The sequence below is a fragment of the Durio zibethinus genome, chromosome 20, assembly GCF_047325235.1.
Source record: "Durio zibethinus cultivar Kanyao isolate XHJ-2024 chromosome 20, ASM4732523v1, whole genome shotgun sequence".
NCBI lineage: Eukaryota > Viridiplantae > Streptophyta > Magnoliopsida > Malvales > Malvaceae > Durio > Durio zibethinus.
Genome location: NC_143181.1, coordinates 6,364,812 through 6,436,900, shown reverse-complemented (window position 1 = coordinate 6,436,900; position 72,089 = coordinate 6,364,812). Strand labels below are relative to the sequence as shown.

At 31.5% G+C, this 72,089-nt stretch overlaps 3 protein-coding genes and 2 pseudogenes across 7 annotated transcripts; 4 read left to right on the top strand and 1 right to left on the bottom strand.

Moving 5' to 3' along the window:
- The first annotated feature begins 23,428 nt into the window (after positions 1-23,428).
- Positions 23,429-26,497, top strand: LOC111314994 (carboxyvinyl-carboxyphosphonate phosphorylmutase, chloroplastic-like). 2 transcript variants are annotated; one of them, XM_089749630.1, is made up of 8 exons: positions 23,429-23,827; positions 23,917-23,990; positions 24,074-24,156; positions 24,446-24,470; positions 24,628-24,647; positions 24,877-25,032; positions 25,713-25,789; positions 25,906-26,076. In XM_089749630.1, the coding sequence occupies exons 1-8, from the start codon at positions 23,541-23,543 to the stop codon at positions 25,928-25,930; spliced, it is 747 nt and encodes a 248-aa protein (XP_089605756.1). In that variant the 5' UTR covers positions 23,429-23,540; the 3' UTR covers positions 25,931-26,076. The 2 variants fall into 2 exon arrangements, with proteins under 2 accessions (XP_089605756.1, XP_022772345.2); XM_022916610.2 differs by having other exon boundaries at positions 23,434-23,827; positions 25,713-26,497.
- Positions 26,498-28,582: 2,085 nt separating this feature from the next.
- Positions 28,583-29,627, top strand: LOC111315153 (uncharacterized; annotated as a pseudogene).
- A 1,208-nt stretch (positions 29,628-30,835) lies between these two features.
- Positions 30,836-34,257, top strand: LOC111315677 (ras-related protein RABC1). 2 transcript variants are annotated; one of them, XM_022917585.2, is made up of 6 exons: positions 30,836-31,113; positions 31,200-31,268; positions 31,762-31,827; positions 33,013-33,134; positions 33,348-33,476; positions 33,911-34,257. In XM_022917585.2, the coding sequence occupies exons 1-6, from the start codon at positions 30,987-30,989 to the stop codon at positions 34,022-34,024; spliced, it is 627 nt and encodes a 208-aa protein (XP_022773320.1). In that variant the 5' UTR covers positions 30,836-30,986; the 3' UTR covers positions 34,025-34,257. The 2 variants fall into 2 exon arrangements, with proteins under 2 accessions (XP_022773320.1, XP_022773321.1); XM_022917586.2 differs by lacking the exon at positions 31,762-31,827.
- Position 34,258: 1 nt separating this feature from the next.
- On the top strand, positions 34,259-47,156 carry LOC111315152 (putative DEAD-box ATP-dependent RNA helicase 29; annotated as a pseudogene). Its single transcript, XR_016330699.1, has 12 exons — positions 34,259-34,276; positions 35,255-35,737; positions 36,222-37,411; positions 37,568-37,625; positions 43,542-43,631; positions 44,041-44,086; positions 44,525-44,601; positions 44,765-44,817; positions 45,265-45,346; positions 45,441-45,497; positions 46,124-46,262; positions 46,909-47,156. The product of XR_016330699.1 is annotated as a putative DEAD-box ATP-dependent RNA helicase 29 (transcript).
- Positions 47,157-47,654: 498 nt separating this feature from the next.
- Positions 47,655-51,779, bottom strand: LOC111314993 (F-box protein SKP2A-like). Of its 2 annotated transcripts, none has more exons than XM_022916608.2 (5): positions 51,612-51,779; positions 50,661-50,998; positions 49,175-49,523; positions 48,956-49,097; positions 47,655-48,208 (listed from the first exon to the last, which is right to left on the bottom strand). In XM_022916608.2, exons 2-5 carry the CDS (start codon positions 50,921-50,923, stop codon positions 47,838-47,840), a joined length of 1,125 nt encoding a protein of 374 aa, XP_022772343.1. In that variant the 5' UTR covers positions 50,924-50,998; positions 51,612-51,779; the 3' UTR covers positions 47,655-47,837. The 2 variants fall into 2 exon arrangements, with proteins under 2 accessions (XP_022772343.1, XP_022772344.1); XM_022916609.2 differs by having other exon boundaries at positions 51,747-51,768.
- Between the last annotated feature and the right edge of the window lie 20,310 nt (positions 51,780-72,089).

The window sequence follows — 72,089 nt, the reverse complement described above, 5'->3', positions numbered from 1 at the left end:
TAAATAGGATGAAATTTACCCCACAGGATGCTAAAGATGACTTTTACCCAAATGTAGAGTAATTGTGCACACCCTATGAAGCGTATTCCTCTTCTTCGACAATGATTCAATGATCTAAAAGTTTTTGCTAGTATAGAAGGAACATGATTGATTTTGTTGTCTATCTGCTCGAGAAAATTAATTACTGATAACTTAATATGCCTCAAGACCTTTGAAAAAATGATCAAGCCATGAATTGCTGAAGTTATCATTCTCATTCCTTGTTTATCCTCTAAGTGTTTAATGATGTAATCACATAAGATTTTCCATGGGATGCAATCATTTTTTACTTTTGTTTGGATATATGAGTTCACATGTGGAATAGGGACCTCCATTATACACGTTCTTTTTAAGATCCAAGTTTTTGACCTCGCTAATAGATTTTTTTTGGATTTAGAAGATGCAACCATAGCAATGTAGTATACTCTTCGATCATCGGGGTCATGTCTATCTCATTAAATATGAAACATATATAAACAGGGTCTCAAAATTGAACTTGAGCTCTTATTAACTAATTTTTCGTAGGCACCTCAAGGAGTGAAGCAATATAACCATATTTTTCCTTGAAAGCCATCTTTTTAGGAGTTGTTATATGATGCCAAATCTCAATCAACTTAAAGATGCCATTTTATTGAAACCCCAGTTTAATTTTTTCAAATAAAATTTCATGTTCAGATTTTTTTCATACAACTTTCCATTTTGCTCTAGGCTTCTAAACATAGAGTTATCACCACATTAGCCTCTTCACACATGGTGAGCTTCGTATCTGAAAACATCATGATGGTGTTTTCGAAGCAAGACCAAAAATTTTTTAACTAATATTGACATATTGACCAGCATATCCCATATGCAAGTGTTTATAATGATGAATGATCATGAAACAAAAAGAAAGTAGAACAGATTAGGGTTAGTAATCGTGTTAAAATAAATATTCCCTCATGTTCCTAATTTAAGGTATAATCTATAAAAATGGTATGGCTTTATCTAAGGTTGGTTTCTTAAGATTCACTATATGCAAGGTTTGCTAATTAACACAACTTAAAAAAGTTCCCAAATTGATTCTCATTATCGTCCACTCTGGACTAGTAAAGCCCCTGATCTTCACCCATAATGGGTTGTCGACAGAAAGAGTTCTGTAGACACTCAATTTGGTCCAGGCCCATATCAATTGGGCTTGGTCCAAATGGGTAGGTTCAATTTTATCTTTGTCATTTTTATTTTTATTTTTTATTTTATTTTATATTTTATGTATATCCTATGTATTTTATTATTTACGTATTATTACTAATATATATATTTTATTTTTTATCTTTTATTTTATTTATTTATTTTTATATTTTTATTTATCTAATTATATATATGATATTATTTTTTTTTATTTATCCTATAATAATTTTTTATTTATCTTTTCTAATTATCTAGTTTTTTTTATTTTGATTTTTAGAGGGCTGAGATTGAAGTTGAAGAATCCCACTGGGAATGGGAATTCAATCAGAAGAATCCAGTTGGATTCAAAGATTGAATTCCCGTTCAAGGAAGAATTGGGATTGATCAGGAACTCCTGATCAATCCCTATAAAAGGGACCATTTGGAACAGATGAAGGACAGACAGAAAACAGTAAGCAAAGCTACTGATTTGAGAGAAAAGGAGGCGTATAGGAAGCTAGGAAAAGTTTAGGAGTGTTCTGGGAGTGAGAAAAAATTTTTAGAAATTTTTGACGAAAAATTTTTCTGGAAATTTCTAGGAAATTTCTAGATTCCGGTGAAAATTTCGACGAAATTTGAATTTTTCGGCAACAATTCCAGCGAACATTGAAGTTTTCGGCAACCTGCCCAGTTTCCGACGAAGAATCCCAGAAACCAGTGATATTTCGGCCAACTTCCGGTGAAATTTCCAGATTCCGATGATATTTTCAAGAATCCGGCACCGTTGTTCTTCAGATTTTAGAGAGAAGGGAGAGGAAAAGGGAAGAAGAGAGAGAAAGGAGAGGAGCGTTCTATCAAAAAACGAAGGGGATTGCCTTTTATACCCTCCCAAAACGATGTCGTTTTGGCCTTAAGTAACCAGAGGATCCGCGCGTTTTGCCGAACCCGACCCGACCCGAGCATCGACCCGTTTTCCTAACCCCCGCGTGCCGCCCCTCCTCCAAGTCGAGTCGAGCCGAGCCGAGCTTTCAAGCCGCTCCCCCGAGCAGTTTTTCTTCCTTGAGCCGAGCCGAGCAGAGCCTCGATCCGAGCCGCTCCAGGTTTTTTTTTTTCTTCATTTATTTGTTTATTTGTTTTTTTTTATTTTTTTTATTTATTAGATTAGGTTTATTTAACATTCTTTTTATCTTTATTTTATTTTTTTTATTTTTTTATTTTTATTTATTTTCACTTTCATTTTTTTTATTTTATTATTCTATTTTCTTTAAATAAAAATCAAAATTTCCAAAAAAATATTTTTGGGGAAAAGTTGAAAGTATCAATTTTCCTTGAAAATCGAAATTTCCAAAAAATATTTTTGGGGAAAAGTTGAAAGTATCAATTTTCCCTACACAAAAAAAAAATCATTCTTTCATTCCTTTCTATTTTGATTTTTTATTTTGATTTTTCTTTAACTAATCCGACGATGGAGCCTCTGGAAGTGAAACAGTAGTTTTTCTTGCATACTCTTAAGGTGAGGAAATTTTCTCAATTTTCTGCTAAAAGTATTAGAGTCAATTGAGAAAATTTTCCAATAATTAATTACTTGGTAAAATTTTAAGGCTTTTGGATAACACAAATTTAAGCTGGTACCATCTTTTGATGGGCGTTGTGAGGGTGCTATAACCTTCCTCACACGTAATCGAACTCCCGAACCCTATTCTGGTTTGTAGACCTGAACCTATTCTTCTAGGGACCCTTAAACTTAGGTGTTCCCTAAAAAGACAGATTCCATAGGTGGCCAATCTCACCTAGACAAAAAAGATTGGTGGCGACTCCCAAAAGTCAATGTCTAGCGATAGATCTCCGGATCTAGACGTTATGACAGCTTGGCGACTCTATTGGGGACTTTGAGAGTCAGGCCAGCAAGTAATTTGTGTTATCCAAAAGTCGAATAAAATTGAACCCTTCTGTATATATGTGTTATTATTATTCATGTTTATTTGCTTGGTTAATTATGTCATTCATGTGCATGTGCATAACATGAGCTCTACACCCGAGCTCCGTCCCTCTAGGAGGGAGTAAAGTACCTATTGCTTTCGTGAGGTCTAATGCCTCCGCAGTGGCTAGCGAAATACTCCCACTCAAATTGAACCTTTTCCGCTTGTAGCCTGTAATGGGTGAGGATTAGGGTGCCTTACTAGTCTGTGATGGACAGGGATGTAAGGAGCAATTTGAGGACATTTAGACTCTGACCTTAAAACCGCATGTAGTGAACTTTAAGAGTGCCTACACCTAGGATAGAGCTCTTTCTACCCAATGATAGATATACCCTAAAATTAGGACACAAAAAGGGTATTTATCTAATCATTTTGATTGCTTAACTTTGTGTATTATTTTTATCATATGTAACATTATACATCAGCATCACTTATGTTTCATCCATGAAACTAACTATGTTGTTTGTCTGATTGTATGCATCTGTATTCTTTTCATGATCATGTTTCAACACAATCATTTGCATTCATTTCATACTAGATTTTATTCAAAAAATGTACATTTCATTTGTGTATCAAAGCATCATACATAAGGCACAGCATAATATTTCTAATCATAAGTATGATACTCAAGGTCCGAGGATAGCTCCATCTAGCGAAAACCCTGCTCATCCATACAACACAAGATCCAGAGCAAGACAAATGGAAGAGGAAAGTTCTCATAGATTTGAAAAGCTAGAAAAAGCTCAGGAGAAGATTGAAAGTGAACTAAGTAAGATTCTGGAGGCCCTTAATAACATGAATAAAGGAAAAGGAGTTGAAGGAAGTACAAGCCAGCAAGAAGTGGCTGACTCTTTGTACCCTCCAGGTTTTGACCCACCTCAAGCCCAGTCTACCCAAGAGGTCCCGCCACAACATTTTACCTATCCTGAAATGCCATCAGCTTTCAACCCAAGACAGTATAATAGCTATATAAATCCTGTATTCACTGAAAAAGTAGTAGAACCAGTTCCTGATCTAAATGATTTAAAGCAGAAGGAAAAAGAAAAGATAAGAGTGAAAGTTCAGGAAAGCTCCAAAATTAGCATGCTAGAGCAGAGGCTACGGGCTGTGGAAGGATTTAACTGTTATGGGTCAGTTGATGCTGCTGGGCTCTGCCTAGTTCCTGATGTGGTTATCCCCTATAAGTTCAAAGTACCGAAGTTTGAAAAATATGACGGTACAAAGTGCCCCAAAATCCACATCACCATGTATTGCAGAAAGATGGCAGCTCATGCACATGATGAAAAACTCTTGATGCATGTCTTTCAGGATAGCCTTACTGGTTCTGCTGCCAGGTGGTATGTTCAGCTGGATAGGACTCGCATTCGCTCTTGAAGTGATATGGCTCATGACTTCATCAGTCAATATCGACACATCATCGATTTGGCCCCTGATCGTTTATCTTTACAAAATCTAGAGAAAAAGTCAAATGAGTCTTTTAAAGAGTATGCCCAGAGGTGGAGGGATATTGCTTCTCAAGTACAACCTCCTTTGACTGAGAAAGAAACTACAGTGTTATTTGTCAGTACTTTGAAGCCTCTCTATTATGAAAAGATGATAGGGAATGCAACTAAGAATTTTACCGACATGGTGATCTCTGGAGAAATTATTGAAAGTGCCATAAAAAATGGCAAGTTGAAAGGAGGAGAAACCAAGAAGGCATCAGAAAAGAAAGAAACTGAAGCTCAAGTTGTGAGCTTTGATAGACAACAATTCGGGGGTTATCAACCCTATCCATCCCAAGGTTACTCTCCATACTATCCTGCTGTGAATAATGCCTCATCCTACCCATACCAGCTAGCCCCACAACCATCTTATTCATCCACTTACCGCCTTAACATTCAAGCTCCTGTAAGAACCCAAATTCGTCCTACTAACCCAGCAAGTGGCTCACGAGAACAAAGGACTACTCGAGAAAAACTTGTATTTGATCCAATCTCTATGACTTATACAGAGTTATATCGAGAACTCTATAATAGCCACTTGATTGCCCCCAGCCATGTAGAACCACTTAAACCACCCTATCCAAAGTGGTATGATCCTACAGCCCGTTGTGACTACTATTATGGAATTACTGGCCATTCTACTGAAAATTGCACTGCTTTAAAGTATAAGGTGCAACGGTTGATCAATGATGGAATGGTAAGTTTTGATCAGGGAAAAGCAACGGCATCCAATGTTAGCGCTCTGAGTGAAAGTCAGGAACAAAAAGGGTCCGAAGAGTCACAATGAATTGAGGGGCAAGATGTCAATAGAGATTCTTCACCTGATCGCATAGGGAGATAATTTTAAAAAATGGAGATAAGGCTGGTTGAAGGTTTCTTCTGTCATTTTAGGATTTTTTTTCAAACAATGTTAGGATTTCTTTTCTGCAATATGATTTCACTTGTTATCATTTTAATAAAGGCAAGTCAATGCATTTCATTACATTTTTCTCTTTCACTTGACAATTATTCCATGCCCTGTTACCTTCCATAACTTCACATTCCCATTCTTAAATTTCAGATGATGAATATTTAGACAATGATAACAATAATTGTGGGATTTAATTTTGAGAACTCATCCACGTTAATGTGAGGAGAGGGTTTGAGCAAAAAGTAAGCTGTTACTGAAGGTGAAATAAATATGTCTTGAAGGTGTGTAATCTTTTATACAAGTTCATAAGCTTTGTTCAATAGATGATGTTCAAGAAAGGTATTCACAATTGAGATGAAAAATGGCCATCTTTCTTTTACCATTTGAAAAACCATTTATTGTTACCCCTTTGAACTTATCATTTTTTTTTTAAGAACCCCAACCAAGGATCACCCTCTACACTGGAGGGTAAATTTAAAAAAAAAAAAGAAAAAAAAACACCACAAAAGGTCTCAAAAATGGAAGGAGAAAGAAAAGCAAAAGAAAAATAAAAGCCACACATGACTTGGGGCAAAGTAATGAGAATCTTTTGTGTGAGGAAAGAAAAAGTAGTGAAACGATGTGGGGGCAAAATGCCAAGTTGTATCAAATGATCCTTTGGTTTTGAACCTTTTTAATATATGTTTTGAGCCTATTTTTATGACCCTTCACCTTGGCCTACATTACAACCTTGAAAAGTCCATTTGGATCAAATGTGAATACTCAGCTTGAATGATCATAGGTTGAGCAAAGACGTGCTCATGATGAAGCAATGGAATCATGCTACATGAAAGATATCAACAATGGATGAAAAATGAGAAAAGAGAAAAAAAAAAAAAAAGAAAAAAAAAGGGGAAAAATGAGAAAATAAAAAAATAAAAAAAGAGATTCAAATTGAAAACCTGAAAGGGTGATTTTGGTAACAAAAAAAAAGATCCAGGTCAAATGGCTCACATGAATGAAAGATCAAAAACATCTGAAGATCCCTCAAAGACTGGGGCAGAGTTCGCCAAGCTCAAGATGACTTCAACAGTAAATGGAATGAGTTTTTGAAAAAGAATCCTAGATTAATGTTGAGAATTGTCTAAATATTCATCATTTGGACATACCATTCAACCCAATGACATGTATCCAATTTATTTCCTTTTCCATTTGCTTTGTACCAAAACAGATCTTCATTATTTATCTTTACCATAATTCACCTTGTGTTTTCTTATCATTACACCCTTAGAATGAATTGAGAAAATGCTTGATTGCATTGTATTTGTCAAGAATTGAAATGATAATGAATGAATGAATATGTGCTTAAAAGAGTCTTGCATTCATTTGAAAAGAAATCTAAGATGATGATTTGAAAAGATATATGATGTGATCAAATGAAGAATATAATGGGGCAGTGATACAATCAAGTGATGAGTACAAAGATGAATTGATCGATATGACTTGCAAGTTATGATTGAATGATGAGAACAATCAGTGGACAAAGTCTATTTTGGAATGGTTAGTGCTGAGACACTTATGAGTAATGACCCAGTGATGGTGGATGAAACTTGTTTTAAAATTTGCTAGTGCTAGGAAATTCATTGAATGATGGTCAAGTGATGATCGATTGATGAAACTTATTTCAAAGTATTGAGAAACTGAACAAGGAAGAATGTGAGTAGAAAAGACAATTGAGAGCTACACTGGTTCGATCTTAGAAAAGCAGTGTAATTGAACCTTTGAAGAATCAAAAGGGCTTGACACCCAAGAAAAAAAAGAGCTTGAGAAACTTGAGTACCATACATTGAACAGGAATTAATTGGCCAACATTTGCATAGCATGCATTGAAAATCATGCACATTGCATAGCATACACTACTTTCAGAAAAGTATAGTGTATAAATTCAAGAAGCAGGGGTGTTCCAACATCCCATATGGAGAAGACAAATATGAAGATATTTTGCAAGATGGAGAAGAAACTTGTCAGGTAAGTTCCTAATCCTTGAAATAGGATGTCTTTTGGTATCAAGGTTGATTTATAAGACCTTTGGGCATGATCTCCTGAAATTCCCTCAAACACAACTTTCAACTCCTTCGGACATGATTGTCTAGGAGTATTTACCTTTCCAAGTTCGTTGCCTCTGTTTAGAGGAGCAATTTACTTTTCAAGTTCGTTGCCTCTGTTTAGAGGAGCAATTTACTTTTTTTCCAAGTTCGTTGCCTCTGTTTAGAGGAGCAATTTACTTTTCAAAAGTCGTGGTGCCTCTGTTTAGAGGAGCAATTTACTTTTCCAAAGTCGTGGTGCCTCTGTTTAGAAGAGCAATTTACTTTCTTTCCAAGTTCGTTGCCTCTGTTTAGAGAAGCAATTTACTTTTCAAAAGTCGTGGTGCCTCTGTTTAGAGGAGCAATTTACTTTTTCAAAGTCGTGGTGCCTCTGTTTAGAGGAGCAATTTACTTTCAAGGTCGTGGTGCCTCTGTTTAGAGGAGCAATTTATTTTTTCAAAGTTCCGTTGCCTCTGTTTAGAGGAGCAATTTACTTTCCAAAGTCGTGGTGCCTCTGTTTAGAGGAGCAATTTATTTTTCAAAGTCGTTGAGCCTCTGCGTAGAGGAGCTTTGATAAAAAAAAAAAAACTACAAAAAAACACAAAATAAAAAACACAAAAAAAACAACACAACAAAAAAAAACACAAAAAAAAAACACAAAAAAAACACAAGAAAAAAACAACACAAGAAAAAAAAAACAAAAAAAAAAGACAATGTTGAGTTGAGTCTTGATTGGGTGTCTAAGTCTTTGCGTAATTTCTGTTTCACAGAAAATGTGCAAAGAGGGGCAGCTGTAGACACCCAATTTGGTCCAGGCCCAGATCAATTGGGCTTGGTCTAAATGGGTAGGTTCAATTTTATCTTTGTCATTTTTATTTTTATTTTTTATTTTATTTTTTATTTTATGTATATCCTATGTATTTTATTATTTACGTATTATTACTAATATATATATATTTTATTTTTTATCTTTTATTTTATTTATTTATTTTTATATTTTTATTTATCTAATTATATATCTGATATTATTTTTTTTATTTATCCTATAATAATTTTTTATTTATCTTTTCTAATTATCTAGTTTTTTTTATTTTGATTTTTGGAGGGCTGAGATTGAAGTTGAAGAATCCCACTGGGAATGGGAATTCAATCGGAAGAGTCCAGTTGGATTCAAAGATTGAATTCCCGTCCAAGGAGGAATTGGGATTGATCAGGAACTCCTGATCAATCCCTATAAAAGGGACCCTTTGGAACAGATGAAGGACAGACAGAAAACAGTAAGCAAAGCTACTGATTTGAGAGAAAATGAGGCGTATAGGAAGCTAGGAAAAGTTTAGGAGTGTTCTGGTTGTGAGAAAAAATTTTTAGAAATTTTTGGCGAAAAATTTTTCTGGAAATTTCTGGGAAATTTCCAGATTTCAGTGAAAATTCTGGCGAAATTTGAATTTTTCGACAACAATTTCGGCGAACATTGAAGTTTCCGGTGACCTGCCCAGTTTTCGACGAAGAATCTCAGAAATCGATGATATTTCGACCAACTTCCGGTGAAATTTCCAGATTTCGATGATATTTTTCAGAATCCGGCATCGTTGTTCTTCAGATTTTAGAGAGAAGAGAGAGGAAAAGGGAAGAAGAGAGAGAGAGGAGAGGAGCGTTCTGTCGAAAAACGAAGGGGATTGCCTTTTATACCCTCCCAAAACGACGTCGTTTTGGCCTTAAGTAACCAGAGGATCTGCACGTTTTGCCGAACCCGACCCGACCCGAGTGTCGACCCGCTTTCCTGACCCGCGCGTGCTGCCCCTCCTCCAAGCCGAGCCGAGCTTCCAAGCCGCTCCCCCGAGCCGTTTTTCTTTCTTGAGCCGAGCCAAGCCTCGATCCGAGCCGCTCCAGGTTTTTTTTTTTCATTTATTTGTTTATTTGTTTTTTTTATTTTATTTATTTATTAGATTAGGTTTATTTAACATTCTTTTTATCTTTATTTTATTTTTATTTTGTTTTTTTATTTTTATTTATTTTCACTTTCATTTTTTTTATTTTATTATTCTATTTTCTTTAAATAAAAATCAAAATTTCCAAAAAAATATTTTTGGGAAAAAGTTGAAAGTATCAATTTTCCTTAGAAATAAATTTTCAAAAAAAAGGATTTTTGAGGAAAAGTTGAAAGTATCAATTTTCCTTGAAAATCGAAATTTTCAAAAAATATTTTTGGGGAAAAGTTGAAAGTATCAATTTTCCCTACACAAAAAAAAAATCATTCTTTCATTCCTTTCTATTTTGATTTTTTATTTTGATTTTTCTTTAACTAATCCAACGACGGAGCCTCTGCAAGTGAAACAGTAGTTTTTCTTGCATACTCTTGAGGTGAGAAAATTTTCTCAATTTTTTGCTAAAAGTATTATAGTCAATTGAGAAAAATTTTTAATAATTAATTACTTGGTAAAATTTTAAGGCTTTTGGATAACACAAATTTAAGCTGGTACCATATTTTGATGGGCGTTGTGAGGGTGCTATAACCTTCCTCACATGTAATCGAACTCCCGAACCCTGTTCTGGTTTGTAGACCTGAACCTATTCTTCTAGGGACCCTTAAACTTAGGTGTTCCCTAAAATGACAGATTCCATAGGTGGCCAATCGCATCTAGACAAAAGATTGGTGGCGACTCCCAAAAGTCAATGTCTAACGATAGATCCCCGGATCTAGACGTTATGACAAGTTCAACTTGAGTGAAAGTATTTCGCTAGCCTAAATGGAGGCACTATAACCTCACAAAAGTATAGGTACTCAACTTCTTCCTAAAAAGAGATAGATTTGGCAGCCTAGATATAGAGTTTGTGCATGAATGTATATGTGCATGTGTGTGAAGGAATGTAACAATTATTAACCAAAATTAAATTAACAATATAATTAGCAACAATATAAGACAAATAAAATGACATAATAAAACTAAATGAATCCATTAAATTTTTACCTTTTTTTCCTTATTTTTATTCTAAGATGAGATAAGAAACTAAAATTAAATATCAAAAAGATCATAAAATCAAGGTTTAGATGACACATGTTTAATTTTGACTTGACTTTTTAATGTCTCCAATGGAGTTGCCAAGCTATCATAATGATTTTTCGTTCGAAGAAACTCGGTCACTAGATTTGCTGAAAATTTACGGAGTTGTTACTAATATTTTATTTTAGGATATGATTGGTCGCCTAAAAATATCATCTTTTAATAAAAAATTTTAAAATTAATTAAGATTTACTAAAAATAGTTTGGGTCTACGAAATCAAGGTTATGTTATGAAGTACGATTACAAGTGAAAAAAGTATTAGCACTTTCACATTGCCCGTTTGAAAAATAGTACCAATTAAACATGTTAACTTTTTAGATGAGATGGTTATCCAAGATAGATGATGAATTGAATTTCTCCAAATTCTTCCCAAACAATGATTTCAAAATAATTGAATACAAAAATAAAATCAATATCACAATATAATGCAAATGACAACAAATTGATGAACTTGAAGCAAATATAAACTATAATTAAAGTAAAGAGATAGGGATAGAGAAATCAAACACAATGATTTATAGAGGTTCGATCTTTTTTCACAAGGCACCTATGTCTTCTCTTCTTGATTGTCCACATCAAGGCTTCAATCCACTAATCTTGAATTAAAATTACAATCGTATATTTTTCTCTTTAAGGCTTAAGATATAAATCTTACACTCTCTACTTTTTAGGCTAAGTAGTAATCTCTCAATCCACAAATTCAAGAGGATACCTTACCTCTTGATAACAAAATCACTTAATAAAAATGCAAACTAAAAACACCTCTCAAAGGCTAAGTGTTTGCCTAATGAAGTACAAAGAAATTTGATAAATGAATAACACAATATAGCTTGGATACAAAAAAATACAAAAGAAATAGATTTTAAACTCTAACAACTCTCGATTCTTTGAAAAAAATGAAAATATAACTTGTTGGCTCATTTTCTCTTGATTCATCAACCTCCTTGGTGTGTTGTAGTAGCCAATAAATAGAGAAATTGAGGAAATAGCCATTGGGAATGCTTAGGAGAAGAAAATAGCCAGCTGGGTAGTTATCACCTGTTTTACACTTTACTTACTAATTTGATCGTATCTTGAGTTATATAAATCCAAATAAAAAATGTTTGAAGATTTAGAAACTAGATGTAAAGGGCTTTCTATCCATATAAAATTTATTACCTAATTCATTGTATACGAATTATAATGAATTTTTAAATCTACCTCTTGTGCAACTTTTAGACAACTGTAAAGTTTTTAGTAAAAAATCAAAACTTTTTCCTAGAAAATTTGGATTTTGATTTTGTTTTATCCATTAGAAAGACTCAAAAAGCTTTCTAACCATATAAAATTCAAATTTTAAAGCTTTGTAAATTAATACAGAAAAATAAAACAAGTTCAATGTTGAAAAACTTTATTCTTGTAAAACAACTTTCTTAAGTAAATCTATTTCTCAAAACCAATATTATTAAAATTGTAGTGAGTTCAAAATGAATAAGTTACTTTAAAAACAACAATTGGACTTTTAAGCTCAAATAAAAAATGTTTAAAGATACTTTTGATTTGAGAAATAAGAAAACATAAAAAAAAGGTTTGTTTAAACTTTAAAAATCATATTACTTATTTAGTACCAAAATATAAAATTTAAGAACATGTATAAAATAAATCTTTTTCAAAATCTTGATCAAGCTTATTTAACTTAATGTTTTGTTATTTCAAAATAAGGATCAATTCAAGGCTAACAATCTCTCCTTTTTTTATATGACAAAACTTAAAGATAAATTTGCTTGATGAAAAACTTTCTTTGAAACATTTAAGATTTTGAAAAACACTTTGAAAAACTCCCCCTTAAACAATGCATAGCAAAACTCTCCCTCAATTTATGCATCCTAATCCAATACAACTCAACTAACATATGTTAGAACATATATATAAAATAAGCACAATCAAACATATACATGTCAAGCACAAGTAAATTTATCCATATGATATTTTTACCCCTTTTTGTCATAGCGAAAAGGCATGAGCAAATTAATGAGCAAATAAACACAAAGAGGCATCATTAACAAATATATTCATGAAACATTTTTCTTCCTCTTTGTTTAAGCTCTTTACACTAAATATTTAAGCTCTTATATCAATCACTATAAGCATACAAGAAGAAATATCTCTAAATTTTCTCCCTTTTCTGTCATTTCAAAAGAAAGAGAGATCAATTCAAGATATAGGACAAAATGCTTGATACCAATAATATCAAGAGTATTTTGAATGCATGTAATCAAGTATAATATGCACAATAAAGTTCACATACATGTATTCAAGCATAAAAGTATAAGTGTATCCAATATTAGCATTTTAGCATAAGTTATCAAATTTACTACATGAAATTTATGAGCAAAGGATAATGAATGATATGCAATCTACTCATAAATCATCTTAGGACAAAATGTGCTTAAAACCTAAAACATCAATAACAATTAGGCATGAATTCAAGTACATGCATACAAGCTCCTACCAATTGTTAACAATTGTTAGCAATTTTATTCAACAACTTTCATAAAGTACACATACTTCAAGCATATGAAAGATTCATTCAATACATGAATAAATGATAATAGTAATCTTTCATAAGCTATCCTATCCAAACAAGAATCAAAAGCTCATATGTATATAATAAATCATAGGTACTAATGAACAATGAGATTTAATCATCATGTTCTAACAAATATTATATAAGCATGATTTTTCAAATATGATGAGCACATATGCTATAGCAAAAAAATAATGAAAGCATAATTATTCAATTATAATCAAATTATTTCAATGCAAAGCAATATTCTTAATTCAAACATATGCAAGTACATAACTATAGTTCAAACAAATTTTTCAATCAAAATCATACAAGCATATGCAAAAAAAAATTCAAATCAAATATAGCAATATACCTATAAAGATATGAACATTTAGACATAATGTGGTACATACTATCTCAATGATCTTAATCAATGAACATGTATGTAAATTTCAAATTTATAGTTCATAATTTATAAGTCAAATCAATATAAAGATCAAGAAATCAATATATCCAACTCATAACCATGTTCTAAGTTTCATCTTAAATAAATATTCATGCAATGAAAACTATTAATCAATGCAATCAAGAACTAGGCATGAATATCTATGAAAATGAGTTAATCAATCCATGCTTGCAAAAATATTAGAACAATATCTACCGAGTGGCTTGGTGATTAATTTGTGCAATGTGTTCATATATTCTAGCACAAAATCATATATTTGCACATATCAAAGCAAGCATGTATACGTATTCAAACTTATACATCATATCATAAAGTCGATATATTTACCTCCATCCATATCAAGTTTTGTTGTTGCGCTCATTTGGCTTTGAATTCTCCAATCTACTTCATTTGAGCAAAACTAGGCTTGATTGATGAGGATGACATGCTTCACTTGCTAGACTTCAAATTTAAAAAATGTGGGCTCATTCATGCTCATTTCAAGTTCTCCTAGCATAGACTTACAAAATATTCTTGACAAAGAAATGTTCATTAATAGCATTAAGAATATTAATTGATAAAAAATTATACCAATTATTAGAAATGAATATAAACTTAAGCTAAAAATCATATATCAAGTTAAGCATCAAATATCACAATGTTGGCACAAAAGCTAAAGTTCTTATGTAATGTGCAAAACATGAATCCTTTCTAGATCGTTTAGAAATGTTGAACACAAAGATGACATATTCAATATTCATATATATTCAATAAATCACCGAAGAATATGTTAAAACAAATTTTAGGCTATATGAAAACTAAAAACTTAAGAAATACATATTTATCATTAAAAACATATTCAAGAAAATTTTAGCACAAAAGTATAAATATGTCTACACAAATTATAGGCCATAATCAATAATGACTTAAGCTAAAAATAAACATCATAAGAAAATCAATTACTTAAGTCATATTGCAACCATGTCAAGTCAAGAAAAATCATATTTATAATATATGCACATACTTGACAACAATAGATAAACTAACAACACATTATTAAACACAATTAGTTCAGCAATACTTAATCCCAAGCCAAAAGATAAGTCAATTATACACAAGTTCCAAAATATTTCACAAAATTAATGAATCAATTTAACATAAGAGCAAGTATATTTAAAAGTATTTTAAAAATCAAGAGATAAAAATTTTAAGTATTTTCAAATCATAAGCATTAAGGTCAAGCTGAATTAATGATCATATGAGCACATATCTTAATAAAAAATATAGATGAATAATCAAACATCAATATATATGATTTAAGCACAAGATGATCATCAATTTTTAAAATCACAAATCAAGAGTTAAAAAATTATATTTAACATAATTAAGTTTAAAGAATTCATAAGATCCAAGCATTATAAACAATTTAAGCAGTTTTAAACATTATGGTCATATAAACATATTTAACAATCACAAATCAATATGCATAGAAATCACAAAATTATTTTTATCCTGCCAAAATCATTCATGCAAATATATTTATGCAAAATACAATAGGATAAACCATTTAAAGCTTAATATTTTCAAGATTTTTATTTTTGATATTTTGAAGCTTATTTTTACTTGAAAAAGACCTTAATAAATCTTATAACTAGTCAAGCTTATTTTTAACCATCTTGGACCATTCTAACAAGTTTCAAATGACAAAACAAAGTTGTTCAAGTGATCATTTGGCATTAGAAATAAGGAAATCAAAAAGTCAACTCTTAATCCTATATTTCTTTAAAAAGGCTATTAGATGGGCAAATATGTTTAAACACACATTTAAGCTCTTCAAACCATTTAGAAAAGTTTTATATCATAATTTAAAATTGTCTAAATGGTTTTTATTCCCATGTATGTTCAAAAATAAGATTTAATCTTTTAAGGCTTAACTCTACCTAAAATCATTTTCAAAGCAAAATATAAAATTTCAAAATCATTAAGCTTTGAGTACTCCCCTTAAATTTGTGCATAAATATAAAAGTAATTTAGCATATAATTTATCATACAAGCACCAATAACAATTTTAAAAAAGCATGCATGATATCATCAATATCCAACATTCATATACACAAGCATGCATAAGCACAAGTTCTCAAGAATGTCAATTTCACAAATAATATCAAAGTATCAAGATCATTCATGCAATCTCAATATTAAGAGCATTCACATGTAATCTCACAAATTCATTAGAGCTTTCATGAATTCTCCTAAAGATGTATCTCAAGCAAATAAATATTAAACACAATATCAACAAGCATGTGAAATATATTAAAATCATACAAAAAAATGCATGTTCAATTCAAGCTTACGTATATCAAATAACATTGGTATATTCAAGATATATTAACAAAGCATATATCAATATCCATTAAGCACTCAATGTTCAATAAGAATAGGCTACCAATTTCATATTCACTTAAAATAAAAGTTTAAAGGTTACCTATCTCCATTGTATGGCTCCTTGCTCTAGCACACCTACAAAAAATAATCTCATTTGATTTTTGGTACTCAAATTACTTTGGGTCCTTGAGAATTAGTCACCAAGTCTCTTGTTCCTTTAGAAACCCATATTTGTCAATTCTAAATAAGACTTTTCTTCTAGTAAGACAAGTATGTATAGTAGGACCATGAAAATTACAAAAATTACATTTAATCATTTTAGTAATTAATAAACTCTTTAAAAGCTTTTATTTTTCATTCATAAATTCATCAAATTTCTTTTTGAAAACAATATTTTCTTTTTCTAGAAATTCATTTCTACTTTAAAAGATTTCGAAATCTATTTTCAATTTTTTATTTTCTTTTTCCAAGATAATTTTTTGCATTTATCAAAAAATCATTTTCAACATTCAATTTTAAAATCATTTTCTTGTATTTCATTTTCATTGACTCAAATTTCATAACTAACTCATCAAAGGCATCTTGCAATTCATCAAAAGTATATGAATTTAAATCAATTAAGTTAAAGGTTACCCTAAGCTCTTCAAGAGCCATGAGACATAATGCATTTTGGTTAAAAATTTATCGTTTATGTAGCTTATTCAACTTTCTTCATATTTCATTAGAAGTGGAGAAATTTGAGACAAAGTTGAAGTTATGAAAGTCAAGAGCTCCATAGAGAATGCAATTGACCTTTGCATCATCTATCATTTGCCTCATATAGTTTGCATCATTTAAAGAAATTCTAAGCCTTTTTTCTATCACATTTCAAGCTTTAAAATCTTAAGCCATTATGAACATCTTCATCCTCTTTCTCCATTCACAAAATTTAAATTTATTAAACATAAGAGCTTTGAGGATTTTCTCACCATTTTAAAACCTAAAGTTAAACCCATAAAAGAGACCAAAGCTCTGATATCAATTGTTAACTTTTTAGGTGATATGGTGATCCAAGAGGGGGTGAATTGGATTTCTCCAAATTCTTTCTAAACAATGATTTCAAAATAATTGAATGAAAAATTAAAATTGATATCACAATATAATGCAAATGACAACAAATTGATGAACTTGAAGTAAATATAAAACTATAATATAAGTAAAGGGATAAGGATAGAGATAGAGAAATCAAACACAATGATTTATAGAGGTTCGATCCTTCTTCACAAGGCCCTAAATCTTCTCTTCTTGGTTGTCCATACCAAGGCATCAATCCACTAATTTTGAATTGAAATTATAACTTTATCTTTTTCTCTCTAAGGCTTAAGATGAAAACTTTACACTTTCTACTTTTTAGGCTAAGTAGTAACCTCTCAATCCACCCTCACCTCTTGATTACAAAATCACTTAACAAATATGCAAACTAAAAATACCTCTCAAAGGCTAAATGTTTGCCTAATGAAGTATAAAAAAATTTGATAAATGAACAACACAATATAGCTTGGATACAACAAATATAAAAGATATGTATTTTAAGCTTTAACAACTTTGAATTTTTTGAGAAAATAAAAATATAACTTGTTGGCTCTTTTTCTATTGATTCATCAACCTCTTTGGTATGTTGAAATGACCAATATATAGAGAAATTGAAAAAATAGCCATTGAAAATGCTTAGGAGAAGAAAATAGACGTTAAAGCTTGATAAACTAACTGTTGAAGTTATTTTAGGGCCTACCCAATCGATCCCTTCCATGAGAGGATCGATTGGTTCAAGTTTTGAAACCATTTCTCGACTTAAAAAAGTATGACTCAATCGATCCTTTCCATAAAGAGATTGATTGGTTCAAGGGGGTGAATGATCCTTTACATAGGGTGATCGATCCTTTCTTGCCATTTCAAAATAAAATTTGCTTATGGGTAAAAAATCAATTGATTCTTTCCTTGAGGGGATCGATCATGTCAAAGTCAGGTGGTTGTCTTATGTTTTACACTTTACTTACTAATTTGATCATATCTTGAGTTATATAAATCCAAATCAAAAATCATTTGAAAATTTAGAAACCAGACTTAGAGGACTTTCTATCTTTATAAAATTCATCACCTAATTGTAGCGAATTTTTAAAACTACCCCTTTGTGCAGTTTTTAGACAACTATAAAGTGTCTAGTAAAAATTCAAAATCTTTTCTTAGAAAATTTAGATTTAGATTTTGTTTATCCATTAGAAAGTAGACTCAAAGAGCTTTCCAACCTATAAAATTTAAATATTAAAATTTTATGAATTAATACAAAAAAATAAAACAAATTCAATGTTGAAAAACTTTGTTCTTGTAAAACAACTTTCTTAAGTTAATATATTTCTCAAAACTAATATTATTAAAATTGTATTGAGTCCAAAATGAATAAGTTCACTTTAAAAACAACAATTGGATTTTCATTTAAACTAAAAAAAAATGTTTAAAGATACTTTTGATTGAACTTTGAAAATCATATTATTTATATAGAACCAAAATATAAAACTTAAGAACATGTACTAAATAAATTTTTTTCAAAATTTTGATCAAGCTTATTTAGCTTAATATTTGTCATTTCAAAATAAGGATCAATTCAATATTAACAATATACTAGTTTTTCAAGATCAAACGCTTACCATTACACCAAAAGCTATAGCTGATAGTGAAAGTGTAACTTTATTTTCTTATTCTTTTTGGCAATGCAGAGCCCCGTACTAAGCGACAAGTGGGCAAAAAGGGCTTCTCAAAGCCTTTTTAGGATACCTCACCCTTTGGGCCTCGATAGGTTAGGTTCCCATACATTGGAATTCGATCTACCATGAGATGCCTTACCTAGATGAACCGACATACTGAGTCTTTAAGAGAGATCGTTGGACCTCATAATCCAACAATCTCCCTCCAATGGTACTTGGGGGACTTGAACCTGTAACCTCACTCTGATACTAGTTTTCAGGATTAAGCATTTACCACTATACCAAAAGTTATAGTTAATAATGAAAGCATAACTTTATTTTCTTATTTTTGGTAGCACAGAGCCTTATACTAAGTGACATGTGGACATAATGGGCTTCATAAAGCCTTCTTGGGATACTTCACTTATTGGACCTCAGCAGGTTAGGTTGCTATACATCGAAATCCAATCAACCATAGATACCCCACCTAGATGAATCGACATATCGAGTCCCTAAGAGAGATCATTGGACCTCATAATCCAACAAAATATGTGTAATCTTTTAATTTTGATGATGTGGTCTTTTATATTTAAATTTAATTTTTTAAAATTTATTTATGAAAAACATTTTTTGTTTTGAAATCAATATTATTATTATTTTCATTTTCTATAATTTCTCTAATGCTGTAGCAAAACTTATAAAAGATCTTTATTTAGAAAATTTTTTGAAAACTTAACCATTCACAAAATTTCACAATTTCATCATAGGATATTTTATTTATTAATTAATATTGATTTTAAGATTATCATTATTCTTTGACGAAATCTTAAAATTTATTAAACAGGTTTTAGGATTATATCAACTTTTTAACAAAATCTTAAAAATTTTAAATAAATTTTAGGATCATCTCTACTTTCTGATGAGATCTTAAATAAAATCATTTTTGTTGATGATAATTAAGAGATTTAATTAATTAATTAATTTTTTTGTGATTATTTTATTTTTTATTATTTTATTTTTGAAATGAATAATTTATTTAGTAAAAAATAATTTTTTTTGTTTTTTCTTTATTTTAAATTATCCCAACTTTTGATGAAATCCAAAAAATACTTTTTGTAGCAATTAAGATATTTATTTAAAGAAACATTTTGATTTATTATTTATTATTTTTATATTGCTTAAATAAATATTTATTCTAGTAAAAATAATTTTAAGATTATTCCAACTTTATGGTGAAATTCAAAAAATATTTTTACTTGTAATAATTAAAAAAAATCAAACTCTTTCAATTTTATCTAAAAATTATATTTAAAAAATAAGTAAACAATTCATTAGTTTTCATATTTATTTTTTAATCTTTTTATTATTTTTTAGCAAAAATTATTTTTTAAATTATCTCAATACTTTGGTGAAATTTAAATAATATTTTGCTTGCAACAAAATTTTAATTTTTTTAAATAGTTATTTTTTTAAGGATTTTTTTAAAGATTTATGTTTATTTTTATTTTTATTTTACCAAATATACATTTTATTTTATTTTATTTTTACTCATTTCTAAAAAATGAATAATAATAATAATAATAATAATAATAATAATCATAATAATAATAATAACAATAACAATAACAACAAAAATAAAAATAACATAAAAAAATACAAATAAAATCAAAAGAAAAAAGAAAAAAAAAGAAAAAGAAAAACTGAACTAATGGGTCGAGTCAAGAGCAAGTCGAGGTGTGAGCGGGGTGTAGATCCGGATGCCAAAACGACATCGTTTTGAAGGTGCTACAAAAGGCCCAAAAGTCAAGTTTTTTTCATTTTTCCTTTCTCCTCTCTCTTTCTACTCCTAAGAGCCTTTCTTTTTAGAACCACAACCTCTTCTGTTGGTGCCATGGCAACCTAGATTCCCACTACCCTCCATCATACCGTCGTCAAAAAATTCAACCAACATTGAAAAATCAAACTCTTATCAAATTCAGACTTATTTTCCAAATTTCAGTAGCAAAAAAAAAATCAAATGGCCGTAAAAAAATTCATCATTCCTAGATTTCAATCAACCAAAAAAAATAAAAAAAAATTCCAAAAATTCTTAATAAAATCCTTTTGACCTCTTCAACAACTTTCTCAAACTAGTTTTACAAAAAAAAAAAATTCTAGAAATATCCTAATCAAGACTTATAGTTTCATTTTTTTTGTTGGCTCTTATGTTCGTAAAAGACTATAGTCTTTTTTTTTTGTGCTTGTGAATGTTTCCCTTTTTTTTTTTTTCCAGAACCCTCTTGTCCAAAACCCCTTTGTGTTTGTGTTGTTGTTGGTTTTGTTTTTTTTTTTTTTTTACAGGAATCAGCTTCATTTATAAAGCTTTTGGGATTCAAATCCTAAATTTTCTAGGATTTTTTGTGAAAAAATTTATCCGGTGACTAAATGCTGCCAAATTAGGCAGTAAAAGGAGAAAAAACAAATCAAGTTGCCAGAGTTAAAACCAAAACTTGACTATTTTTTCTTCATTTTTTTTATTTATTTTATTATTATATATATTTTTTGGTGGACAAATTATTTGTCTACATTCTTGGGTTTATCATCTCATAACTGTATATTAGTGTTGAAGTAAATCTGGTTGCAAAGGGATTAACTGTCATTGCAGCTTAATGTACATACAATAACGGGATGGAATTTTCATGCAACAATATAAGCGGAAACCATCCATCCGAATTAGGTCTTTTACAGGGGCATAAAGCCTTTAGTCTCAAACCTAACAGCCTGTCTGGTAAAATCCCATCTAGCATTGGAAACATGAACCTCAATTGGAACAATCTAAGTCGAGAGATCCCAACGGCATTCACTTTAAGCTTGCCATGCAACAATCTAAGTGAGAAAATTCCAAAAGGGCCACACTTCAAGCCATTGAGCAGAGATGGATATGGCATACACCGGGAACAAATTCTTATGCTAAGCATCGACTGTGACAGCAAGGCTACCCCAACTCCGGAATCATTTGATTTGGAAAATCATTACCCATCAGTGGAAATTGCCATTACATTACTATAAAAATTCTTAGTTCCAACTTCTCTTTTTTTTTTTTTTTATCTAACTAAGAAGTTAGAAGTTGATTATTTAAATTCAAATGGCATTCTTAAAAAAATAAAAAAGAATTTGAATCACATTCTAAAAAAATAAAAAAGAATTCTCAATTCGAACTTAGATTTTTTTTATCCAACCAAAAAATTAGAAGCCGCTAATTTAAATTTGAATCACATTCTTTAAAAAAAAAAAAGAATTTGAATCATACTTTAGAAAAAAAAAAAAAAAAGAAACTATAGTTCAAACTTTTGAATTTTTTTATCCAAATAAAAGATAGAAACTGATGATTTAAATTAGAATTACATTCTTAAAAAATTAAAAAAAAAAGTCTTTTGTATTTCATTTAAGTAATGTTTGATATCATTTTCAAAATTATCAAAGTAATTTAATCATAGAAATGATTTTATTATTAAGGTACTAAGATGATTTTATTACTCATGATCTTAAATCACTTTCTTTGGTTAAGAATCATTAATTCTTATTAATTAAATATTCCTTTATTTTGTATTACTAAAAATAAAACATTATTTGGTTTGAAAGTATCAAAACAACCATACATATTATAATAGTTACACAAGTTAATAATTTCAATATTATTTAAAGATAATAATTTGTATATAAAATATTACTAATATTTTATTTACTTCATAATAAATATAATTAAATTATTAAATTAAAAATATATTTATTGGCAGTAAACTAGTTTGTGCAATATAAATTATGTAAAAAATATTGGAATTAAAAATAAAGTTAATATATTAAAATTAAAAAAATTATATTATTAAAAATTAAAAAAATAAGCCAAAATATTTTTGAATTTGTTACAATGAATAGTTTTTTGAAAATATAAAAATTATAATATAACATAACAATTAATTTTAAGAAGAAGTAAATTTTAATTCATTTATTAATTGATAATATTAACTATTATTAATTTTACATATCATTTTACTACAGTGATAAAAATTTCTCATATCTTTGATGAAAATTAAATCATTCTTCAAAACAGTGATATAATCATTCTAATTATTTAAGATCACCATCATATAAAATTACTAAATAGTTACCGAATACGATAATTTGATCACTATACCTAAATCACTATAAGTTTTTGAATAATCACTATATACTAAATACTACTTTAAGTGCTACTGATTTTATAATATGAAGTTCAATTTATAAGATGATATTATCATATTCCTACACATATACATTTTAAAAAATATATTTTTTAATACATGTAAATTATTTTATAAGCAATGTTGTGCTTGCAATATTTAATTTTTATTAAAAAAAGAAATTTCAAATTTTATTTTTTGAAAAAAAAAATCATGTATAGACTATATTGGGATGTACTCGTATTCAAATTTAAACTTTCGAAACAGAGTTTTAATTTTTAAAACTTTCAATGTGTAAAATAAAATTAGTCAGTAATTTTTTTTTAATTAGGATTAAAAAATCAGAAACGATGAGGTGGGCTCCATTATCAGTTTGTTATCCACTTATCCTTGTGCAAAACGACAACGTAAAAGTGGAAAACTCCCGTCGTTCACGTACTTGGTAGTTTGGCATGGTGTGTAATCCCCGTAAAAACCGCACATTCAAAACTCGACCAAAGCCTCCTTACAACTTCCCAACTCAACAAATCTTTCCCACTTCCAAGTTCCAACTTCGAAAATGTCGACGATGACGATGATGATGGCAGCCAAAGCAACTTCGCTTCAACACTTTAACTTGAAAGCTTCCACATTTCGGTCAAGGATGAGCAAGTCGTCTAATCTGACGGTCAGAATGCAGACGCGGATTCACCGTCTGATTGAGGATCAAGGCATCGTCCTAATGCCTGGCTGCTACGACGCTCTCTCGGCTGCCATAGTCCAGCAGTCTGGTTTCAGTGCTGGGTTCATCTCTGGCTATGCTCTCTCCGCCTCCCTCCTTGGCAAACCCGACTTTGGATTGCTAACGTCAGAACCCTTCTTTTTAAATTCTATTTATTTATTTTGGGGTTGTAAAAAGTTAAATAATATGACATTTGGTTTTGGTGTTCTTGAAGGCCACCGGAAATGGCGGCGACGGCGAGGACGGTTTGTGCAGCGGCTCCGATGATACCGATAATTGCAGATGCTGGTATATCCTATTGTCATTACTACATTTTATAAAATGAATTAATTCAAGATTTCACTAATCCTATTAAATTTGCTTGTTTTCAGATACTGGTGGTGGCAATGCTCTAAACGTCCAGAGGACTATCAAGGATTTAATTGCAGCAGGTGCTGCTGGTTGCTTTCTTGAGGTACAAAACAAATATGACCCAGATTATTAAAGATAATAAATGCTGCAGTTCTTCTGGGACAAGGCTCAATTTTGGTTTTACTATCTTGATATTCTTGAATGCATGTTTCCCTATGTGCAAAATAGGGATGGAACACATCTTTAGATGAATTCGCTTTATAAGCTTGTTCTCTGCTCAAAAAAAAAAGAAGTTTTTCATCTTATCTAGCTATGATGTAAAGGTCCATTGCAGTGTTTGTGAAGGACCTCTTGCTTCCTTATGACTGATTTTTGGTTTACTTTCCTTTCAGGATCAAGCATGGCCAAAGAAGTGTGGTATGACTCTACACTCTACAGTTCCTCCACTTCATATTTTCAAATTAGACTTGGAAAAGATGCTATCAAGAATAACTTTGTCATCATTCTTTTTGTTTTTCTTTTTTGTCATGTTACTTTGAGTAGTAATTGTTCCTCTGCCTTTGCATTCAACCAGGGCATATGCGTGGCAAACAGGTATCTTTTCTTATTCCTGGTTTCTTGTATTAGAAGTTTCTTTAAACAAAGGATGCTACTTCTTAATCAAAATGTCAGGTCTGAAGATGAGCAAATGTCTCTTATTAGTTAATTACTTTGGTGATTAGGTCTTTCTGATGATTAGATGTTATTATAGAGACAAGACTTCTTTTTTTCATTTATAAGTCCTTTCACTCATGTCCCCTTTTTCCTAAACTTGCTCTTTTAGGTTATTGCTGCAGAGGAGCATGCTGCCAAAATTGCATCTGCAAGGGATGCGATTGGAAATTCTGACTTTTTCCTTGTGGCTAGAACTGATGCACGTGCTACATCAGCAAAAACTGGTCTTTCTGATGCCATCTCAAGAGCTAATCTTTATATGGAGGCACTACTCTTGCAATTTTATTGTTTCTAATGCAATAAATTCTTCTTTTTTTTTGTGATTTTATATGATGCCTTTCCCTTTTATGGGGATTTGTCTTTACTGTAATCCGTTAAAAGTGCATTGGATGTAATCTGCTTTTTCCTTGCCTTTTCCTCTGTCTACACCCTGTGACCAAGTCTTCAGGAATTAGAATGAATTTTAGATTTGAATCGGTTATTTGACACATTACAAAGTAAATTATTGGGTCATAGAAGAAATTTTCCTTCGCCATTGAGCTGGTGAGCTCATTGCATGGTTATGTTCATTTTGAATACTTGCAATGAGCATGCCTCTGCCTGTTGTGATCATTATTAAGCCAAGAACTATAAGGCTTTAGCTAAGTGCCTGCTGAAGAGCAGGAAAGTTAACATAAGAGAATATTATACCAAATTGTTCTTAGGCCAAAACTCTTCTTTAGTAACTGTTAAATTTGATTTACCTTGATATATGTTGGATTCAGATTCGATCAAACAATTTTTGTAAAGGCCTGTGAACCCCTAAACCTTCCCCATCTGATAATTTGCTTTTATCTTCTTCCAAATCCTGCAAGAGAGTATTATTGATCAAGCATGAACTGAATTATTACTAAATTCCATAATGATTCCATAATGTCGCTAAACTTTTCACCGGTGGTTGTGCAGGCAGGAGCAGATGCTTGTTTTGTGGAGGCACCAAGGAGTGATGATGAGCTTAAGGAGATTGGACGCCTTACAAAAGGGTACAGAGTTTGTAATATGATTGAAGGTGGAGTTACACCCTTGCACACACCTGAGGAGCTGAAAGCAATGGGCTTTCATTTGATCGTGCATCCACTAACTACCCTCTATGCATCAGCTCGTGCATTGGTAGATGTTCTTAAGACCCTGAAGGACAATGGAACTACTAGAGATCACCTTCAAAAGATGGCTACCTTTGAAGAATTTAATCAACTGGTCAAGTTGGAATCTTGGTTTGAACTTGAAGCACGCTATTCAAGTCTGAAGAATGTTATCTAGGAATTCCTTTTTACCAAGAAAGGGGATCATGTGAGTTTTCAAAACTTGAATTCATAATTCTCTGGAGAACTGATGAAAATCCAAGTGCTTTAGAATCAGAACAATCCAGCCTGTTATCGAACAGATGCTTCTTGTTGACGATCTGGATGAATGTTGCTGTATTTCTAGTACAATTCTAGGCTAGCTGTTTAGAGCTGGCAATCTTGCTCATATCATTTAGATTGTCTTCTTCAGGTACCTTACCATTTGCTTCATAACTACTTACTCTCTGTCAAAATGGCATACAGAGCAATAGCTGATATAGCTAAAGCGCAAGGTGATAGAATCGTATAAAATATTTTCAGAGCTCTAGGTTTAGGGTCCCTGAAAATCTTGTACTATTTGGTCATTTGCCTTGTTAATTGATATTTTCAAATTTATGCTTTCCAAAACCTTGGGAATACCATCATTTGCCAGGTTTTCTTCAGGCAATTAGTTTTCTAGTGTATGAAAGGGTATAAGTCAGCTGTTTAGACAGAAGACACTTTTTCTTCCCTCCGTACTTGCAAAATAAAATAACCACCTTCAATTATAAGGAATTGCTTACTAGATTTCATCAAATTTAGGTTTTTAGGAGAGAAAACTCAAAGGGGATGCTTTCATGCTTCTATAATTTGCCTGGAACTGCTCTCTTGCCATTTAGCCTTAGCCCAATACTCTCCAACAATTTCAATGACAGTTGGCGGGAAAAACTGGCCGAGGGACTAAATTTCTTCATATGCAACACTGCTGGCTGGCCACTGTGAGACTAGAATGAAGATTGCCATAAATGCAGTGCATTCGCCTACTATCTTCTTGAGAATTACTAGTTAAAAGTATTACTGTGCTTTGGTTTTTCTAGCTAGCGAGAATACGAGTAGAAAATTATTAACAAAAAAAAAAATTGTTCCATAATCCATTATTGTCACGTTGTTAAGGCCCAGTTTAGCATTATTATTGAAAGTAGTTTTTATATTTAAAAGTTATTTTTGAGTTAATGTCAACATTAAATAATAAAAAAATTACAAATTTTTAGTTTAAAAACTTAATTTTTAAATCCAAACAAAAAACTCTTATTTTTTAAAGATATATAGAATGAATTGATTTTATGATTATAATGTATCGTATCAAATACCTTGTCTAAACAATGAAAACATTATTATTATTTTTTTTGGTAGAAAGAAGATTATTTATTGAACTCGTAAATGACGAAATACTAGATAAATCATGTCTATATGATCCTCAAATTATGTGTCGTATATCGATTAGATTTCTATAATTTAATACATATATTATTGGTCCTTATACTTCTAATATTCTAACAAAATAGTCCTTCATTCTTTTCAATAAAGATAATTTGTTGATCACGTGTCTAATATGCGATTGATATGTGTAAATTGATATATTAAAAGATATACTACACAGAAATTATTTATTTATTTATTTATTTATCTCTGATTCTCCCATCTTCCATTGCACCGATTAAGGGTCAGCCAACACCAACAAAGGCTGAATCTGGCTCGATGGATACAACAGCGAGCTGTTGGAGCTAGATCTTGAGGCCCATAAGTTAATGAAAAATTTGATGAAAGGTCAATTTCTTACAACATTGAGAGTGACCAATAAGTTACTTTTAAAATTTTGGAGAGTAAAACAACAAGCGATCCAAACAATAAGTGTAATATACCTAGATATTGGGGTTTTCATTTTCATACCAGATTCAAAATATGTTAATTGGGCTCGATGTATTAATAAACGGGAATCGTCGAAGTATTTATGTGAATATGTATAATCCATGGAATCGAAAAAACTATCAAAATAAAAGAATTTATGATAATAACTAATCCTTTTTTTGTAGTTCCTATGATGCAATTGGAGCTTATTAACGAAAGGAATCAATTTAGGTAGTCCTTTTTGTGGCTCTGGTGGCGATGAATGCGATGTTGAGAAGCTTCCATCGAAGTTCATTACAAGTCTTTGGGTACCTATCATGAACATTATCTAATAGTAGTTAAAAAGTGTAAAAAATAAAATTTTTTATATTCATTGGAACCACTATCGATCATATTTCTCTCTAGCGATAAATAAAAAAAGTTACACAAGGTTTTTTTTGGACTTGCTCATATGATACCCAATTATATGATATTTAAGCTAAAAAATTCTTGTTCTATGACACCTAATGTCTGAGCTAAGTGAATTTTGTAAAAGAAAAAAAATTAGAAGATAAATAAACATAGCATAAACTTTTTCTCTATTTTTTTATTTTTAATTCGAACGCATCAATATCATCAAATATTTTGATCCAACGTAGACTCTTGAAATATTAACAAGAGAACAAAGCGTGTTGTCTGCGTTCGAAACCAACGAGGATTTTCCAATCAAATTTCCTATATTGTTCTCATCACCATAGTCAATCTCTTCATTCTATCTGTTTTCCCTTCTCTCCCACGCTGCAACTCAAAACTCTATTGAAAAAGTAGTAGAAAATTTAGAACATCATGAATAGATCAGAACAAGAAGTGACGCAATTTCTTGGGTTCTTTGGCATTTACAAAGAATCCTACAAAGTCATCTTTGAACGGAGAAAAATCTTCAGCAAGATCACTTTATCTTTAATCCTTCCTGTATCTTTCATCTACCTTGTTAACATGGAAGTATCGAATCTCTTCTTCAGGAAAATCATCCATAACGAAATAGAACTTGATCATGCTCGATCGGGCACTCCCAACTACGAGAAACTATCTAACCTTCTCTCCAATGAATGGGATTACTTTTGGCTTTTCCAGGCTGCCTACTTCACTTTGATTGCCATCTTTTCCCTTCTTTCAACTGCTGCAGTTTCTTACACGACCGCCTGCAAATATACATCTCGGGAACTTACGTTCAAGAAAGTCATGAGCGTTGTTCCCAAGGTTTGGAAGAGGCTGATGGTTACTTTCTTATGTTTTTTCGTTATCATGTTTTTTTATCTCGTTTTAGCTCCTGTTTTCTTGATTATTTGGGCAATTTCAATCCAAGCAAGCGACATCATGTGTGTTGCAGTCGTTGTTGTTTTAATGATTTTGTACTTGGTGGGGCTTTTGTATTTGACCATAATCTGGAGCTTGGCTAAGCGTTGTCTCTGTTTTAGAAGAGGCCAACGGGTTCCAAGCCCTGGTCAAGAGCAAAAACCTGATCAAAGGAAAACTATGGATGGCGATAGTCATTTTCCTCGCGCTCAATCTAATATCGGGGATCATCCAGATTGCATTTCAGATGCTGATTGTGCATGAAAGCACCTTGGGCATGGCTAACAGGGTTGTATATGCAATTAGTTGTTTCTTGTTGCTTTCCATGTCGATTCTCTTCGCATTAGTCATCCAGACAATGTTTTACTTCGTCTGCAAATCTTACCATCACGAAAACATAGAGAAATCTGCTTTGTCAGATCACCTGGAAGCTTACCTGCGAGAGGATGTTCCTTTGATTGCCAAGGATGCTCAGCTAGGGCAATATCATGTTTGATTGACTTCAAATAATGGATGCATGTAATAATATATAATTATTTTCACTACCAATGCTTTATGTAAGAGCAATAATTGTATAAAATAGTCTTCAACGTCTTGGTCTAGTAATTAAAAACGTCTTAAAAAGATATAAGGTTGGAGTTCGATCCCAACCTCCGTCCTCTCCTTTTGTTGTAAGGTTTTGCCTCCTTAAAATAAAAAAAAAAATTATGTAAATAATAATAAATAAATTGCAATAGTATGACAATTACATTCAATATTCAGAACGTTTTTTCAGTTTTAAGTCTTTTTATTAATGAAATAATAAATGTTATGGTTGGTTGCAACTGTTTCAAGCTAAATTTCTTTTTTTGATAAACTTTAGAATAAGATTATAAAAAAAATTACACATTTTGAGTTAGTTCAAAGGCAAAAGAAATTTAAATTTTAAATTTCCACCAACTAAAACACGATAGCAAATGTTAAATTAAGGATTATATTCTTCATCCGACGAAAAAAAAATTGCTGATAACAAATTTTGAGTTCGGTTAAAAATTATTGACCTTTAAGAGTTAGTATTAAATTGGGTCAAATTAGATTTTAGATGAATAAACAAAATTTTCAAGTTTAGAGTTTTTTTTTTTTTTTTTAAATTATGATTGAAATTTAAATTTAAAACCTTTAATTTTGAAAATAATTCTAATAACATATAACTAACAACTCATTAAAAAATTTAAGTAATGTTTTATTGCATTTTAGTATGCAATCAAATACTTGTGAAAGACTAATAATTGAGTATGAGTCAATTTCATATTTGAATTTAAGTGGGTCTCAGTTTAAATTTAACACAAGATTTATTCCGAGTTAAACTCGAATCAAGAATATTTTAAGAACAAAATATTGACATAAAATTTCATAATTCACCCCTAAGATAACAATTAACCTATAGTATAAAAGATTTTTGAAAAAAATATGGTGTGAAAGATGTTAGAACCAACCAAACACATCCTACCTAGAAAGGACACGATATTCCATTTTGGAACCAAAACATGTCTGAAACCAAACAGGTCAATTAGTGACTGGACCTTCAAAGATCAATCAAAGTTAACCGGAGATTATTACTATTACCAACAGCTTAAAAGACCGGAGTAAATCAACAAACGTACTCCTCTCTGCACCGAATCCAATCCCAAACTGCTGGCGCAAGTAATTGGTTCGGTCGGCAACAGAACTGGAAAAAATGGCCTTTTTAAACTTTCTTATAGAGACAGGAGAGAGAAGAAGCCTTTAAAGCCTTGTTTCTTACATTCTTTTTTCTTCTGCTTTCCTTTGCTTTCTCCCAAAACAATCAATCATCTTCTCCATTGTCCAGATCCAAATTACAGTATTACTATCATCGTTGAAGAGGTTTGAAAAGATGGAGTCTTCGTCTGAGTTTGACTACTTGTTTAAGTTGTTATTGATAGGGGATTCGGGTGTGGGAAAGAGTACTCTCCTCTTGAGTTTCACTTCCGATACTTTTGAGGAACTCAATCCTACCATCGGTAACCTTACCCATTTCCCCTTTTGATTAATTTGTTTTGCAAATTGAAAAATGTGATTATGTTTTGGGTTTTTTTTTTCCCCGTAGGTGTGGATTTTAAGGTGAAGCACGCAACTCTTGGAGGGAAAAAGCTGAAGCTGGCCATTTGGGACACAGGTAAAACATTGTCGGATCCTGTTTCTTTTTCCTGTTCCATTGCTTTTATTTTATTTTATTAAAATGTGGTATATTTGTCTTTGACATTTGACAATTAATATAGAAGATATCATTAGATGTTGAGTGGAAAAATTCAATGATTATTGTGTTCATTTTGAGTTCTTACAGCACATTTGAAAGTATTAGATTGTGATATTGCTGGAACTTGCAAACTTTGTATGGTTTTGACATGGTGCTACAATTTTATTTGAAAGAGAGGACTGTCTGACTGTAAGTTTGCAACCCATTTCCGCCTTCTACACAAACTTTAGATTAATTATGAATTATCTGTAAAGAGCTCTTGTTCTTTGGATACGTTAATTAAAGTATAGCTTGTATAGGACGTTTTCAGAATTTGGTATTGTGTATACCTTGTGTTTGTTTTGTGTGAAATGAGTTTGAAGACTTGAATAGGATAAATTGTTAATCACATTCATAACTTCACTTTATGCAGCCGGACAGGAAAGGTTTAGAACGCTAACTAGTTCATATTACCGAGGAGCTCAAGGGATAATTATGGGTATGGACTTCATTTATCACTTGCTAGCAGCTACTTTTATCTACTTCTATGGCACAACAGCCGTTATATTTGTATCTGTGCTGTTAAAAATGATAGTTATCTAGACGTGTTGATCCTTTCTGTAAAAATTCACATCATCTATGAAGTTTTCTTTTTCTTTCTTCTTTGCTTCCATTTTTTTTCTTTTTTGATCAGTAATCATGCTTTTGAAGTTATTAGTGCTATTCTGTTAGTTATATCTCATAATAATGAGACATTCTGGGATCATACCTCCCATATCTTACATTCTTACTTGAGAGTACTGATGTGATGAACCTCACAAGGTGGGATAGATTGGGTCACAGTTGGTTTGTTTTAGGCCAGTTGGTTATGTGGGATTACATAGGATTGACAAACATGTTTGGTCTTGTTGATGAAGAGATCACTAGATGAAAAAATGCTGCTTCCAAAAGCCTTGGAATTTGCTGTAGATTGATTTTCTATCCTCTAATTTGGTTCTGCAAAGGACATGTTATAGAATGAGAAATAATTTAATATATTGTGTTAAGAGGTGCAGTGCTTTTTCCTTCTGTAGCATTTTTAGTAATAACTGATAGGTTGTGCTAACTGACTGAAATTGGTAACTTATATCTAAACAGAAGCTATTTACCTTCCAGTTATAATAACGCTGTGCATTTCAATCAATATTATAGTCAAAATACAAGGTTGGGTTAGTGTGGCACCAAAGCTTCCACCAACTTTAGCTTTGAAAATTTAGATCAAGTTCTCCAATGTTCTAGCTAGATTGGCCTCAGGTTGGGAAAGTTAGGACTCCAACTCGACAGGCTGCCTGGATGTTGTTCTGGTATATTTGAAAAGCTGTGTTGATTTAGCCCAAGAATGGCTAAACATTTGGGTAGCAAAGTAAGATTTATATTGCTTGGTGCTATCAGAAACAGTATCAGTCCATGATTGTTATTTCACAGTTGATGTGTAACTGCTGTCTAAGATAATCAGATCCCTGATTGTAGATTGATTTAACTACCAAAAGAAGATTTACATAAGGTATTCCCTTCTGTTGAACAACTAATGGAGGCACTCCTTGTTTGGATGTATTTGAATACCCAGCTGGTTTATTTTATCTCTTTTTCCCCTTGTCTTAGAGTTTTCTTATATGATGTAGTTATTATGTTTGTTCTGGTACAGTGTACGATGTAACACGGCGAGACACATTTGTAAATCTATCTGACATATGGGCTAAAGAAATTGATCTGTACTCAACAAATCAGGACTGCGTCAAGATGCTTGTTGGCAACAAAGTTGACAAGGTATAATTTGAAAAGTATTTATGTCCTTTAATTTCACCTAGGTTGTTTGTTTTTATGTTTCAGTATTGCCCACTGAAATTGTTCTTGACTGTTATCTTAATGTTTATGCCATTTGGTCACTTATTAAAAAATAAGTCGATCTTTTTTTTTTGGACAATAGTTATAAAAAAATAAGTTTGTGTAATTTGATTGTTAAACTCACATCATGTACAGGAAAGTGAAAGAGTTGTCAGCAAAAAAGAGGGCATTGACTTTGCTCGGGAATATGGATGTCTTTTTATTGAGTGTAGTGCAAAAACGCGAGTCAATGTGGAACAATGCTTTGAGGAGCTTGTCTTAAAGGTAATTGAAATCCTAGAGTCAAGCTGGTTATTTATGTGCTCAATTAATTGGTTGTTGGAAGCATTTTATAGTTATAAAATTCCAGTTTTGTCAATTAGCTGCAAAGTATGAGTATCACCCAGATATTCAACATCCAAACGTGTACTTCCACTTATTCAGTAAATATATTTGCTTGCTTCTGCTCTGATTGACACTTCTGCAATCATCTACAATCTGCATAAATTTCAAATTGATTTTAGAATATTCAGGCCTCTAAGTGGAGCTCCTTCTCCCCAAATATTTAGTTGGTGGCTGGTATTTATGCATGCTGTTTCCAAATTATTTCAATGTTGACTGGCAGTTTCAAGCATGCCGATGCATGGTCATATATATATATATATGTATATACATGCTTAGATAGTTAGTTCAACATGAAAATCACATTTGATTTGCAGATATTGGAGACACCAAGCCTCTTGGCTGAGGGGTCATCTGGAGTGAAAAAGAACATCTTCAAACAGAATCCTCCTCAAAATGGTGCTTCAACCGGTAGTTGTTGTTCATGGTGATCTATCATTAAAGTTTTGCAACTCTCTTCAGGTTGCAGCTTGTTTCCTTTACATTACTGCATTTACACCTGTTTATTCTAGCTTGTTCATGGTCGGTCAGTCATTAACCATGAAATGTACATTAATCCTGAATTTCTAGTATTGATGTGATTATGTTACTATTAAAAATCATAAAGAAAATAAAATAGGTGGTATTTACTGCCTTGCAAAAGGTTCCCTTTGCTTAACAGTGAGATGCGGTTTTACTGTTGGGTATTGTTTCTGTTTACATGCTTTATTAACCATGATCAGTATGGGAGATATATAGGTGGTATGTCTTTAAGCCTTAAGGGCCATGGTTGGATTCATGATTGTTTTTTTTTTAAGAAGTATTCATTTATAATATATATATATATATATATATATATATATATATATATATATAAGGAACTGTCGATGAAAAAGAGGCTCAAAGAGAAAATAATGTTATTAAATAATATTATTTTATTTTGTGCTTGAGATATGCAAAGATTAGAATAGGATAATTTATTTATTTGTTAAAATGATTTTTTTTTAAAACTTATATAATTTAAATTATTGATGTAATTTTTAAAAGTATAATAAAACATATAAGATCAATCTCATGAATTAAAAATAATTTTTTTTATTTTGAAAGATTAAATCATTTTATATCAAGAGAATAATTGATTTTCATTATAATTTTATTTTTTTAAATATAAATTAAGTATAATATAAAATAATTTTTATTATATCCTATTCGTAATTTTATACATCAAATATTATCTAAATTCTTTAGAAAGTCAAGCAAGGACCCATTTTCTCTTTTTTCTTTATCTTAACTTGACGTCAATATTTTAACAGTTTAATATCTTCTTAATCTAAATTAATAGTTCATAGAAGGTAACATTAAAAATTTCTATATATTTTTTAAGAAGTCAAGGATTTGAAATTTTTTTCATCTTCTTAATATATTGATATTTTATATGAGATTATTAAGAGTTAAATTCTAATTATTATAATTAAGAATTCAGTATTTTATCAATAAATTAGTTGAATTAAATTAACAGAAAATCTATTTACGATCATCAATTTTAAGTTTTTCACGAAAAAATAAATGAGAAACAAAAGAAAACAACTTTAATTTCATTTTTAAGGCCCATAATTATTTTGGGCCAATATAGGCCTGTAAACTTGATTTGAGACAGAAAACCCCATGGTTTTAGGCAATAGTTTGAAGCAGCTTTTGGTGGGAGCGTGAGCAGAGCAACAAGGCCGTGTCTACTGCTTCCTTCTCTTCCTGTGAGTTTGTTTCAGCAGAAAAGAAAACAAAAGCTGCAAACGTTCGATGGCGAGGAGCTTTTTGTAAGCTCCAAAGCCGAGCTTAAACGGAAACAAAAAGAAAAAAAGAAAGCAAAATCTGGCGGCTTCGAGTCCTTAAACCTAAGCCCTAATTTCTACAGAGGTATCAAGCGGAAGGGATAGAGAGTCCCTACGGCGATTCAGCGCAAGTCCATGCCGCTTATTCTCGCTAGAAACGACGTCATGGCCATGCCACGGACAGGTTCCGGGAAAACGGCGTTCTCTTTGGTGCCGATGTTAGAGAAGCTGAAGCAGCACATGCGTCAGGGCGGTGTCCGAGCTCTCATTTTGTCTCCTACTAGAGATTTGGCCTTGCAGACATTGAAGTTTACCAAGGAATTGGGAAAATTCACAGTTTTTTTTCTTTTTCTTTTTTAACTAAGTGGACTGTTTAAAGTTAATTTGTAATTATTCATGATTGTTTGGTTATATTTTTGGATAATTAAAAAAGCTAAAATTTTGATATTTGTAAATTTCGAAATTCATGATTTTGCTTTTCTATGGACCGATTATGTTTGAGAATCTTTTAATGAAATATGATCATGCTTTTTAGCAATTTTTGAGGAAGCAAAATCTAGTAATAAAAGTAATAACCAAAGGGAACCTTAGCTTCTTCGCATAGTAGTTGATTGCATTGCTTCGCATTGAGTTTGAGAGACTACTGAGACTGAGAGTTGTAAAACGTAAAGAAAATTTTATAAAACAGTATTAAGAAAAAGAAAAAGTCTTAACATGTTACCAATATTAGTGTTCGTGATTCTAATACTTGTAATTTGTTTTAAATGACTAGGAGTTTTGTTTTTGATGGGCCTGCCATCCTTAATGACAACTTATAAAGATATATTGTCTTTATGTAGATCTTCGTATTACTTTGCTTGTTGGCAGTGATAGCATGGAAAATCAGTTTGAAGAGTTAGCACAGAACACTGATATTATTATTGCTACTCCTGGTAGACTGATGCACCATCTAACCAAGGTTGATGATATGTCCTTTCGTATAGTGGAACATGTGGTATTTGATGAAGCAGATTCCCTTTTGGCATGGGTTTTGTTGAACAATTGCATAAAATCCTTAGCCAGCTTAGTGAAAACCGTCAGACCTTACTCTTTAGTGCAACTTTACTGGGTGCCCTTGCCGGGTTTGCTAAGGCTGGTCTGCAAGACCCTCAACTTGTGCGGCTTGATTTAGAAACCAAGATTAGTCCTGACCTAAAGCTTATCTTTTTCACCTTACGTCAGGAAGAAAAACATGCATCATTTTTGTATTTGGTAAGGGACCATATTAATTCTGATCAGCAAGCTTTGATATTTGTTTCCACGAAACATCATGTGGAGTTCCTTAATATTTTGTTTCGAGAAGAGGGTATTGAGCCATCTGTGTGTTATGGTGATATGGATCAAGATGCTTGGAAAATTAATATTTCAAAATTCAGATCAAGAAAAACTATGTTGCTTGTTGTCACAGATGTTGCTGCTAGGGTATTGAAATACCTTCACTTGATAATGTTATCAATTGGGACTTCCCTCCAAAACCCAAAATTTTTGTTCATCGAGTGGGCCAAGCAGCAATGGCAGGTCAAACTGGTACTGCATTTTCCTTTGTGACATCTGAGGATATGCCATACCTTCTAGACCTTCATCTATTTCTCTCAAGACCAATCAAGGCTGCAGCTACTGAAGAGGAGGTTTTGCAGGATATGGATGGAGTAATGAATAAAATTGATCAAGCAATTGCAAATGGAGAAACTGTTTAAGGGTGATTCCCACAAAAAATTATTGATCTTATTTCAGATAGGGCTAGAGAAATGATTGATTCGTCTGCAGAACTGAATAATATACAAAAGACCTGAACAAATGCTTTTTGCTTGTATTCAAAGAGTAACCTTTACCTGCAATGGAGTCCATCAAAAGGGCAAAGGATTTGCCCCATGAAGGGTTGCATCCAATCTTCAAAAATGTGCTGGAAGGAGGTGAATTGGTGGCACTTGCATTTTCTGAATGCTTGAAAGCTTTCAGATAATTTCTAAAGCCTTTTATCTGCAAAATAGCTGTGCTCTATGTTTAAGTGCTTCTTCCTTTTTTTTTTCCCCCCTTTGGGCTTCTGTGTGTTTTGCCAATTCAATTTTTATTTGTGTGATTCTTAAGCTGCAAAATTTTAACTCTAGAGTTACTGATTTATACCAGACCCAAGCAGACTACTCTGGAAGCCGAATGTGAAGCCTCTAAATCAAAGCATTTGCAGGTAACTCTGCAATTTTTATTTGTGGCATTTTCTTTCTATTGTCATTGAGTGCTTTCTTTTGATTCTCTCACTTTGTTGCACTTATAAGCTGGTATCCTAGACAATTATGTTACACTCCTTGTTAATTTCTCACACAACTGACTATGTAATCTGTAGTTTGAGATGGACACTAATATGAGTGCATCAATACATTTAACTGGAGTTACAAGAGCCTTGCAACCTAAACATTATGAATTTATGTCCTCTCCATAATATTTTTTTTTGTGCTTTAGTATCTAAAACATTGTATTAGATTAATAAACTTTGAAGATGTGATAAACATTCTTGTCCCATATTTTTTAACAAATTATCATGCCAAAAATCTGTGATGGTTTTACATTGTGTTTGCTTTAAATTTGTTAGTCAGTGCTCGATAATAGTGTATGAGATATGCCAAAAAAATTGAAGAAAGACTTGAAGATCATGGTGATGAAGATGAAGTGGAATTTGGTGTAAGGTTTATTCGGAAAACTTTTACAGGATGTTGAAGGAGCCAAGTAGGGATAATTACTCATTCTTAGTGATTAAAAGAACTTTTGAATTGTGAGGGAGATCCCTTCAAACTAAACATCCATTGAATTGTCTGCATTCTTATTATTAGAATTTCCAGAAACAAATATTTGATATTCCTCTATCACCATGATTAATCTTCACATCAGTGGAGCAATCCTTTCCCACATTTGGGCCCTCAAGTTGTTTCTGCCAATTCGTACAACCTAATAGCACAATGAATCTCCTATGAGTTGGAGTTGACTATGTCATTGGAGGTGATAACAGTTCGGATTGGATTTAGTTCAATTTTTTCGGATAATACATAGAATTATGAATTTTTAAAATCCGATTCGAATCCGAACCGATCTTTCATATGATCTTATTCGAATTAAATTTCACCGGTTCAGTTGGTTTGGTTCATCGGTTTATAAATTTTATTTTTATATTATTTTAAAATGAATTTGTAATATATTTAAATAGTTTTATATATAAAATAATTATTTTTATTTTATAAAAATTTACAAAATATATAAAAGCTAACAAAAATATATAATTTGGTTCGGGTTTTTTCGATTTTTTCTTTCTGATCTAAAATTCGATTCGAACATAATATGTATATTTAATATCTGAATTTAATCCAAACCAATTAAGAAAAAAACCTATCCAAAGTGAACTGAATACTACGGTTTCAAATCGATTTTCAATTTCTCGGTGTTTTTCCTCATCCCTACATGGCATTGCCACATTTGCAATGTGGTTTTCTACCTCTCCCTCTCCATGAAGCAAATGTTCTTTCCTTGCTCTTATAAAACAATGAAATAAGAATTTAAAGTTAGAATTTTTTTATGTTCACATTAACTATGTGTGATATAGCCTGCAAATTTTTTTCCTTTACTTTCTGTGTATATCTTCCCAATATCTTTTCTATATTGATATGTTCTAGTCATAATTGTGAAAAAACTAAGAAATTAAACTGTATGGAAAACTAAGAGAAAAAACTAAATGTATATTGAAAAACTGCTCATAAAAATTATACAAGAACCTTAGGTTTATATACTACTAACTAGGGGTTAAACTAGGAAACTAAATCTTCTTAAAAATTGATCATATAATTGAGGGATTGCCTATCCTAATTTTTTGTCTTTAATTCTAGGGATACAAATACTTATTTCTAAAGATACAAATATAAATATACATATTACAATATTACAATCAGCTGTAAATAAGTATTTTCTCACACTTCCCCTCAAGCTGGTGAATAGGTGTTTTCCATTCCCAGCTTAGAAATAATTTCTTGAAATGTTGCACTATTGAGACCTTTAGTCAACACATCTACAAGTTAACTCTTGGTTGATACATAAGGTGTACAAATCAACCCACTGTCTAGTTTCTCCTTTATGAAATACCGGTCTACTTCAATGTGTTTTGTTCTGTCATGTTGCATAGGATTATGTGCAATGCTTATTGCACACTTGTTATCACAGTAGAGTTTCATTGGTACTTCCCACTTGATCTTCAAGTCTTCTAGGATAATCTTTAACCATAGTAGTTCACAAATTCCTTGAGCCATTGCTCTGAACTCTGCTTCAACACTTGATCTTGCCACCACATTCTTTTTTTTACTTCTCCAAGTCATAAGATTACCACCTAAAAAAGTGCAATAGCTTGAAGTGGATCTTTTATCAGTTACTGAACCTGCATAATCAGCATCTGTATATGCTTCTAGAACTAATCCCGAATTTCTTTTGAATAAAATACCTCTCCAAGGATTGGCCTTCAAATAGTGCAATATACGGTAGACAGCCTGTAGGTGCATTTCTTTAGGACTATGCATAAATTGATTTACCACACTTACAGCATATGCTATATCAGGTCTAGTATGTGAGAGATAAATGAGTCTTCCAACTAATCTTTGGTACATCTCTCTATCTACAGCAACATTTTCATTAGCTTCTCCAATTTTATAATTAGGATCTATAGGGGTATTTACAAGTTTACATGCGAGCTTCCCAGTTTTCTTCAAAAGATCCATCACATATTTCTGTTGTGAGATGAAAATACCATGCCGTGAGTGAGCTACTTCAATTCCTAGGAAGTACTTCAATCTCTCTAGCTTTTTTATCTCAAATTCTCTAGCCAAACACTGTTTTAAAGATTCTCTCTCTTTTTCATCATCTTCAGTTACAATTATATCATTAACATACACTAATAGAACTGTGACTCTCCCTGAATCAGAGTGCTTGATAAATAATGTGTAATCTCTTTGACTCTGTTTATATCCCATTGCTAGCATCACTTTGGCAAATCTCCCGAACCATGCCCTAGGAGACTATTTAAGGCCATATAAAGCTTTTTTCAGCTTGCATACTTTGTTTGCTTCTATATGAGCTCTAAATCCCAGTGGAACCTTCATATATATTTCTTCTTCCAAATCACCATGTAGAAAAGCATTCTTTACATCAAATTGTTGAAGTTGCTAATTGTAATTTGCAGCCAATGATAACAAAATCCTAATTGTATTCATCTTGGCAACTGGAGCAAAGGTTTCCTGATAATCCATTCCATAGGTTTGAGTGTAGCCCTTAGCCACTAACTTAGCTTTATACCTTTCAACAATACCATCTACCTTGTATTTTACAGTGAAAATCTATTTACACCCCATTGGATTTTTTTCTTTAGGCAAATTCTACCAGTTTCCATGTCTTATTTTTCTCTAAGGCCTCTATTTCTATTTTCATAGCTTGCCTCCATTTCTCATTGGATAATGCCTTGGATAATGTAGTTGGAACAGAAACAGTGTTTAGGTTCACAAGAAAATTTTTGTGGGATGGTGGAAATTTTTCAAATGACACAAAATTAGAGATTGGGTATAGTGGATGCTTAGTACATTCTCTGGTTCATTTCTTAATGGCAATAGGCATATCATAATCACTAGTTATAGTTTTAGGAGATTCATGTTCATTTTAAGAAACAGAGTCAAAAACTGTAGTTACCTCATTTCTAGAGTTAGGATCAGGTTCTTGGACTGGCATTGGTTTAGGATATGAAACTTTCCTTCTTGAGTACACATGTAATTTCTTCATAGAATCAAGAACAATATTATCCTTTGTCACATTTTTTGTATTTGGAATGGGTTTAGACTCAAATTCAATGTTTGACTTGGGTTCAGTAGAAACAGGTTTCGACTCAAAAGAATTAATGGGTGAAAATGTTGAAGAAGAGGACAAATCAAGCAAAAAGAAGTCTTTATCCTTATCTTTCATGAGTGAAGTCTCCCCTTGAAGATAAGGTTGAGTAAAAAATGGTTTACTTTTTTCAAAAGTGACATCTGCAGACACATAAAATTTTTTGGTAGGAGGATGATAGCACTTATATCCTTTTTGAGTTGATGAATACCCCACAAAGATACATTTAATTGCTCTTGGATTTAACTTTCTCCTATTATGATTGTGAACATAAACAAATGATGTATAACCAAATATCCTAGGTGTGAGGTTGTTTGTGGTATTAAGATTGTGATAAAATTGTGAGAATAGTTTCATAAGAGTTTTAAATCCCAAAATCGTTGAAGGTGACCTATTTATAATTTGTGTGGCAGTGAGAACAGCTTCCTCCCAATAAGATTTGGGTACATTTGCTTGAAAAAAAAAGGCTCGGGTTGTGGCTAGTAAATGACTGTTTTTCCTCTCTGCCACTCCATTTTGTTGTGGAGTAATAGGTGAATAGACTGTGATTGAAATAGTCTCTTGCATTATCAGACCTAAATCTCTTGATTCTCACTCCAAATTGATTTTAAATCATGTTTTGAAAGTTTTAAAAAATACTATTCACATCTGATTTGGATTTAAGTAAAAAAACCCAAGAAACCCTGGTACAATCATCTATGAATGAAACAAATCATCTTACACCAGAAATATTAAGAATTATAGAGGGACCCTAAATGTCACTGTGAATCAAGTAAAAGGGAGTAGAACTTCTTTTGTTACTAATTGGAAAAGACACACGTTTGTGCTTTGTAAGTTCAATAACATCACAATGAAAATCTTCGACACTCAATCCTTTGAACGAAGAAGGAAACATGTTTTTCAAAGTTTCAAAAAAAAGATGTCCAAGACGAAAATGATAAAGCTAGATTTTGTCTTTATTGAAAGATTTTTCAGAAAGAAATGACAAAGGTAAACTATTCTTGATATTACTTGTGTTATTTGATGTCTCAAGATAGTATAGTTCATCCTTCTCCTTAGTAAGTCCAATCCTCTTCCCCGAACCCCGATCATGAAATTCACGATAAGAGGGATAACAAGTCACTTTGCAATTCATATCTCTGGTAAATTTTTGTATAGATATCAGATTAGTAGACAATCCAAGAACATAAAGAACATTTTTGAGAACAAATGAGGGATTAACTTCAACATCTCTTAATCCTGCTACTGTAGTAAGTGAACCATCTGTAACAACAATTTTCTTATTACTAGGACACAATGTATATGTACTAAACTTCTATGAAGAATGTGTTATATGGTCTGTGGCTCCTGAGTTAATGACCCAAGAACTCGTAATTGGCTTAACTACGACATTTAATCTATGAGAACCAGAAGCATTACCTAAACTAGAGACCTTACCCAAAGAACATACCACAGTAGGCTTTTCAAGGGTTTTCAATAGGTTTTTCAGCTTTTCAGTCTCTTCTCTATCGAACTCTCCTTGTTTTTGAGACATCTGTATTACTCCGGTGATTTTTCCAATTGACATTTCCTCAAATTGGATGGTAGTGATATCTTTCTTTAAACTGAAACAAGTTTTAATATATAACCAGAAATGACTCTTAGCAATGAAGGTTAAAGAAGGGAAAAATAAAATGGCTATGAAGGCCTTAACAAGGTTCGACGATGAAGATCTAAACAGGGTTCGGCAATGAAGGCCTAAAATAGAAGTCGGCAATGAAGGCCTAAAATAGAAGTTAGCAATGAAGGTTGAAAAATTTGCTTCCCAAGAAGAGCCTAAAGCTCTGATACCATGTGAAAAAACTAAGAAATTAAACTGTGTGGAAAACTAAGAGAAAAAACTGAATATATATTGAAAAACTGCTCATAAAAATTATACAAGAACCTTAGGTTTATATACTACTAACTAGGGGTTAAACTAGGAAACTAAATCTTCCTAAAAATTGATCCTATAATTGAGGGATTGTCTATCCTAATTTTTGTCCTTAATTCTAGGGATACAAATACTTATTTCTAGAGATACAAATATAAATATACATATTACAATATTACAACCAGCTGTAAATAAATGTTTCCTACAATAATATTCAAAATGCTGCTTCTTCCATATGTAATATATTACATTCGAGTTATTGCTTAATCCGAGGGTTCCTCTAGTCAGTGGGTCGATGTGATGAAGAAGAAGAGATCTATACACGAGAAGATCATTACTTTGTTTCATAAGCAGCATTCTAGCAATCCTGTGGAAAAGGTAATTTTGCTATTTGCAAAATTATTTTCATAACACTTCATCCATCAAGTATTTGCTACATCTCCCCCCTCACCCTTTGCACTCACCCACATAAACCACACTTCTGATATTGTTTTGGGATTCTTATATGGCATATAATTTTCCTGGCTAGTTTCCGCGAGATTCTAGTTGTTTTTGGAACTAGTTAAATAGTGTGAATCATTTTTGGGATCTATTTTCAACTTTTGGTTGTTTTGAGAGGTTCCAAATGCTATGGTTTTGGCAAAAGAGGTTGAGTTTAGACATATTTTGTTTAGAAACATGGTTGATTATAAATGGTTTGAGCTTTTCTTTCAATGCTTCTTTTGGCCTTTATTTTTTTTCTGTTTATCTGTTCCTTTCTATTTAAGTTCATCTTTGATGTATACAGGAAGTTCAACCTGAAGTTACTTCTTCGAAGATAAAGGGGATAAAAGGTTTTGTCCTTTCAATTTTTAATTTATTCCTTATTGGAGCTCCTTTTCTTTTCCTAACTTAATATGATATATTCATGGAGTGTTTTATTTTATTTATTATATCTATTTATTGGGGTGGAATGGTGAAGAGGGTAGCAGGAACTATGTCTTTTGGTCTGAATGGTTGAGCTTATCAGAGATCATAAGAAATATTCTAGAATCTTATCTGCCAGATTTGTTGGCCAAATGTCAGCTCCCTCTTCAAGTAGGGGAAAAGGAAATCGACATTTAACCAATGAGTAAAAGTCAGTAAAAATGGTTAAACAAAAATACATGTAACTAAGTGTCTTTGTCCAAACAATTATATGTATTCATTGATAAATGATAGATCTTCTTGGAGAATTAACTATTTCTGTTTTTCAATGATTAAAAGTTTTTATACTTTTTTGTATATGTTAGAAGCTCGCGGCTCTAGAAGAAAGGAAAAGAACTTCAAGGATAAGGAGTATTACATAAGTTCTGTGCCAACAAATCATGTACGTTAATTTCTTGTCTTCCAACACAAATTCTTTTCAATTGTGGTCCCAGATTGCCAATAATAATTAATTTCTATTTGCTTGTATCTTCTAATGTGTTTGAGTTTTCTTTCAATGTGTGAAATCTGCTAACTAATTTGTGCGGAACTGCTATCACTTTCGGCATACAGAGGCTGGTCTCTCAGTAACAAGTAGCGAAGGGTTTGGATCAAATAGGCAAAGTTCATATCCTGATATTTTCTTAGTGCATTTTGCATGTTGGTCCTTCCCCCTATCCTGGTGAGGAGTTGGTGATATAAATTCAAATTTTCTGGCAGAGATTGGAACAGATGCCAAGTATTTTTACGGTAGAGAATGCTTATTGATAAGTCATTAACTTGTTATGCCATCTAAATTCCTTGTATGTTTGTCATCTTCTTGAGTCTACTTGACCCCTTTCTGTCTCTGGCTCACTTCATATCTGGTAAGCACATGTAGATTTGCAAATGTTGCTATGGAAGAAGATTCCTCTTTAATCAGAATGTGCATGTATGCTAACACACCTTGTGAAAATGAGAATGATTTGAAAATTATGTTTAATTTTGAAATATATGCATGTAATTTGGGAGTTATTCCCCTGTTCCGCAATGTTTGCACATATGCTAATAATTTTTGTATTTGCAGGTTGGATTCTGCTGTCCTGGATCTTGTTGCTGATGATAGTGAAGGTTTGCAGAAACAAAAATCCCAATATCATTGGGATAAGGTGGTTGGAACTATTTGAATAGTGATTTTTATTGTTATCCTAAATAAATTACTTTAAAAAAAAAAATCAACTCATATGAACCTTTCATATGCAGAGGAGTAAAAAGTATGTAAAATTGAATAATGGTGATCATGTTACAGCTACTGGAAAGGTACTTTTTACTGTTAATTCTATTTGTGCTCGTCTTTCTAGATATTTCCTTCCCTTTAGTTTCATCTTTAAAGCTTTCTGGTTTAAGTTACATTGGATGCCATCTGAACCATAGCCAGTGAACTATTCTAGTGCTATATTAAGCTAGATGGCCATGCCCATTCTGTCATTCATATACGTTTCTAACATTTGGCTTCGGTCTGTGATGATTTATTCACTGCTTTTGTTCCAATTGTTCACTGTGGTGGAATGGGAGCAATTTTTTTTCTACTTTTTCATTATAAATAACTTTTCTTGGTTTTTTTTTTTTTTTTTGTATTCTGTCTTACACGTAAAACATGGTCTTCCATGTCGCAAACCTGCTTCTTTAATGCTTAGACCTCAGAGTTGCAACTGATCTTATCAACTAGCTTTCAAATGAATTTATGCTTGGTGTTTCTTGTTCTTTAAAAAAAAAACCATTAAAATTTGTCAGATAACTTCATTAGGATTGTCTATAATTGCTATCTTAATGAAGGTTTTGTAGTTTATTGATGAGGATTTATATTGATTTATGCAAAGATGGACTAGCTCAGTAGCTTACGTGGTGGTTTGGGACATCTCACTTCACTTTTCTGTTGTTTGCAGGTTAAGACAGAGAGTGGTGCCAAGGTAAAAGTTGAGAAAACTGGAATATACAAGAAGTGGAAAGAATGGTCTCACAAAAAAGTATATCTCAAGGGAACAATTAATGGAGATAATGCTGAGGAGACAGCAAGCTCATCAGGCTGGACTCTGATTTCCTTTTTTCCCCTTTTTCTTTTTCTTGGATAATGCTGTTCTTCTATGCATTAGTATTATGTCTCCCAGTTTAGATCCTTGTTATATGCTACCAAAACTTGGTGGTTTCGATTCTTTTAATTTAAAAAAATCTGCTGGATTTTTTTTCTTTTGTTTCTAGCCATTTGCTTAAATCTTTCTGTCTTCTCTTTGCAAATTGCTTTAGCTTCCACTTGTTTCTAAATTGTTTCCACATTTGCCATAATGTTTGTACCACCTTCTCCACGTCTCTGTTTAACTGCTAAAGTAGACTATTTTGTCGTTACGAGCTGTTAATGCTAGATTGTCTGTGTCATCAAATCTACATGGTAGGTTGGACAATAAATATGCACAATGCTTTTACAAGCAATTTGATAACTGAACAAGTAACATCGTACTTCCTACAGGAGAGCTAGTGTTCATGGGCAATAATTATATGCCAAATTCGTCATTATCTTTATTCCTTTCCATTTCTCAGAACTGAATGTCGCCTGCAATGGTGGTTAGCCATCCCTCTTTGTGTTGTCTGCAACTATGATAACTGGTTTATATTGCTGCTAGTCTTCTGATGATAGAATGAATCCATTATTTGTTCTGAAAAATATTTCATGCAGGAGACCTTCGTTCACAAGGTAATGGTAGAAAGTTCAGAGGGAACAAGAAATCGCAGCACTCTATGCCTAATGCTCATGTGCGTTCAGAAATTAAAGATCTTGAACAAGTGCGAAAGGAAAGGCAGAAAGAGGCAAATAAAATATCATACATGAAGGGCAAGGCCAATAAGAACAAGGTTAAGATGTCCAGTAGGAGTGGAAAATGAGGAAAGCTCAAGTCGCAGAAGCTCGCAAGATTTGATTGCTAAGAGGAGAGCAGATGACATGATGATGCTCATACCCTTTTTAACGGCTGGAGTTATTTGGGTCTAATTTATATGCCACACACAAAGTGTTTTTTCGCCCTCAAGTAGAAGTTGGAAGCTGGAAAGAATTTTAGCTGGGTTGACCTTTTTGTTTTGTTTGGTTGAGGGGCGAACAGTATTGATTAAGTATTTTGGAATATTGTTGAATGCAGATAAGAATTTCTTTGAGAAATTTTTAGTTGCAAACCACTTATATTTTCACTTTGTCTTTTCTTTTATGTTTTCCTTCAATTTCTGTCAAGACGAACAGGATTTATCCATCAAAACCTTGGTTTAGGATTAATTTGCAGTTGCAACCTAACGTCCGCTGAAACAACCTTTTAACAGAATTTAGTATTATCCTTTAAATGAAAGTTGAAAAGTTTCATCACTTAACCACAACCAATCAAAACAGATACTTAAAACAGCAAAGTTTGGCTTCCAAAAGCCGAATGCCGCATATTTCACAATTCAAAAGAGCATATATAACAAGTACAAAGTGTGTTTTGCGTCCATGCTTCCAGCAAGACAATAAACATACACTTCTCAACACAACCTTATTTACAGGGAAACTCTCGTTTCTTTCTTTAAGCCCTTGGATAAGTACATTTACTTACAATATCAACATTGTCATTGGCATCCCCTTCAATGAGCTGTATGAGGAATACTGTTCAGCGTGCGGTGTGCTTGGACTGCACAAGCACAATGCACAGACGTTAAATTGAGGCAGCCACTCATGACAAGGGAATGCCTTCCAGAGCAGGTGTGAAGAGCAGGAAATGTATCGCATAATGTCTGAACAGCTGAAGGAGTCAGTGCAGTACACTGGCTTATATTGAGACTCCTAAGACCTTCCTCATCATATCTACCCTTCCTGGATTGCCACATTGAAGGCTTGTTCTTCACTCGGCTGTGAGCCAGTGAGTACATTGCCCTGTCCGTGATATTCCGACAATAGTACAAACCGAGCGACCCCAAATGGAGACACTCATTTGCCAAAGCAATCACGCTATCGTCTGCAACAAAATTTTAAAGGGTCATCACTCTTTATCTTAAAAACATGCCATATTTACCTTCCAATTTGATATTGAAAATATTAAACATGCTTAGTTATTAAATCAACAAATAACGTTTCAATACTGTTATGAGGTCATGAATACTCTTTTACAAGTAAGGTCCTTTATGTCAGATGTCCATAAAACTTAGCAAGGCATTGATTAGTTTCTAATTCGACAACATGAAGCGTTGGTAAAGCAACTTTTTCTTTTTGCAGCTATCAAGTGTCTTAGGAACGTAGGAGTGAAATGTTCTCAGAAGATTGAGCTTCACAAGGCAGAAGTGATAATAAAAATTTTCTTAATATAGGTAGCCCACTCTCCTGAAAACCATCACATATTTTCCAAATTGGACCATTAAGAAAAATTATAAGGAAGCCAACCTAAAGTTCAATAAATAGATGGTATCCATATTTAAATAAAATGCATAATTTTAAGATAGGCTGCCATTCGCACTAGATGCTGGCCATTCAATAGATCATCATTGCAGCTATCCCCTCTCAAGACATAAAAGGCTATACATGGAAGAAACATGCAATTCCAAGATATATATATATATATATATATATATATATTTATATATATTCAAAAGGGAGATAAATTAGGCTAAAGCGTTACAGCCAAAAACAATATGTTGAATTTCAAGGTTGAAGCAATAAGTTACACTAGATTCTGAAATAGCAAATAAGCACCCAATGTAAGTAATACCTGTTATGCGGACACAGCCACATAAGTCTAGGGATACAAGATCAGGACATCCATATGCTAGACTCATCACTCCTAGATCACCAACATTTTCACACCATCCCAGATTTAAAGATTGCAACATATTGCAGTTTCGCCCAATAGCCTGTGAAATATAATTGATTCAAGCAATTTATTTTTAAACTGCAAGTAAACAATAACTTGTCAGAATACTGTTCATACCTGCAATGCACGGTCATTTGCAGCTTTAACACATCCACAGAGATTTAATATCTTTAGTTTTCGACAAAAATTAGTTAAATATTCAAGAGCTTCATCACTGAATGACGCACAGCCACTGATATTAAGTTTTGTAAGGTTAGGACAACCATGGGCCAACGCATACAATGATCGATCACTAAGCTTGAAACTTTTGCTGAGGTCCAGATCCTGCAAATCATGACAAAAATTTGCGATAGTCTCAACAGCATTGTCCTCGAGCTGTTCCTTCTCTTGGCGAAGTATCAGAGTTTGCAATTTGGTGAATTTAGGAGCAAGAGATAAAACCAAGTTGTTCATGTTCTTTCTGCACCTGAAGCAAGATTTCATACAACTCAGTTATTAGCAAGATATTGAGGTACAAAGACACAAAGAAGAAGTCGTCTATTATCTTACCAAAGACAAAGCAAAAACAAGGAATTAAAGGATTAAAAAAGGAAATGGGGCACATGTCATTGCTAAAATAATTCAAATTGGAAAATAACTGGCCATGAGAAAAGGAAAAGAAGCTTTATTAAGACACATCCAGGAGAGGAAAAGCTAAAAAGTAAACTACCACAAGCACAACAACAAATCTAAATGCAGCTAAGCAGAATGTTAATTTTTTTCTGGCCTACAAGTTGGATTTCAGATATCTCAAGATCTCTCAATCTAAAACAAGCTTTATCTATCAATATTAAGATTAAATGTTTTGCCATAACCATGAATATACATTAATTGACTCTAGCAGTGATGATCAATTCAGTATCTTAAGCACTTTTAGGGAAAATGGTTTAGGCCTCTTGCAACCTATCAGCTGGAGAGACTAGTAATTCAGAAAATTCACACTTCCTCAAGTTGGAATTTATATAGAGGAACTGTATCTAGAATTGATATCATGCACAGAAAGCATGGACAGAGTCATCAAGGATATAGTACCAAGAAGAGGGTATAGACTAAAACCACAGCACATAGAAGATCTACCCCATTAAAGCTATAAAAGAACTGCAAATCCATTATCATAGAAAGCCAGACAAATAAATCTGTCGGCAGCAATGTGTCCAAAACTACTAAAAGGTTTTACCTTAGAGCTAAAGATAAAGAAAGGCAGAACAGCAAATGACTTGCTTTATGTTATATTAACTTCTTTCCCCGTTATATTCAAAACTCTAGTTCATACAAACCAAAAAAATCCTATTCATCATCTCAAGTCTTAGCAGTAAAAAGGTTTTCAGAAAACATAATAAGTGTTTGCTTGTGTCTGTTATTCATTAGATACATCAGAAAGAGGATGATTTATAACTTGCAAAATTACTAGTAGTTCTAACCATATAACTATTTGAGAGATAATAATAGTTAACCAGCACAACATGCAAAACATAAACGTGATTATTGGAGAGAAAAAAAAAGAAAAGAAAAGCATAAGTATTGGTACTTTTATAAAAGTACAAACTGCAAAAAGACCATATACCATGAGAGACAGAGTTGTGTGAGGCCCAAGCAAATTGCATCCCTCCACCCACTACAAACACCAGAAGCAACAATAGCAGTCCGATCATCGACTAGAGAAACAATTCTCAACAGCAGCTCCATAGGAATATCTTTCCACTCAGTGATCACCACACCCTCCATCTTAACTCCCTCACCACTATTTCCAGCTGCAACCATCATCAGCTTTTCAAAGCACAAATTTATGTCTTCACGTCCCACCTTTGCTCCGGCTATCATTTCCATCTCTCTTTTTCTCACCACCGCCTTTACACAAGCTTATATGTATGTGTTTCGGGATAGATGATAATCTCCTCAGTCCTATAACCCAAAATAAAAAAGAATACAGTTAGAATAGACAAAAAAAAAAAAAAAAATTCAATTCGGTGAAGAAAAGCCTAGTAAAACGACAAGTGCCTGAAAAAAACAATAGAACCCACGTGTCAAAACCTTAAGAAACTTGCACAAATTTAACGGACCACAAAAACAATCAAATTCCTAATTTTTTTTTGGATATTTTAAGTAAAACTAAAATTTTACCTTCCTTTCTAGTTTTAACTCTTCTGGGCATATACGAAAACAAGTTGCTCAAAAGAGAAACAAAAAGAGACCTTCATCGGGGTATAAAAAGAAACCCAGAGTGATAGCCATAAAGAGTTGCAGAAATGATCAGTGAAAAAAAATTAAAACAATCTCATTTATTTGATTGTATCATCGTGACCTCAACATTTCTAGCTAAAAATAACAACTTTATAACATAAAAAAGATAATTTTTCATGTAAAAGATTAAAATTTAACCTGCTTCAAAACCAGCAGCTCAATTTATCCAACAAAAAGAGAATGGATGAAACAAAATTAACAAGAGATAATTCCCACTAACAAAATTTAATTAAAAAAATAAGGAAATAATGGTAGATTAAGATTATGATCATACCTTTTCTGGGTTTTTTTTTTTTGTTTTGTTACAAATTCATGTGGTTTTTGTTTGTGAAGGAGAGAAATGAAGAAGCAAAGGCAATAGTTTATTAAGACATAAGAGAGAGAAGAAAAAGGACAGGGAGAAACGTACGAGGAGAGAATTCGACACCCAAGGCCACATGTCAGAAATAAATCGGTGATGTGAGTCCTACTTAATGACCCCATAGAATCATTATTATTAGTAAGGATATGAATCAAATCAAAAACCTTTTTTTTTATCATTAAAAAAAATTAAAATTAAAAGAACATTGAAGCAAAAGAAATTTGAAAATAAAAAAAAAAAAAGAAGAGAGAGTTTGAGGTTAACGTACAAAGTTCCTTCCTTGTTTAAAACCGAAGCGGCACCAAAAAGCAATCAACAAGAATAACAAGTTTTAGTACTTTCCTCTTTTTCATTTTTTTTTCTTATTAGGTTTGACATTAGTAAAATTACATCAAGGTGGAAAAGAAGGGGACATTTTGAATTTGTAATGAATATCGGCATGAAAAATATTTATATTATTATAAAATGATTGATATTAATATTAAGTTAGTTTATATAATTATTTTTAAAAAATAATAATTAGTAAATTTGTGATTAAACTTTTAATACGTAATCATTTTATTTATTTTTAAGTTGCAATTTTTTTAATAAAAAATTACTATTCATGAATTTATTAGGTAAAAAATAATCACTTTGAATATTTTCTTTTCCAATCCTTTTCTCGGATATTAACCTTTCACTTAACTCTTTCTTTTATCTTTGTCCTTTTTAACTACAAATTGAAAAGACAAATGCTGATTGCTAAACCAACTAAATTCTTAGGGGATTTAGTGACACATAGAACATTTGGGTTTTGACCCGAGTAAACATCCAAGGATCCTATAAGGGTATCTGAATTATATATTTTCAACTGATAATATTAACAACGAATTAACTCAATTAATAAATCCATTTATCTTGATGATAAATATTTTGAATTAAAATCTTATTAGATCCATCATTAACACTAATTTCAAATATTTAATTTTATTAGGTATGAATGGTACACACCTCTTAATCTTAAAAACACATTAATAAAATAAAGATTGAGAAGGAAATATATTAATGAGACCAATTTGTTAGCTAAGTGAATAATTATTTTTTATAATTTGGTTAGGGATTTTTTTAAAGTTTTGTCGAAACTTAATCTCCTCCTCTACTATTTTGAGGGTGCATTCTTCTAATCCATTCAAAATTTTACTCAAAGATATTTCTCACAAAAATAAAACTCTGATTAATAAAAAATAAAAATGTTTTTTTTTTATAACACTTACACCTTAATCTTTTTTTTTTTTTTTTTGTTTATATCATATCATGTAATCTTCCACCAAAGGGAACAGCCAAAGCTTTTCTTGTTAAAGGCTATGAACCAGCACCCCACGAATTGCTCCTGAATTTGGCACTCAATTTTGTCCAGGTACATTCTCTATCATGCGTGGATATATATGGATATGATAAAATGAGAGGGAGCATGATAATATCTACTATGACTTTTTTTTTTTTTTTTTTTGAAGGAACTATGACATTATTGATTTCTCGTTCTAGTGTTTCAAGTAAGTATCTATAAGAAATGACAGAAATTTGGAATTTGAAAATGAATCAATCACGTCAATTTTTTAAAAAAGTGTGATTTTAAATTATACTATAAAAAATAGTTTTTTATCATGTAAATTTCAATTATTTATCTCAAAATTCGTATTTAAGGTGTCGACAATAGATCTTAAATTTTAAAGGTTGAAAGTGAGTTTCCTTAATCGAAAATAAATTGGTCATTTTATTCTGATATAAGTTTATTTTCTCTTTTGTCAGTGTGAATTGATTTATGGTTGAATTTTGCTTTATTAAATGCCTTCGTACGTATGAATGGTTTAATTTTATTATTTGATATTGATTGAAAAGAAAAAAAAAATTAAAAAAGGTTAAAAAGGCAGAGAAAAGATTTATTTTGAAATAAAAACAGAGAAATATTAAATTACCTTTTACCAAAGAACCGATCTACTATTTTGAATCTTAATTTGTTTGATATTGATATTAATTTAATTTGATTATAAATTTCTTTGATCATCATTAACTCCAAAGATAGAATGAGAATTATCAAAAGAAAAGGTTGAAGAAAGGATATGATAAATTAATTACATTTTATCAAAGAATAATCTTTTATTCAAAAAGTTGGATTGGATATGATAAATTACCTTTTACCAAAGAACCGACCATCGTTTGAAATCTTCCCTCCATTCAAAAAGTTGGATTTGAACACACAAAAAAAAAAAAAAAAAGATTTGAATGTTCATCCCTCTTCCTATATCACATGAAAAAAAGAATCTTCAGTTTTTATCAAGTTTTAATTGTTGGATATATATATATATATATATATATATATATATAGAAATTCACTTATATTAATGAAACAACAAAAAAAAAAAAAACTAAATTTATATTTCATAACTCTACTGTCTGTTATGTTAGAAATATTGACTCAAATCTCATAAGAAATTTGTTTGAAATTTGTTTGAGATTTATTTGAGATTTATTAGATATTGCTTGATGGATAAGAAAACTTACAAAAGAAGAATTCTAAGAGAAAGAAAATTCTTAATAGGTAAGTTTAACTTATAAGAGAAGAATTCTAAAATGAAAAGAATTCTTAATAGACAAGTTTGACTTACAGGAGAAGAATTCTAAGAAGAGAGGGATTCTTAATGAGCAAGTTTGTATGGTTATAAAATAGGTGAAGTATCTACAGGGTTAAGTATGAGAAAAAAATGTAAGAGAGTTATAGGATTTTGTGGGATAGACACCCCATAAGAGTATTGGGGTTCTACGTCTTATGGGTGTGTATATTTGTTTGTGAGTGGACTATAGGAAACTGAGAGATACCACATAGGTATGATGTATGGGAGCATATGGATATGTATTTGGTTATGTTGAAAGGGTGCACAAGGATTTGAGTTTGTATTTGTTTGAGTTTGTATTTGTTTGAGTTGAGAATACTCCATAGGACTAGAGAAGATTGAGAGTATCTTATGAGTATTGATTGTTGAGTGAGATTGATGATTTGATGTATGTTTGTAATTTTTTACAACTAGTGAATCTTTTTTCTCAGCCGTGGATGTAGGTTAGTTAGATTGAACCATGTTAAATTGTTATATTTTGTGTATTTGATTTATTGTTTGATTTCGCTTCCGCTGGTGTGATTGGATTGAAGATTTTTAGCCCAACAAATGGCATCAGAGTTGTGGTAATCCCTAACAAGTGATATCGAAGTTATGGTGGTTCCCAACAAATGGTATTAGAGCTGAAGGTTCAAAACGTAGGAAGAGTCAAATGTTCGAGATGTGAGAAGAGCTGATGATTCGAGACATGAAAAGAGTTGATAGTTCGAGATGTAAGAAGAGCTTGGTTTGAGACATGAAAAGAAGTAAGCTTAGAGGAGCTCGATTCAAGAGAAGAGTTCGAGTTCAAGTTTTGAAGATTGAATATCAGTTTGTATGAAGCATGAAGACATACAAAAAAAGATGATTGTGAAACTTTTATTGCAGGTGGAGCCAAGCATGTCTAGCATGAAGATAGATGATTGATGAAATTTGAGTCAAGATGAAGATTGTTGAAAATATTGACTCAAATCTCATAAGAGATTTGTTTGGGATTTGTTTGAGATTTATTAGATATTGCTTGATAGACAATAAAACTTACAAAAAAAGAAGTCTAAGAGAAAAAAGATTCTTAATAGGTAAGTTTGACTTGCAAGAGAAGAATTCTAAAAGGAAAAGGATTCTTAATAGGTAAGTTTGACTTACAGGAGAAGAATTCTAAGAGAAGAGAGATTCTTAATGGGCAAGTTTGTATGTTTATAAATAGGTGAAGTCTCTACAGGGTTAGGTATGAGAAAAAGATATAGGAGAGTTGTAGGATTTTATGGGATAGACACCCTATAAGAGTATTAGGGCTCTACGTCTTATGGGTGTGTATATTTGTTTGTGAGTGGACTAGAGGAGATTGAGAGGGTCCACATAGGTATGATGTATGTGAGCATATGGATATGTGTTTGGTTATGTTCGAAAGAGTGCACAAAGGTTTGGGTTTGTATTTGTTTGGGTTGAGAATACTTCATAGGACTATAGGAGATTGAGAGTATCTTATGAGTATTGATTGTTAGTGAGATTAATGATTTGATGTATGTTTGTAATTTTCTATAACTAGTGGATCTTGTTTCTCATCCGTGGATGTAGGTTAGTTGGATTGAACCACGTTAAATTGTTATCTTTTGTGTATTTGATTTATTGTTTGATTTTACTTCCGCTGGTGTGATTGCATTGGAGGCTTTTAGCCCAACATGCTACATGAAAAATAAAAAGAAAAAAAAACTTGTTAAGTAGTAGTTTTGAATTTTTTTGCACCACTTATTTCTATAAAAAAAAAATAACATTTTCATATACTTTCTTAATCCTCATATAATTTTTTATTATTTGTATATACGTTTTTTGTGATCTACCTCTAAAAGTTTTGATATTTTACAAATTTAAAAGCTCATTTCTTTTAATTAATGCACGATAGGTCTACGTTTCACTTATGCAAACCATTTTAAACTATCATTCTCATCTTTTCCCCAATTCAAACTACTCAAATCTTTTTATTTATGATTTTTTCTCTTCTAGATTTGTCACACATCCATCTAAGTATCTTCATTTCAACTACACTCATTTTCTTTTCATATTGTTTCTTAACAGCTTAACACTCGTCACATATAACAACGCAGGCCTTAAAATTGTTTTATACAACTTTGCCTTTAACTTTAGTTGTGATCATACAACTCACCTGAAGCACTTTGCCACATCACCAATCTTGCTTAAATCTTATGATTTATATCTCTTTCTCAACATTGCTCTGAATAATTAATCCTAAATATTTAAAATGACTACTCCTTGGTGCTACCTTACCATCAAACTTAATCACACTAGCTCTTGCTTCTCTATGACTACTAAACTAATATTTTATATATTTAGCTTTAGATCTACTCAATTTAAGGTTTAGAGACTTTAGTGTATGCCTCATTAATTTTAATTTCGCATTAAGATCATAACTAGTTTTAGCTACTAAGACAATATCATCGACGAATAACGTATACTATGACACCTTATTTTAGATATGTCTAGTGAGTTTGTCCATAATTAATGCAAAAAATAGACTTAATATTGAGCCTTAACGTAATCCTGAGATAATGAAAAAGCTATCAATTAAGCTTTAAATGTCCTCACATTAGTTACAATTACTTTATACTTGTCTTTAACATTGTTGATGTACTTTAAAAGAACTTTTTTTTCATTAAGGCCCCATCAAAGTACCTTTCAAGAAATTCTATTGTATGCTTTCTTTAAGTCAATAAATATCATATGTAGATCTTTCTTTCTTACTCGAAAACCCTTCAACAAAAGCTTCAATAGGTGAATTGTCTTAATAGTGGAGCATTCTAGCAAAAAACTAAATTGGTTTTCGATAATAGTGACCTCATATTACAACCTACATTCAATTACTTTCTCCCAAAGTTTCATATTATGACTCATAAGCTTTATTCTTTGATAGTTTAAACAATTTTGTATATCATATTTATTCTTGTATAAAAGCACTACAATAATTTTCCTTCATGCTTTTAGCATTTTTTGAGTACGTCAAATTTTGTTGAAAAGATCCATCAATCATCGTATCCCTATTTTACCTAAGTATTTCCAACCTCAATTGGGATTCCATCTAGTCCTACAACTTTCTTTGTTTTCATCATTTTCAAAGTCTCTTTAACTTTACACTTTTTAATATTACATTTAAACACACGATTTTATATCCTTAAAATGTATGTTAAGCTCACCTATATCATGCTCAAAATTACCATTAAAAAAAAATTATCAAAATAATCTCTCAATTGCTTTTTAATCTCCTCATCCTTCATTAAAACTTTTTTGTCACCGCCTTGTATGCATTTTACGCCATTAAAACCCCTACTCTTTTTATCCTTTGTCTTAGCAATTTTGAACAACTATTGTTTTTTCATCTTTTGTCTCTAATTCCTCATTGATCCTATTCTTTGAATTCCAAATAACCTTTCTGGCTTTCTTTTTTGTTGTCTTATACTTTAGATAACTCGCTTCATCTCTATTGCTCTTTAAATTCCTATAATACTCCTATTTAGATTTAATTATCATTTACACTCACATTTAGATTTAATTATCATTTTCATATATTTATTCCACCACCAAAATTCATTTCTTAATGGTGCATGACTCCTAAATTCACCAAATGTCTCTTTAGCAACCCTTTGAATTTTGATAGAAATATTTTCATGACATCATCATCAGGCTCCCAATCAACCTATTTTATTAGTCTATCCCTAAAAGCTAACGTTTTGTCCTCCTTCAAGTTCCACCACTTAATTTGTGATTTATGACTCTGACGTATTCTCTTTGACCTTTAGAAGTGAAAGATATTTAGAACTAACAGTTTACGTTGCGTTGTCACACTCTCACTTGGTATAACATTGTAATCCTAACATCTACTTCTATCCTCTTTTTTTGTAAAAAAAAAAAATAAATTTGACTAATGTTTGATCCATTCCTAAAAGTCATGAAATGTGATTCTCTTCTAAGTTGGTCAAATCCAGTAGCAAACTCTAAAATATTATCTCCGGTACCATTTCTTTCCCCAAAACCATATCCTTCATGCACCATCTCAAAGTTACTACAATTCTTGCCTATGTGACCATTCTTGCCTCCTTCAATAAACAACTTTTCTTCATTTAGTATGGCTCGCACTATTTCATCTAAATCTTCATAAAATTTTTACTTAGTTGCTTGACCCAAACTATTTAAGTACTCATGCATTATTAGGTTCCTCTTCTGATATAAGTTATGTAAAATTTTATCACCTTTTCTTTTAACCTTAACTACATCATCTTTCAAATTCTTACCTACGATTATCTTCACTCCATTTTTACTTCTATTTTTATTTGTGTACCAAAGTTTAGACCCCATGTTTCTATCTCTCTAGCCTTTTTCTTTATTCACATAATTTTTAGGAGACACATAATATTAATTCATATCCTAATCATAACCTCTCTTCTCTCTACTAGTTTACTAGTTAGCAATCTTATATTTCAAGTAGCTTAGCATAACTTTATTAGTATAACTCTTATATTTTTTAGACCCTTAAATCAAAATTATTAAATTTTAAAATATTATTTTTATTTAAATTAGTTATGAATTTAATTTTGATTTAATGATTCAAAAAAACAAAATGTAGGAACTACACTAATTTAAATGGATCACATGTATATAGATTTTAACCGCATGAATTTGATTATGAATTTTTCTTATAAATCAAATAGACCTAACCTTGCATATGCCTTAACTCGAAGCATTGATGAATTTTTTGAATATTTTGAACACAATTCTGTCCTTGAATTTTTTAGTAATGCCTATGCTATAATCATATGATAATCTTAGGTTCTAATCCTCCCTAGGTTGTTGTTGCTTTCACATGTTGACAATGGGATTACAATGTAATTAATTTTCTTATTAAATAATTAATGGAACCTTGCTTTTTCCAGCTGTATCTTAATTATGCTTGCTTTTTCAAATTTTTATGATAATAGAATTAATCATTAGATGCTTTTCATTTTTTAAAAAGTAATTTAATGCTTAATTTTTAGAAAAGGAAAATATTATTATTTCGTCACTTTTGTTGTCCCTTTATATATATTTTTAAATAATTTATAAATTTAGGTGCAGCATTTCATTTATTAGATTTTATTATTGAATTTATTGAATAATTATATGTTATATAAGAGAATACAAATATTTGAAACAAAATTAATAAAATTGTAACTCTTTAAAATATAAATACTATATTTTGTTTATTTATTATTGACGAAATGAAGGAATTATTTAGTCATTAAATTCTTACGTGCTTAATTTATTTAACAAACTGAATCTTTGCTCAAATTAAGGAAAGCCAGAACAATCACAGATATTACATTTATCAAGTGGATTTATGTTATTACGTAGTTTAGTAGAATATCATAGTGGGAACAGTTTGGGAACTTTGATATTATTGATAAGTAATAAGACCAGGCCACTAACGATAAACAATTTTTTAATTAGGAAAAATATGATGTGAAGATTGCTTTAGATCTTGTAATTAATAACGCTTTTCTCCCAATTTCTGATTCCATTATTTGAGTAACTTCGATAATTCCATAAATAACCATATAGAATAAGATTTTCTTCAATTAATTTTCTTTTTCCTTATAATGATTCATTTGCGCCAGTTAATTTGTGATTCAACTAGATTTATTTATGCATGTATGAATAGTAATGATAGATACCTCGAACACTACACGCGTGCAATTCTCATGGAGAAACCTTCTCTTACCTTACACTTTTACGTGTGCAAAAAAAAATTTCTTACAAAAACTCGGTCCAAGGCAAATTAGGTTCACAGAGGTGATAGTCCGTCTAGTCCATGAACAAATTATATCTAATGAATATTGATGATTTACTCAGATCAGTTTTTAGTAGACCATTCTGTAATAACTGAAAACATGGTTAATATGATCTATTCAGAATCTAATCCATTTAGCATGGAGTATAATAATTTTATGTACATTTACTTTTTTAGTAATCAGACAATCCGATTGTCAAGAATAACATTTTCCCTTTTTAGCTTTAGAAACTGGTGAGTGGATCAAGCCAGGGTTGCTGAAGTAAAGATTAATGCATACACAAGCAAAGATTAATCTAATGAATATTAATTGATGATCTACTCAGGATAGGCTGGATTATTAGGTAATTTCTGGCAATCAACCTAATTTTCAGCTATTATTCACCAGATTCATAAATGCTTAATCACATACAGTTGTTCACATGTTTTCAATGGCAAAAGAAAAATAAAAAACCTAAAAAAATGGATAAATTCAATTGCAACTAAAATTTTCTCTTATATTATTTCTTTCTTGTGCCTTGCGAAGTTTTGTAAATCCTTCATTTCCATTTCAAGTCAAACGTATAGTCGAACAAGTAATAGAGCCATGAAAACTAACAAGGAAGCAGTCAAAGTCAATTTTATTAGCCTATGAGTATCCATGTTAGATATTAGACGTGTCCATGAATTGGGTTATCCGCTTGATTCGCAGGTCTGAGCTCATACCGAGCTGAATCAAATTTTGTGACCCGATCCCATTTTAGTAAGAATTATTATTTAATTAAAAATTTTGCTTTAAATTAATTAATTCGGAAAATATATCAAAATATTAAGAAAAATGAATTTTCTAAATATTTTTTAACAGTAACTGAACCAATTAAGACTCAATGGACCATACCGAGCTGGGACTTGGACAATGAATTTTAAACAGAAATCAAATTGATTCGATTTATGAATAGATCTAGTAGATATGTAAGAAAATTAAGCTGCAAAAAAAAAATAATAATAATAACAAAGAAAAAGCAAAAGAAGCACTTTCCAATGTCCAAGCGTCACAATTTTCAAGCATTTATTTCTAAACAAAGCACAAGTTCTTCCCATGGTTGGTATGCAAAAGCTTGCATTATTCTATACAGTTCATATTTCCTGTTACAGCCATATATGGACATGATATTTCTTTTCTCAAGCTACAAACTTTTCTTCCAAGTTTTCAAAGAAGAACTTGTTTTGGCCCCATCCACTAGCCTCGGTCTCAGGTGCTTTGGCACTGGCTGGATCCTTCTTTACATTGCATAATCATGTGTCCAGTTGCTTTGCGAAGTGCTTCGATCGCCTTTGTATCAACTAGATTTCCATAAGCATCTCTTACATAGAAAACATTCACAGCTTGCTTAGCTCTCCAACTGTTGAGACACCTTCTTACCGGCGGTTCATTCTCTCAAAGAATTTATCGGATAAATCTATTGAGAATAGCAACTTAAATCTCATAAAAAATTTATTTGATATTTTTTTAAAATTGATTAGATATTATTTAATAGACAAAAACTTATAAGAATTTTCAAAAAAATATGTAAGAGAGTTGTAAGATTTTATAAAATAGACATCTCATGTGAATAAAAGAGATTGAGAGGATTTTTATAGATTTATATATTTGAATATTTGATATATAAATATTTCATAAAATTAGAGGAGATTGAGAGGGTTTATGAGTATAATGATTGTTATGGTTGTAAGTGGATTAGAGGAAAATAAGAAAGTCCACATAAAAATGTGAGTATTTGATTTGGAATCGTTAGAGATCAGTTTAAAATCGTTAAATATCAGATTGAAATCATTAAAGATCAGCTTAGAATTGAAGTTTTATATTTGTAATTCTCGATAAAGAATATATCTTTTCTCTTATCTTTACACATAAGCAACTTAAGTATCGAATTATGTTAAATTATAATATTTTGTGTGAATACTTTATGATTCGATTATATTTCTATTTGTGTGGATGATTGATTGATTTGGGACTTTTTGGCCTAATAAAACCAATTGCCAAATGCAAATTCTATAAAGTGCCCATGAATTTCCTCAAATATTTAAAATAAAAAATTTTGGCACCCAAAAATTTTGCCTTGGTACTCTACAATCTTTTCTTGAATATAGCTTTCTTAATTCCCTAATACTCCACTCACCACCACCATCCAATATCCAATATCAGTCTGTAGCTAGCCAACACTCAGTACCCAAAACATCCACATTAATAATAAGTGAACAAGCCCGAAAAACACTTAAATTCGCCGGTGCAAACCAACTCTATCCTTTGCACAATGCTCCAGACTTAAATCCTCATTTGTTAAATGCATCTTAAATGACAAGAAAGTAGATGTTCCTCAATAGAAATAGATTTTTTTTTTTGTTTTTTCTTGAAGAATTGTCAATGGAAAAGGCAGACAGGAAGAAACAAAATCAATAGTAAGTGAAATGATGGTATGTTGTTATTTAAAATACAAAAGGTGGGTTATTTTCCTTATTTCACTGATCACCTTGCTGTGTTTGATGAATTTTGAAGGCAAACAAAAAAATTTGAGGTTCATATAAACTGACTTTTTCAAGTTCTGCATTTTCCACCTAACTTTTGGGCCACAGCTAAATTTGTAAGCACAGCAATGTCATGGCATACAAATTGTCAGTATCCATTAAATGGAGAATAGCAGCTTGAATTTCTTTACTAAATGAAAGATTTTATTGGTTATACATTGGTTCTCCATGCACCTTCGCGACATCAATTTGCCAACTTCTTTTTTAGATTAACTTTAAATTTGCTAAAGGTTTTCCGAGTCATGAATCGAGTTTGCATTTTTGCTTGTCCTGAAATATCAGTTGCATTCCTGCAATTTTGTATTTTATTTTGCTTGCATTAATTAGATATCCTATTTTGACGTACAAAATTGAAATGGGCTTTGATAGTAAATTTGGGTTTTAATATGAAAACTGCGAGCCCAAAGATTAAAAATCCAAACTAAAATTTTGGATTTTGACTTTTTAATTTTAATTGAGATTTTAATTTTTAATTTTGATTTTTAATTGGAATTTTAATTTTAATTTTGATTTTGATTTTAATTTTTAGTTTTAATTTTAATTTTAATTTTAATTGGGATTTTGATTTTGTTTTTAATTTTCATTTTTTCTAGTAAAAAAAAGGTCCAAAGTAAAAATAAAAAGTCAAAAATAAAAAAAGTCAGAAAATCAGAAAAGGAAAAAAGGTGGAAAATTTTGCTCCAAATCCTAGATTCAGAATCAAGAATTTATTGACGATTGCATATGGAAAACTTGAGCTACAATTCACGCCAAAAGGGGAAAGAATCACACAGAATTGAATCCTAGGAGGTTTTCCTAGATTTGGTAGGAATTGAAAATTCCTAAATTGAGAGGGATTAAATCCCTATTTAAAGAGCCTTTAATCTGTAATAAGGGGATACAAAGAGGCAATCACGAAAAACAAGTAATTTGCAATGGATAGAAGCATTAAACAAGCAGCAAACAATAGTTAAATTTTTTAGGATTAGGCTCTGAGTTTTGAGATCTTAAATTTACCGGGGGATTGGTTTGCTTTTGGTTCTTTGTTTGATTTTGGAAATTTATTTCGTTTCTGCTTTGATTCTTGGATTCTGGGATTTGGAGAAATTTAATTTTTTTTATCTAGGTTTGATTTTGATTTTTGAGTTCTGGATTTTGAAATTTTAAGTTTGATTTGGGTTTTAGGAATTGTTCAGAATTTGGGATTGAATTTTTCTATGATTGGTGTTTGAATTCTAAAAATTTTGGGTTTTCTGGCTTGAACATTTGAATCTTTTGGTGGGTATTACGGCGGTTGAAGGTTGTTGATGGTTGCCATTGTCATTATGGTTTTGAGGTTGTCAGATGTAAATAATTTTAAAAAATAAAAAATAATAAAAAAAGTCACCACAAATCTTTTTTTAGAGTAATTGATCATCCAAAAATTTATTTTTTTAATAAAACTATAAAAGTAGGTTTAAAGTTTATAAAAAAGATAAATTTTGATCTACGAAAATCATGTTGGGTTTGAGAGTCGATTACGTATGGAGAATGATTAGTACCCTCACAACACTCATAAATTGGTAACACTTAATCATATGCGATTTTCAGTGTTAGATGAAATAGTTTTGTTTTGAAATTTAGTTTTAATTCCTTTCATTTTTAAAAAATATTTTTTGCAAAAATTATTTATTTAGAAATATCGAGGAAATCTTTAAGTTAAAGAATTATCTTAAAATTCTTCAACATCTAGGTAGAATTTAAGATAATTCTTTTCACTTGAGATTTAATACAATATCCCTTAAAAGAAAAATAACACTCATTGTAAGAAATGATCATTGGTGACTCTTCAACATTTAGGCAGAGTATTGAGAATTATTCTTTTCAGAATATTATTTTTGTTTTATTTTATAATATCATAATTTAAAAAGTAAGTAAATAAAAAAATATTTTACATGAAAAAGTAAATGACGGTATTATCAGATAGCAAGTAAAAATTAAAGAGAAAAAAATGCAAACAAGTGTAAACAGTAACAAATAAATGCATGTAAGCCAATAAGCGCTATATATAATGAATGAAATGCAAATTCAAAATTGGATTCTTAAATATAATGAGACCACCTTGGCTCTCCAACATCTAGGCAGAGCTTAGGTGCAATTATTTATATTTAAGATCTCATTTTAGACATGTATTTTTTTATCCCATTATTAAAGCGAATTAAGGATTCGCATGAAAGAAATTAATGAAATAAAGTTTCTTAAATACCTCATCATTTGCATTCAAGAGCAAATTATTTCAAGTGAGATTTTCACCTGTATCTTTAGGGTTTTAGAAATTGTTTTAAACCAAGGTATAGGTCGAGGTTTTAAAGTTTGAATGATTTTTTGGTAATGATTCAGGAATGCATACCAAATTTGGGGTTTTAGAATTTTGGATTTTAAGGTTTTGGATTTTAGGGTTTAGGGTTTTGGATTTTAGGGTTAGGATTTTGAGTTTTAGATTTTGGGGTTTAGGTTTTTGATTTTAGGGTTTGAGGTCGAGGGTTTTAGTTTTAAGGTTTGAAGAATTTAAGGTTTCGATGTTTGGGTTAGAGGGTTTAATTTTGATTTTAGGGTTTGAAAGCTTTAGGGTTTCGATTTTAGGGTTTGGAGGTTTTAAGATTTTGGTTTTAGGGTTTAGAGGGTTTAATTTTAGGGTTTAGAGAGTTTAAGGTTTTGTTTTAGGTTTAGGGTTTAGGTCGGGTTGTGCGAATCTCAGGTCGGATTCGGGTCCATGCGCGAATCCTCTTTGGCCTTAAATGACGTCGTTTTGGGTTTTACTTTTCTATATAAAACTAATTTTTTTAATTCATTTGATCCTTTCTACCTAAAAAAAAAGAAAAAAAATCCTCTTTCCTAAAAATCCATAGTCGGTCAGCCTTCCAGATTTTGATGGTTGGGTCACCGTGCTAGCCGTCGCTAACCTTGCTAGTAGCCACCGAGTCTGGTGGCCGAAAAAATTCATAAAACTCCCTTCGATACGCTCTTTGTGGATCTGGTCTCCTTTTCACCGAGAATAACTTCGATTGACGTAGATCGAGGCTTGAAGCTTTTGATCTCTTTTTTTTTTTAAACTACAACTGATGTATTTTTATTCTTTTGCAAGTATCACTTTGGCGCTGGGTTTCTCCTTATAGGCAGGATTGTATTTCTTTTTTTTTTTTGTATTTTTGTGTGTGTTTTGGCTTGGGTGTCTGTGTGGGTGAGAGCTTGGCATTAGGGTTTACGGAGTGGTGTCTTGAACGGGCAAAGGCTATGGGCAAAAGGGTGACTAGGCAGAGGTGCAGTTGGGTCGAGTTGGGGTTTGGTTTAGTTCTGGGACTTTGGGTGTTTGACTTTGTGTCCAAGAGGTCCCAGAAGGTGTTTGTGCATGAATGAGGGGAAAAAGGGAATCAGTGCTTCGAGTTCTCTCTATCCCCTTAATGGGGAGTTCATACTAGTTTTTGTAGAAATCTAGGTTTGACAGGACATGGGGCTGTAGCGTGATGGTTTAAGAGTGTTGATGGGGTGAACATGGTTTGCAGGGTATGGTAAGGTAAGGGTTCTAGCAGTGCAGGGTATGGTTACACGGCACCACTGGCCACCCCAGTCTTCTATTTTTTTTTGTTTTTTTAATTATTATTAATTATTATATATAATTATTAATTAATTTCAATATTAAAAAACAAAACTTAAGAACAAAATTTAATTTAGTAGACTCGAACAAAATTTGGTGTCTACAGCTGCCCTTCTTTGCATATTACTGAGAATTAGGAATAGGGTAAAGATAAAGACATCAATTTTGTTCAGAATAACGATTCAAATTTTTTCAAAAGTTTTTATTTTGTTGTTTTTTTTGTTTTCTTTTTTTAGGATTGAATCGCAAATCAAGTGATAAAGAAAAAGACCAAGATGACACCATAAGTCAAAAAGTAAAGAATCGATTGGAACAACATCGCATGTCAAAATTAAAGAATCGATCAAGATAACACTGTGAGTTGAAAAGTAAAGAATCGACCAGGATAACACCGCAAGTCAAAAAATAAATAACAACGTCACGAGTCAAAATTATGCTCGAAGGTCTTAAAGATTATGCCTAGAGGTATTAGAAATCATGCCCGGAGGTCTTACAGAATCGACTGGGACAACACCGCAAGTCGAAAAATAAAGAATTGATCGAGATAACACTTCGAATCAAAATTATACCCAAAAGTTTAAAGATTATGCCCGAAGGTCTTAGAAATCATGCTTAGACATCTTACAGATTATGCCTGGAGGTCTTAAAAATCATGTTCGGAGATATTACAGAATCGATTAGGACAACACCGCAAGTTAAAAAATAAAGAATCGATCGGGATAACACCGTGAATCAAAATTATATCCGGAGGTCTTAAAGATTATGCCCGGAGGTTTTAGAGATTATGCCTAAAGGCCTTAGAGATTATACACGGAGGTCTTATAGAATATACCCGGAGATCTTACAGAATTGACTGGAACAACATCGCAAGTCAAAAAATAAAGAATCGATCGAGATAACACCACGAATCAAAATTATGCCTAAGATCTTAAAGATTATGCCCGAAGGTTTTAAAGATTATGCCCAGGGGTCTTATAGAATCGACTGAGATAATACCGCAAGTCAAAAAATTAAAAATCGATCAAGATAACACCGTAAATTGAAATTATGTTTGGAGGTCTTAAAGATTATGTCCGGAGGTCTTAGAAATCGTGCCTGGAGGTCTTACAGAATCGATCGGGACAATACCGTAAGTTAAAAAATAAAGAATCGATCGGGATAATACCGTAAATCAAAATTATATCCAGAGGCCTTAAAGATTACGAAATCTTTGAATGCTCTTATAATCAGAGGCAATGAAACTTTAAAATATTTAAAATTGAAAGTGGCTTTCCCCCAATCAAAGTTGATAAATATAATCATGATACAAATGTCTATTCTTATCAAATGATGCCAATGGAAATGTCGATGTGAATGCAAATGTCAATGCAAATACAAGAATATGAATGCTTGATGCAAATACGTTTGACAATGACAGTGTTTTTTTCATGTAAATGCCCCTACAAATACCTTTTCTTAGGATGCAGATGCCATGATGCAAATACAAATTTTTCTTATAGTGTGAATGCAAATGTCTTATATAAGTGCAAATGCAAGTGATGCAAATGCGAATTTTTTTCTTGTGATGCAGATACAAGTGATGCAAATGCAAATGTCCCTTTAATAATGCACAAGCAAGTGATGCAACTATAAATATCTTTTTTTTTTATTTTTTCATTTATAGGTCAAATGTCTTTCTCATTATGCAAGTGATGCAAATGTGAAGACTCTTTTGCCTTTTTTTTTTTTTGAAAATCTCTATTCAAGTTTTCAATGTTTAATTTTCACCAAAAAATGATTTCAGTATTCTATACAAAATGCTCAATTAAGCTTTAAAATTTTCAAAAGTGATCAGATTATTATCCCATAAAAAGTATCTTTACAATCAATAAGAAAATTTAAAACTCAAGACTTTCGAATCTCTTGGAAATTGATGATTACTATTTGGAATACTTGTGAATGGGGGGTAATTGACAATTTAATTCTTTTCAGTGGTGGGCATATCTCATGGAAAGCTTGACGAGGGTTTAAGGATTTTGCTTGGGCTCATGTAAGAGATAATTTTCTAAAACACTTTTCTCTTATTGAAAACGTGATACTTCAATGTGTGTCAAAACTAGCCATTACTTTCTGAACAAGATTTGGAAAAAAAAAGAAGTTAGTTTTCCTTTTTGTTTTTTTGATGAAAATGAAAGTCTTCAATGGGTATTGGTCTTTCAAAAGGTTTTGCATCTAGAATTTTTTTTATTCTGGATAGAATCTTGGAACTCTAAAATTCAATTTGGGGCGACAAGAATGACTTTAGCTCTAAATTACCCTTTTGAGGTTTTTACCTTAGAGCTATTTTTTCTATCAACAAAGAACTTAGTGAAATCTTGCCAAATACCAACAAGCATGTACAAATCTTTAAGAAAATTGCTCTTTAATCCAAGTGTTCACATTTGATCAGAATGAACTTTTTAGGGTATGTAATGTAGGCCAAGGTTTAGGGTTATGAAAAAATGGATAAATAGGCTAAAAAATATATGTTATTCAAGGTAATTAGGCCAGAGATCCTAAGGAGCATTCTCTGGCTTTTCTCTCTTTGCTTTTCTTTTCTTGAAACATTTAGTTTTAATTTCAACAACTTTATTCACCCCTTTTTTTTTACCGTAAATTCTCATTTTCAAGGTACATGTTTTCTCTTTTCTCTTTTTTTTTTCTTTTTTTTTTTTTATTTTTTATTTGGATTCTAACTAAAGCTTCAAATTCTTATCCCCAAGAAGCATGTTTTTTTTTTTCTTTTTTTTTTCCTTCGAAGACACCTAACTTCATATTTAACTATTTATTTTCTTAAACTCTTGGGATTTGAATTAAAGCCTTAGTCACTTCTTATCTCAGACTCTCATCTCCGAGGGGCATGTTAGATGCTTTCAATATCAGGCACTTTCATTGAAGTTGGTCTTTTGAAGGTATTCTTATTTTACCCCAATGTAAAAAATGATCCTTGGCCGAGGTTCATTTTAGAACAAAAAAATTTAATAAGCTTAAATGGGTAGCAAGTGGATTATTTTTATATATGAGAAGGATAAAGAAAGATGGCCATTCATCTCAAACAAGATCACTTGGTTAAAAGAGCAAATCATTGAAGATGTCTTTTTATTTTTTTTATCTTTTTACTTTTTTTTTGCTTTTTTTTTGTAATGCCTCATATTGTTTTCCACTCAAGGTTTTAATGATGATCAAGTTGTATAAGATCGATCGCATAGTTCAAAAAGGCTTTTTGGGCTTAATTTTTTTTTATTTTTTTGGTGAAAGAAAGAGAAAAAGTTTAAATGTATGAAACAAATTGTCTTAGGCAAAAAGGGAGTTTGTTTTTTAATCAATGTGCCTTAAGACATGAAATAAGGGTTACTTAAGACAAAAGGTTCAAGCATTTTTGTGTCTATAGTCATAGCAAAATTTTGACACATATTGAATTACCAATTGAAAATTTGAAAGTGTATCTAATTTTTGATATTCAAAACGAACTTTCAAAATTAACCTCTTTTGTTCTTTGCCCAAGAAAAGATTATCGACCCTTTAAAGTATAAATTCAAACTCAAATTCCCTGAAAGGTCATAGTTGATGAGTTCAATCATTTAAGTGATTATGGGTATAAAAGTATTCAAAAAGGTATGAAGGTGTTTGATGAACTTTTTCATAATAGTAATCTCCATTTCCCTTAAGAATCATTCCATCCTTATTACAAAAGAAAACTTTTTTTCTCTATCTCTTATTTTTTATTTTTTTCTTAAAAGTTACTTATGTGAGACTTTTTATTCAAATAAATGCATTAAGACAAAAACTTCAAAAAAGAGATCCAATGCAAACAATTTTTTCAAAATAAGTTAGATAACTCTTGGGACACCATGCACACGTTATACATAAACAATGAACAAATTCAAAAGAAAATCATCCTATCTTTATTTTTTAGAACTCAAGACCTCTTTCTTCATCTCAATTCCTCACATTTGACAATTAGATGGAGTCAATTTCCATTGTTCTATCACTTCTGGAGTCAGAATACCACTCATGATAAGATCTTTAACCTTTTCTTTCAACTCTTTGTATTTTTCAATTGAGTAACCGATTGCCTCCATATGATAATTACACTTGCTATTGGGATCATAACTCCTTATTGATGGATTTGGTATTGTTTTTAGAGGCACAAAATTGAGATACTGACCTTTTATTAGTAAAGGTAAAAGGTGAAAAATAGGGATGGGCAATTTGTCTTGATCATTTTTTGGTCTCTTTTGAATCTTTGTTGGTTAAGTGGTGGGTTCAAATGTAGGAACAAGATCATAAATGGTCATTTAAGGATGAGAATTTGCTAGAAAGCGTAAATGTTGGCTTGGTTGGCAAGGATATGAGTTATGAGAAATATTACTTGTGACAAGGTGATGAGGTTGATGAAAAGGATATGGATTGTACGAGATGAAACTATTGGGTAGATGCCCTTCTATTATGACTGCTTGCACTTTCCCTTCATTATTTTATGATGTATTGCCTATTTCAACATCTGTTGCATCTTTCAACTTAATCTTGCCATTCTTGGTTGCATTCTTTTATAATCTCGCTAGAAATCACCTTGTCAAAAAAGCTTTTGAAGACATTCCCGATCATTCTTTCATAATAAAGAGTATTCAAGGAATTGACAAATAAAACAGGGATTTCTTTCTCTAACGAGGGTGGTTGGACTTTTCTTTGATTTAAAGGGTTTAAGTTTTTTGATTTTAGATTTGGAGGGTTTAAGATTTAGGATTTTTGATTTTAAGGTTTGGGATTTTAGAGTTTTGGTTTAAGGGTTAAGGTTTTAAAGTTTGGATTTTTTAATTTAAAAAAAATGAATATCTCTAAAAATCCCCAACATCTAGGCGGATTTTCAAAGCAAGTTCGATTTTTATGATTTTCAAAAATTAATTAAAATTTTTTATATATTTCTTTTTTTATGAAAATTTATTATTATTAATATCTTCTTTTATATATTTTAAATTTTAATTTTTTTATAATTTCTTAACATTCAGGTGAAATTATATTTTTTTTATTCCTTCCAACATCTAGGCAGGAAAAATAAAAAACTATTATTTTATTCTTATTATCATTATTTATTATTATTATTTTATTATTAAAAATAATCAAATATTTATTCTAATAGATTTAAAACTTTATCATGCATGACTATTAAAAAAATAAAACTTAAAATGCCAAAAATAATAATATAAAAAAATTAAAAAATAAAAAAAAAACCCTAAATCGAACTGGTCAACGATTTGGTCAATGTTAGTCTGAGCTGCTTGGCAGTTTGGCAGTTTTGATCAATTTGAATCGGTTCACTGGTGATTCGTCTAGATCAGTTAGAGGCTGTTTGAAGCGAGTCGTTGGATCGGGTTACACGAATCTCTGGTCGGATCCGAGTCCACGCGCGGATCCTTATTGACCTTAAATGGCGTCATTTGGGGTTTTACTTTTCTATATAAAACCAATTTTTTTAACGCATTTGATCTTTTCTGCCAAAAAAAAATCCTTTCTCTTAAAAATCCATAGTTGGTTAGCCTTCCAGATTCCTGTGGTTGGCCGTCGTTAACTCGCTGGTGGCCACCAAGTCCAATGGTCGAAAAATTTTAAAAACTCCCTTCAATGTGCTCTTTGTGGATCCGGTCTTCTTTTCATTGAAAATAGCTTCGATTGACGTAAATCGAGGCTTGAAGCTTTCAGTCTCCTTTTTATTTTTTTTAAACTACAAC

Bases quoted from the DNA above. Each gene is read 5' to 3' on its own strand.
- LOC111314994 (XM_022916610.2), top strand. From the start codon at position 23,541: ATGTCGACGATGACGATGATGATGGCAGCCAAAGCAACTTCGCTTCAA. The intron at 23,828-23,916 runs GTCAGAACCCTT...GTGTTCTTGAAG, and splicing joins CCCGACTTTGGATTGCTAAC to GCCACCGGAAATGGCGGCGA. The intron at 23,991-24,073 runs GTATATCCTATT...GCTTGTTTTCAG, and splicing joins ACCGATAATTGCAGATGCTG to ATACTGGTGGTGGCAATGCT.
- LOC111315677 (XM_022917585.2), top strand. From the start codon at position 30,987: ATGGAGTCTTCGTCTGAGTTTGACTACTTGTTTAAGTTGTTATTGATA. The intron at 31,828-33,012 runs GTATGGACTTCA...GTTCTGGTACAG, and splicing joins AGCTCAAGGGATAATTATGG to TGTACGATGTAACACGGCGA. The intron at 33,135-33,347 runs GTATAATTTGAA...CATCATGTACAG, and splicing joins TTGGCAACAAAGTTGACAAG to GAAAGTGAAAGAGTTGTCAG.
- LOC111314993 (XM_022916608.2), bottom strand. From the start codon at position 50,923: ATGGAAATGATAGCCGGAGCAAAGGTGGGACGTGAAGACATAAATTTG. The intron at 49,524-50,660 runs GTATATGGTCTT...ATCTTGCTTCAG, and splicing joins ACACAACTCTGTCTCTCATG to GTGCAGAAAGAACATGAACA. The intron at 48,209-48,955 runs GTATTACTTACA...ATTTTGTTGCAG, and splicing joins TGGCTGTGTCCGCATAACAG to ACGATAGCGTGATTGCTTTG.